Raw genomic sequence first — 72089 nt, forward strand, 5'->3', positions numbered from 1 at the left:
GCAATGGTCAATTTCAGCTTGTTGCTCTGTATTGTTGACCCTCTACGAGGCAATGGTCAAATCCAGGTTTTAATTTTCTGTTATCGACCCTCTGCATGGCAATGGTCGGATTTAATTTCTGTTCTGTGAGTTTGGCCCTCTGCGAGTCAATGGTCAAATCCAGGTTTTAATTTTCTGTTATCGACCCTCTGCATGGCAATGGTCGGATTTAAATTTCTGCTCTGTATTGTTGACCCTCTGCGAGGCAATGGTCAAATCCAGGTTTTAATTTTCTGTTATCGACCCTCTGCATGGCAATGGTCGGATTTAAATTTCTGTTCTGTGAGTTTGGCCCTCTGCGAGGCAATGGTCAAATCCAGGTTTTAATTTTTCTGTTATCGACCCTCTGCATGGCAATGGTCAGATTTAAATTTTTGTTCTGTGAGTTTGGCCCTCTGCGAGTCAATGGTCAAATCCAGGTTTTAATTTTCTGTTATCGACCCTCTGCATGGCAATGGTCGGATTTAATTTATGTTCTGTGAGTTTGGCCCTCTGCGAGTCAATGGTCAAATCCAGGTTTTAATTTTCTGTTATCGACCCTCTGCATGGCAATGGTCGGATTTAAATTTCTGTTCTGTGAGTTTGGCCCTCTGCGAGGCAATGGTCAAATCCAGGTTTTAATTTTCTGTTATCGACCCTCTGCATGGCAATGGTCGGATTTAAATTTTTGTTCTGTGAGTTTGGCCCTCTGCGAGGCAATGGTCAAATGCAGGTTTTAATTTTCTGTTATCGACCCTCTGCATGGCAATGGTCGGATTTAAATTTCTGTTCTGTGAGTTTGGCCCTCTGCGAGGCAATGGTCAAATCCAGGTTTTAATTTTCTGGTATCGACCCTCTGCATGGCAATGGTCGGATTTAAATTTCTGTTCTTTGAGTTTGGCCCTCTGCGAGGCAATGGTCAAATCCAGGTTTTAGTTTTTGTTACTGATACTTTACTTGACATTGGTCATTTGGCATCGTGACTTGAATTATTTTGTTCGTTTTCTTTCATGATTGAAACCCAGACAAAATTAGTGTCTTTATCTTTACTTAGCTTTACTTAAATAATACGAAAAGATTAAATTTTCATATTATTTAGTAATATCTAAGTAAAGAGGGGCAGCTGTCAACACCCAATTTTGTCCGGGTTGAAACAATGTGTTTTTATTGGCTTTTATTCTTTTTTTTATGTATTTAGATTTTTTGCTTTTAATTTTTTCTATTTTATTTCTTATTTTCAATTTGTTTTAATAGTGTTAATTAATCAAAATAATTAAAAAATTGAAAAATAAAATTAAAATTAAAAATAAAGTAAAAAAATAAATAAAATAAAATTGGAAAAAGTAAAAAAATAGAAAAAAGGGAGAAAACGTGGGAAATGGGAGAAGAGACGTGTCTCAGCAGGGGAGACCAGGTTGTTACAAGAGAATAATTCCAAGATTTTGGGGAGCAGAATTGGGTTTTGATCAGAGAGAGAAAAGAGGGGAAAAGAGTGCACACGAGAAGACCATTATCTGGAATCATCATCCAGAGTCAGCATTGGCACCGGCACCGGCGAGAAGAGATCACCGGCTACGCAGAGAACGATAGCAGCAGGTAAGTCTCTGTTTCACCTGTACATCCAGACTCATCATGTATGTTTACTGCATAAACTCCATGCACCCCTGTCTCGCCAGCCCATATACCATTGTCACAGAATCATCTATCCCACTCATGCTCGTATGCACACTACACACTCATCGTTTCCAATACCAAATGGACAAGATTCAATCAACATTAAAATCAATCAATAAACAATAAAAATTAGGGGATGCAGAGAGGGAAAAATGGTGTTGCAGGGGGGCATTCGGCCTTCGAGAAAATCCTCGAATGGGAGGAAGAGAGTAGCTGATTTGTTTCGTGGTGGGCGGTTTGGAAGTAGTAGTCTGCTGTGTGGTGGTGGCAGTGGCGTCGCTAAGGTCGTCCTGGTAGGTGATGGTGACCGTGTGGGTGGCCGAGGAGGTGGATGAGTATAGGCATGGGGAGGGACATCATCGTGACAGTGCATGCTCGTCGTGGAGGTTTTAGCAATGGTGAAGTGGATGTTGATGGATGAGGATGGCACGAGCGGATCGGAGATGAAGACGGAGGAAAACCATCCCTGAGAATCGCTGGTTTTCGAAGAGAGAGAAGTGGAAACGATGGTGTCTTGGCTGACGGTGGTTCTGGTGGTGCGAAGGGGTCGCCGGTGAAGCCAAGGCGCGTTCTGTTTGAGGTGACGGTGGTCGGCCATGGCAGAGGTGGTGATCAGTTGTGGTGATTGAACAAGAAACCTTGAATCTCTGGAGAAGGTGCAAACCGGCTTGAAGGAGTGAGAATGAGGATGAATCTCTGAACCCCTAGGAAATTCTAGGTTAGAAGCATTGGACTGGGCCAAGCCCAGAAATGAACGTACGTCCGGGAACATTCAGCCTTTTTTTGACCGTTCGTTCAACATTCCAAATGAACGAGCGCTCGTTATCTAAACGAGCGAACGCTCGTTATCCTTAAGCCTTTTTGAGCGTTCGTTTCTCACCAATGAGCGATCGTTATCTAAACGAGCGAACGCTCGTTAACCTTAAGCTTTTTTTGAGCGTTCGTTTCTCACCAACGAGCGCTCGTTATCTAAACGAGCGAGCGCTCGTTAACCTTAAGCCTTTTTGACCGTTCGTTAACCATTCCAAACGAACGAGCGCTCGTTATCCAAACGAGCGAACGCTCGTTATCCTTAAGCCTTTTTGACCGTTCGTTCAACATTCTCACCAAACGAGTGAACGCTCGTTATCCTTAAGCTTTTTGACCGTTCGTTCAACATTCTCACCAAACGAGCGAACGCTCGTTCTCTTTAAGCTTTTTGACCGTTCGAAGAGCGCTCGTTATCCAAACGAACGAGCGTTCGTTTCCGAACCAATGAACGCTCGTTACTCAGCCTCAATTTCTCAACGTCCGTTCGCCATGCCTTCAACGAGCGTTCGTTATTGAGCCTTCGTTCTCAACGTCCGTTCATCATATCTCTCGACGAACGCTCATCATTCAGCTCACATTTCTAAACGTCCGTCCGTTATGTTCCCCAATGGACGTTCGTCCTCTCCCCCAACGAACGTTCGTTCTTTACCTAACGAACGCTCGTTATTCTGAATCTCTTCCCAGCGTCCGTTCAGCCTCTCAATTTTCTTTTGTTTATTTATTTTTCTTTATTGTCTTATTTTATTTTGTTCTATTTATTTATTTTAGACATTTACTTATCCTAAAATATATATTTAATAATACAATATTGATAGTTTAAATAAAAAGAATTTACAAGAAATACGTTTTAAAGGTTTAAGCACACGTGTGACCGCTCGCGTCGTCCTTGTGCTAAAAACCTTTTCTTCTTGTCTTAAGTAAAATTTCAAAAATATGTTTTAAAGGTTTAAGCACACGTGTGACCGCTCGCGTCGTCCTTGTGCTAAAAACCTTCTCTTCTCCTTAAATAAATTTCAAAAATACGTTTTAAAGGTTTAAGCACACGTGTGACCGCTCGCGTCGTCCTTGTGCTAAAAACCTTTTCTTCTTTTCTTAAGTAAAATTTCAAAAATATGTTTTAAAGGTTTAAGCACACGTGTGACCGCTCGCGTCGTCCTTGTGCTAAAAACCTCTTCTTCTTCCTTAAATAAATATACAAAAAGTATACGTTTTAAAGGTTTAAGCACACGTGTGACCGCTCGCGTCGTCCTTGTGCTAAAAACCTTTTCTTCTTCTTAAATAAAATTTACAAAAATATGTTTTAAAGGTTGAACACTCGTGTGATCGCTCGCATCGTCCTAGTGTTCGATACCTTTCCCTCTTACTTATGTAATATTAAACGAGGGTATGAGTGCTCGTGCGATCGTCCGCATCAGCCTAGCACTCAATACTTTTTAGTTTTCCTAAATAAGTAAATAACGATATGAGTGCTCGTGTGATCGTCCGCATCGTCCTAGTGCTTAATATCGTTATTTCTCTTTTTTAAAAAAAAGATGATTAAAAATATTTAAATATCATTTTAAAGGTATGAGTACTCGTGCGACCGTTCGCGTTGGCCTAGTACTCATTACCTTCTTGTTCTCAAAAATATTAAAAAACATAAAATCTCCAAAAATTAAAAATATCTGCTTTTCCAAACAACAAACAGTCTTTCAAGCTAGAACTACGTAACCCTGATTTCTCATTTTGAATGAGAATACGTAGGAGCAAGGTCAATCCTTGTCGGGCCCAAAAAAACTAAAAAATATATTTTGTTTATTTTTATTTTTATTTTAGGGATAGTTAAACATTTTGAAACCCACATCAAATTCGCGTATTTAGTTAAAGGTACTGCCTTAGGGTAGGCGTTGTAGGGTGCTAATACCTTCCCTACACGTAACCGACTCCCGAACCCAGAATCTGGTTTTCGCGGACTGTGTCTTATCGTATTGTGGTTTTTTCCGTAGTTTTCCATAATAAACTATGGTGGCGACTCCAAAATCTCTTTTCGAAACCCGTTTCTTTTTGGATCGTCGTCCCGTCGCGATTCCGGTTGCGACAACAGTGTTGCAAATCTCGTTGAATGTGGTGAGATGCTCATATGGACTTTCATGTGATAGTTCATTAAATTGGTTGCTCTTGACCAATTGTATCAATGCCGGTTTCACCTCCATGTTTGCAGCATTGACCCTCGGCCTAGTAATGCTATTAAAGTGATGAGGGCCAATAATAGTGGTGTAATCCGCCATACTACGTCTACCATTGTTCTCTTCGGCCATATCCTCAATGCTTTGATTGGACCTTTGTGGTGAGGGTTGTAGAAGTGTTTCCGGAGAAGGAAATAGTTCTCTAGAAGTTCGAATTCTCGTCCTCCTTCTACTTTCGTCCAATCCTTCAAGAAGAGGTTCCAAAGTTTTCTTTCTTATAGTCCAAATTGTACCCTGCATACACAAGGAAACAAGTCCCTAGAAAAAATTGTTAGCAAAAAAAGATAGAAAAGATAAATTAAAAAGATAACAAGATATATCAAAATAAAATATAAAAATATAAACAAAAAGATAAAAAGATAAAAATCAAGTCAAAGTTAATCAATAATCACACAAATAGAATAATTAAACCACGAGTCCCCGACAACGACGCCAAAAACTTGTTAACCCTCGGCAAGTGTAACCGAATCGTATCAAGTAATAATAAATGGTAAGACCAAGTATCATTTCTAAAAGGACTCACGGCCTAAACAGTTATGTGATTTGTTGATTAAATTAAACTTGTAAACGAAGTCTTCTAAATTTAAATGCAAATACTAAAAAGTAAATATGAATGCATGTATTGATCAATTGAACAAAAGAAGCAAAACGTGATTGAAATATATGGAATGATGATGTTGTTGGGGTTTTCAATTCATCCTATCCACTCTCATGTATTCAAGAATTCATCTTTCTTTATTAACGTTAATGTCACTTTCTAATTTACCTTAAACCCAATGTCTTGGTGAAGAAAACCTACTCCTAATCACTAGTTTACAATGTCTTGTCTCCCTAGCAATTATTCATGCATTACATTCGCACAGAAGCTTAAAGGCAACCAATCCTCATATCCCTATGTCTAGGCAATATTACTATTGGGAGAATTTCTTCATGTCTAGATTTATCTATATGTGTCCATACAAATAAAATCAATGATCATGCAATTGAATGAGTTAAACAAAGCATGCATAGAGTATAGAAGAAAAACCCTAACAATTAATAAAAGAAAGCATATGAATTAAAGAACCAATTCAATACATGAGAGTTTCAAAGGATTACATTGATTTCCCAACAACAATGAAGGTTTAGTTCACCATAATCATGGAGAAACTAGATGAAAAATAATGAAAGAATGAAAGATAGAACCCTAGAATTTGAAGAGTGGAGCTTGAGCATCCAAAATCCTCCTCCAAGGGGTGAAGAAAGTGTGATTTTGCTTCGTTCTGCCAAAAGATACTAACCCTAGGTCGACTAAAACCTTATATAGACTCTTAAAGATTACAGAAAAGTGGCCCAAGGCCCATAAAAATGGCGCTCAACGGTAATTACCGCTAAGCGGTAGGTGCGATTCTTCTATTTGACGCTCAGCTACAATTTTGTCCCTTAGTGGTGACTACGGGACTTCAGAGTGCAGCTCAGCGGTAATTTTCGCTGAGCGGTACTTGCGCCGCTTCTTTTATGCACTTTTTCTTCCTTTTCTGACTCCAACTTATGGCTACTTCACTTCTTCCATTCAATTCATCTTAAAACTTGCAAAAACAAGGAAAACCAAGCACAAAACCCATCCAACTCTCTTATTTCCGAAACATAAGCAAAAACATGATTACAAGCTAGTTTCTAAGTCATAAAGGGTTGATTGATTATCAAAATTAAGTATAAAAATAACGGTTTTTTAACTGTTATCACAACCTCAAACTTAGAACTTTGCTTGTCCTCAAACAAACAAGATGTAACTTAGCTTTCAATCAATCAATGCAATGATTCAACACATTTCAAAACCTTTTCTCTTAAGAGAAGTAATTGCTCAAATCAGCTTATCATAAAGAATATCAGTCAACATGAATACATGTCTTGATTCAATTAAGCTCATTGTGGTGTTCAGATAATCACAGAATATTCAACAGATGCTATGCTCATGAATGATCAATTAAGCTCATTGTGGTGCTCATGATATACGGTACAATATAAATAAATAAATATATATATATAATATAGTATGAGTATTTAGGATAATTAAATTATAAATTATTTTTATTTTTTATAATAATGGAATAAAGAGGAAAATGATAAAATCTATAAGAAACTTAAGATATTTTCTTGTATTTTCTCTTCTGTGTGGTTATTCTCTTTCTTTAATAGTAGAACATCAATTCATCACCTTTATTCCTTTCTGACATGTTATATTCTATTTTTGAAAAAAAAAAGAAAAAAAAAAAAGGTAAGACAAATACATTTCCATTCAATTCTTATTTGCTCCGTTCCATTTTAAAGGAGAATTTTTTTTTGTAACTTTCTCTTATCCTACTTAACCGTAAATATTAGTTTCACACTGTATATATTTTAGTTATAATAATTTGAATAGTTATATGTTATATTTTTTTTTCAATTTTTTTATGTTATAACTAATTTAAATATATATATTTTTTTTATTTTTTCTCTATATTTTTTGTATGAAAATTATATTAAAAAACATAAAATAAAATCTTTTTAACCAAATTTAAATTTTAAATTTTTTATCGCATATTTTTGTTTTAATAATTATGTCTCTTAAAACTATTGATTAGTAATAACAATATTATATATATGTTTTGAATAATTATTGAATTTTTAAAAATGATTGATGAAAATAAGTAATACGGTCACATACATTTATTTATTAGATACCTTACATACAAATTTTTTATATTCATTTAACATTTTCTTTTACGTTTTTGAAAATATAAAAGTTTATTTTATTATAATCCATTTAATCTTGTAAGTAATGTGTGTAAAAGGACTGTAAAATCCTGACATTACTTTTATTTATCATATTCTATAATTAATATACGAAATATGGTGAGTGAAAGCAAAGGACTGGTACGTAGCATAGTAGTCATTGGACAATTTGACTTGTTGCCAGAATTATGGAAACATGGTGCTAAAGTGTATTTCCAAAGTGCTATGGTTGGTATTCACGTTTCCATGTAAGAGTCTATGTGCTAGTAAACATACTAGAACCCTCAAGCCTCAACAAAACAACAAATTCACCACCATATCATTTTGAATTCTACATAGCCTCCATAATGTTTAAATATTTTATAATTTTTTTATATTTATTATTAGATTTAATTTTTTTATATTAATAATTAAGTAGTTTATTCGACTTAGAGTTGAACATGTGTCTATGACTTTAAATTTTTACAATCTTTACTCTCTTCTATACGGTTGATAGAAACATAGAGAATGAAGGTTGAACAAACTTAGAATTATCAATATATAGTTATCGATAAATTATGAAAATATTAATTTTAATGAATACTAAATTTAAGATAAAAAGAATTGAGAATAACGTTAAATAAACCTTTTAAATATTAGAGAAAAGAAAAACTATTAAACCTTAGTATTATAACTTTTTTATAAATATAAAAGTTTATTTTTAATAATTATATTACTTTTAAAGTGGATTATCAATTAAATTAGTGGAAAGTTGTAAAACCCTGTATAATTAGCAATAGTAATTCTGTGTTAAACCAGATTTATGCTCATTATAATCCATGCTTATCCTATTAAATCCCATGTCAAATCTGCTTTTAAAATCCCTCTGCTGTGCAATAACACCGTGCCACAACATTCTCTGAGACGCGCACCACTGCACACATTCAGTGCATTAAAAACGCACCAATCTGTGCATGCACGCACGCCACGTGTCGCAGGAGAAGCTTCCAAAGCAGGGTTTGGGGTGCAGGTGGCAGGCTGGGAGACGCTAGCCTGTTTTGACGTGGAATCCACCAACAATACTGAGTTTTGAGAAAACTCTCTCACTTGCACGCACACTTCGTCTTCCTCAGAAAACCAAACCTTTCATCTTCTCCAACTTCTCACTAAGAACCTTTATCTTCTCTCTACCATTACTCACTTCTTTCAACTCCAAACAATTTTCTGAAACCATAGAAACGTTCACGGGCCAGTAAGCTTCGTTTTGATCCGAACATCTTTTGATCCTGTAACTGGTAAGTTCCCAAGCCATAACCTAGTTCTAGAATTTCTAGGAACACTGTTTTAGTTGCATGCAAAGAATAAAATCTGAGTTTCTGAGTTCTCTTTGGTTAAACCTAGTTGAAGAGCGTAAGAAAGAGCTTAACGGGTAGAAAGCCCTAGTTGGACTGATTCAAGTATACTGTTAAACGTTCACTGCAAATCCGGGTAAGGGAAGCTTATGTGTTTAATTTATACTGCATGTTGTGTAATCTGAGTTGTATGAATGAAAAATGTAAGGTTTGAGTTGTATGGATGATCACTGTTATTGTGCATGTATGAACTGCATGATGTTTGAGCTGTATGATTGACCACTGTTATGGAATCTGGTTTTCTGATTTGGATTTATCTGTCATGAACGATCACTGTTTGCGTGGATTGTATATATTGTTAGTGGTTTGAAATGCATGATGATTTGATTACGTATGAATGGAGTATGATTATGGTAGAGTTGGAATGATTAAAATGTTGAAATCTGTATGAGAATGATGTTAGTGATGAATTAAATCTGGAATGAAAGTTATAAAGTTATAAATTTGAAATCTGGAAAGTTCTGTTAAACTTGAGAAATCTGGAATTTTAATCTCCCCTCTGATAAGTGACGCTCGTCCCTGTACGGTCATAGACCGTTCGGGGTTCAGCAAAATAACTTAGATTTGGAATTCCTTCATTTGGAAGGAATTCTGCTCGAGAACGAGCGTCCCCAATTTCGTGAATGAGCGTTCGGTTCAGCTCAGTATAGATAAATATTTGAAACTTTATAAATATGTGACGTTCGGCCTTAAGTCGAGCGTTCGTCCTTGATGTCATTCGACCTTGTGTCGAACGTTCATTTTACAGAGCGTTCGTTATTATATTAAACGTTCGTCCCAAATGGGCGCTCGGTCTTATACCGAAGCGTTCGTCCTAGATAGCGCTCGGTTTATACCAAGCGTTCGTTCGGATTTAAGCTCGGTCATTGACCCAGCGTTCGTTAAAGGAGGGTTCGGTTTTATAACTGAACGCTCGTCCTTATTATTGAATTCTGATGCGAACGTAACTGGCGTTCGTCCAAATTGTTATTTAACGTTCGTTCTTTGACTGGCAGTGTTGTCTTCTGAATTTAATCATATTTGGTTGTTTATCTAAATATTTTCTTACTGGTTGTATCCTTTGGATTCTACCTGGAGTCTTTATACTTAAAATCTTTCTAAGTACCATTCATATCTTCTAAGTTCAGTACCTTCAAATTATTAAGTGTCGAAACGTATTAAGTGGATAAGTGGTTCGTTCTTTTGTTCAGAAACGAGGATGTAAGAGTTCTGTAACATGATAGTCTCTATTGATTAAGTGATGAACGTTAATGAATTTAAGAGAGTGGAACACAGAATGAAAATGTGAATATGAGAACTGTTTAATATGGGCGAATGATATTGTGAACGAATTATTGGAAATGGATTTTAACGAGCGTTCCAAGGAGGAACGTCTCAGATATGATTGATTATTGAAGTTTTGTAAAGTATGACTGTGGGCATGCTAATGCTGGCATGGTCCATCCTGATATTCCGTGATACTCATCTTCACGTAGAAGGGAGTACTCATGTGTGGGAATGGCAGGAGGCTCTATTCCTTAGGGGTACTTTGGATAGAGTTAACCTCGAGTGGCAGCTGTCGAGTGCAATACAGTTACCACACCACTCGGGTGCAAGGACGCCTGTAGCTACACGGTTCATACAGTCCGGACGGTCTGTCTTTTATATATGTATCTATATGATTGTGGATTGATAAGTTTACATGTTGTTTGAGTGGATTGATTGGTAAATGTATGTGATTATTGTATAAATTAAATATTATAAGCTTACCCTTGCATTTCCTTCGTGTTGTCTACTGTCCATGTACCTCCGTTTTGTCAAATGCAATGATCATCCGTTGTGGATGTGAGCAGATGATGGTACGTCTCTTGAGCAAGTGCTGGAAGAAGAAAATTTGGATGAAGCTAACCTGGTGGAGGTTGAAGTAAAGGCCGAGCCTTAGAGTGCTCGTTAGAATAGTACTGTGTGTGTTAGTATAGTATGAACGTTCGGCAAAGTGTTTTTGTATAGCCGTTCGTCTTAAACATCTCTGACTGTATTTTGACGTAAGTTAGTGAATTTATCTGAGAACGTTTACTTTTGGTTTCATTCGTATGCGTTATACGCGTTCCCTGTACTGATGCCGTTCGGCTTTTAAATCTGAGTTAATGCAAAGACTGCACTGTTTATATTATTAATTGTAATTAATTCTCAATTATGGTAATTACTATATTTTGGGATGTTACATTAGTGGTATCAGAGCAGTTTTGTTCTTTTAAGGAACACTGTAGGTATGAGTGCACTACGTTTTTGCTGTGTGCTTATTATATGTTAATGAGTTATTGTTTTAACTCTCGAACTTTACTAACGCTCGTTTTTCTCTGATCCAGAGAACTAATGGCGCCTAGACTTCCTCCTCCTCCCCAACCGAATGAGTCCGATACGTCCAGCAACACTAGGTTGTTGGAAACCGTAGTTGAACGACTGCATCAACAGAATACTACACTGATGGAGCAAAACGCCACTCTGATGCAGCAAAACCAAGCTGCTATGCAAGGATTGGAGGCATCGCGTGTCAATTCTGAAAACACGCAAAGGCAATTGATGGAGATCCTGGCTGCAACTAGAGGTGCGCCTGGAGCATCTTCTTCAAACGCTGCTCAACCAAATGCTGAATGGAGTTTGGAGAGTTTCCTTCAGCATCACCCTGCCAAGTTCAGTGGCAAATGTCTTCCTGATGAGGCAGATCATTGGCTGAGGGACATTGAGAAGATTTATAATGCAAAGAGGTGCCCTGACGACAACAGATTGGCGTTTACTGAGTACTTGTTGACCGGTGAGGCCAGCCACTGGTGGACGAGTGTGAAGGCTATCCTGACCGACACTCATGCTCCTATCACATGGGAGGTTTTCAGAAACAAATTTTATGAAGAGTATTTCCCAGACAGCGTTCGCTATGCTAAGGAAGTAGAGTTTCTTCAGTTGGTGCAAGGGGGAAAATCTGTATCAGAGTACACCAATGCTTTCAAACAGTTGTTGAGGTTTAATACGATGGCCACTAGTGAAGAGTGGCAGTGTAGGAAATTTGAGAATGGATTAAGAAGCGACCTGAAGGTGTTGATATCAAGTTTATGCATTCGTTCATTTCCTGCAATGGTGGAAAGAGCCAAAGTATTGGAGAAGAATATGGCAGAAGTGGAACGACAAAAGAAGCAGACACAGGTGACTAGAGGGTCGATTGTATCCAGGGGTACTGCCAACACGAGAAGTACTCCTTACGCTCGCCCAGGTCAGTCAAATGCAAGTGGATCACGAGCATTAATCACTGCCGGACAGCCAGGAAACGTCACTTGTTTCCAGTGTGGAGGGCCACACTATCGTTCATCTTGCCCTCAACTCACGGGAGGAAAATTCTGCACGAAATGTAGAAGAAGTGGGCACTTGGAGAATGAGTGCAACATGGGTGGACGAGCTGTGTTGAGGCCACCGAATGCTGGCAGAAATCAGGCTAGAGGAGGACGAGCCCAAGCAGCTGGACGCGTATATGCGATTACTGGTGCAGAGGCAGCTAATTCAGGTACACTCATCATCAGCACCTGCCTTGTGTTTGGTACCTCTTGTTGTGTGCTGTTTGATTCGGGGGCAACACACTCCTTCATATCGAAGGCGTGCGTTGATAAGTTGGGAATAGCTGTGAGCGAGATGAATTTTGATTTGGTGGTGTCAACACCGGCTGCGGGTGAAGTTAGGACGTCTACCATGTGTGTTAGATGCCCTATTGAGGTAGAAGGACGTAGGTACAAGGTGAATCTTATCTGTTTGCCTCTCAAAGATTTAGAAATAATTTTGGGAATGGATTGGCTCAATACCAATCGCATTCTCATAGATTGTGGCAAGAAGGAGTTAGTATTTTCTGAAGAAGATGAGGAATGCTTGGGAGTGACACTCGGTCAGTTAAAGGAAGACATTATGGAAGGCGCGGCTTGTTTTCTCATCATGACACATGAGGACCAAGAGCTGGGAAATTTGAAACAAAAACGAACGTCTGTTGTGGAGGAGTTTCTGGACGTTTTTCCAGATGAGATACCAGGGTTGCCTCCTGTTAGAGAAGTTGAATTCACCATAGACTTGGTGACCACGGCAGCCCCTATATCAGTCCAACCATACCGTATGGCGCCTGCAGAGTTGGTTGAACTCAAGAAGCAAATTGAAGAACTCATGGAGAAACAATTTATCAGACCAAGCGTGTCACCATGGGGAGCGCCTGTGCTCTTGGTGAAAAAGAAGGATGGTAGCTCTCGTCTGTGTATAGATTATAGACAATTGAACAAGCTGACCATCAAGAACAAGTACCCCTTGCCAAGGATTGATGATTTGTTGGATCAACTGCATGGGGCAACAGTGTTTTCTAAGATTGATTTGCGTTCAGGATATCACCAGATTAGAGTGAAGGAGGATGACATTCAGAAGACTGCTTTTAGGTCTCGTTATGGACACTACGAGTATGTGGTGATGCCGTTCGGTGTGACGAACGCTCCAGCCATCTTCATGGATTACATGAACCGCATATTCAGACCTTACTTGGACAAGTTTGTGGTCGTTTTTATAGATGATATACTCATCTACTCTAAGACCAATGACGAGCATGAAGAACACTTGAGGGCAGTGCTGAGCATATTGAGGGAAAAGGAATTGTATGCTAAACTGTCCAAGTGCGAATTCTGGATGAAGGAGGTGCAGTTTCTTGGACATATTGTGTCCGCTGGAGGGATCTCGGTAGATCCAGAAAAGGTACGTGCAGTTATGGAATGGGAACATCCGCGTTCAGTCACGGAGGTGAGAAGCTTCGTTGGTCTTGCGGGCTACTATAGGCGTTTCATTGAAGGGTTTTCCAAGATAGTAGCACCGCTGACACAGCTTACAAGGAAGGACCAGCCTTTTGTTTGGACTGACTTGTGTGAGGAACGTTTCCAGGAGTTGAAAGTTAAGTTGACGAGCGCTCCTGTACTGGTCATTCCGGACACGTCCAAGCCCTTTGAAGTTTACTGTGATGCATCTCATCAAGGGTTGGGCTGTGTGCTTATGCAGGAGAAACGAGCAGTAGCGTACGCATCTCGCCAGTTGAAAATTCATGAGAGGAACTACCCCACACACGACCTGGAACTAGCAGCGGTTGTGTTCGCATTGAAGATTTGGAGGCATTATCTATACGGATCCACATTTCAAGTCTTCAGTGACCACAAGAGCCTCAAGTATTTATTTGATCAAAAGGAATTGAACATGAGGCAGAGGCGTTGGTTGGAATTTCTGAAAGACTATGAGTTTGAGCTGTTGTATCATCCTGGGAAGGCCAATGTGGTGGCGGACGCACTAAGCAGGAAGGCAGTGCATGTCTCAGTTATGATGGTGAAAGAGTTAAGCTTAGTGGAGAGCTTTAGGGATTTAAGGTTGCAGTTTGAGTTAGAACCGAACAGCATCAAGTGCTGCAACCTTAGAATATCAAGTAATGTGTTTGATCGAATCTGGAAGAAGCAGCGTGAGGATGAAGATCTGGTGAAGATATTAAACGCGCTGGTTTCAAATAAAGATAAGGACTTCAACACAGGAACGGACGGCATGCTGCGTTACAAGGGTAGGACGTGCGTTCCTAACGATGGCGAGCTGAAGCGGATTATTTTGGAGGAAGCTCATCACAGTCGTCTTAGCATGCACCCTGGCATGACTAAGATGTATCAAGACCTCCGAAAATCGTTTTGGTGGCCTGGAATGAAGAGGGATGTAGCACGATTTGTAGCGTCTTGCTTAACTTGCCAGCGTGCTAAGGCCGAACACCAACGACCAGGTGGTTTGCTTCAACCACTGGAAATTCCTGAATGGAAGTGGGACAGCATTTCCATGGACTTCGTGACTCATCTACCACGAACGGTGAAGAATCATGATTCAATCTGGGTGATCGTGGACAGATTAACGAAGAGCGCACACTTCTTGGCCGTGAACCTGAAGATGTCAATGACTAATTTGGCCAAGTTGTATATTAATGAGATTGTTCGTCTGCATGGAGTACCTTCAAGCATAGTTTCTGACCGAGACACGAGATTCACATCTCGTTTTTGGCAATCCTTACAAGGTGAATTGGGAAGCAAGCTGCAGATGAGTTCAGCGTATCATCCGCAAACGGACGGCCAATCCGAACGTACTATACAGACGCTAGAAGACCTACTGAGGACGTGCGTCCTAGATCACTTAGGCGCATGGGATGAGGTACTGCCTCTTGTGGAATTCACGTATAACAACAGCTTTCAAGCTAGCATTGGGATGGCGCCGTTTGAAGCTCTCTATGGGAGGAAGTGCAGAACGCCACTTTGCTGGTTTCAAGATGGAGAGAACGTGCTAACTGGACCTGAGCTCATCCAGCAAACTACTGATAAAGTGAAGTTGATCCAGGAGAGACTGAAAACGTCCTTGAGCAGACAGAAATCCTATGCGGATAGGAGAAGGAGACCATTGGAATTCGCTGCAGGTGATCATGTATTTTTGAGACTGAATCCAATCACTGGAGTGGGAAGAGTTGTTCGTCCAAAGAAACTGTCTCCCAAGTTCATAGGGCCGTATCAGATATTGAAGAAGATTGGACCAGTAGCCTATGAGCTTGCGTTGCCTCCTCAGCTATCAAATCTGCATCCAGTCTTCCATGTGTCTCAGCTTAGGAGATACATAGCTAATCCTTCTCATGTCTTGGAGCTGGAAGACATTCAACTGCGTCCAGACCGAACGTTGGAGCTACAACCAGTCCGCATTGAAGATGAACGTACCAAGTTATATAAAGGAAAAGATATTCATTTGGTGAAGATAGTGTGGGACGCTAAAACTGGAGATTCAACGTGGGAAGTGGAGAGTGCAATGAAGGATTTGTATCCGCACTTATTTGCTTGTAAATTCTGAATTTTCGAGGACGAAAATTTTTGTAGTTAGGGAGATTGTAAAACCCTGTATAATTAGCAATAGTAATTCTGTGTTAAACCAGATTTATGCTCATTATAATCCATGCTTATCCTATTAAATCCCATGTCAAATCTGCTTTTAAAATCCCTCTGCTGTGCAATAACACCGTGCCACAACATTCTCTGAGACGCGCACCACTGCACACATTCAGTGCATTAAAAACGCACCAATCTGTGCATGCACGCACGCCACGTGTCGCAGGAGAAGCTTCCAAAGCAGGGTTTGGGGTGCAGGTGGCAGGCTGGGAGACGCTAGCCTGTTTTGACGTGGAATCCACCAACAATACTGAGTTTTGAGAAAACTCTCTCACTTGCACGCACACTTCGTCTTCCTCAGAAAACCAAACCTTTCATCTTCTCCAACTTCTCACTAAGAACCTTTATCTTCTCTCTACCATTACTCACTTCTTTCAACTCCAAACAATTTTCTGAAACCATAGAAACGTTCACGGGCCAGTAAGCTTCGTTTTGATCCGAACATCTTTTGATCCTGTAACTGGTAAGTTCCCAAGCCATAACCTAGTTCTAGAATTTCTAGGAACACTGTTTTAGTTGCATGCAAAGAATAAAATCTGAGTTTCTGAGTTCTCTTTGGTTAAACCTAGTTGAAGAGCGTAAGAAAGAGCTTAACGGGTAGAAAGCCCTAGTTGGACTGATTCAAGTATACTGTTAAACGTTCACTGCAAATCCGGGTAAGGGAAGCTTATGTGTTTAATTTATACTGCATGTTGTGTAATCTGAGTTGTATGAATGAAAAATGTAAGGTTTGAGTTGTATGGATGATCACTGTTATTGTGCATGTATGAACTGCATGATGTTTGAGCTGTATGATTGACCACTGTTATGGAATCTGGTTTTCTGATTTGGATTTATCTGTCATGAACGATCACTGTTTGCGTGGATTGTATATATTGTTAGTGGTTTGAAATGCATGATGATTTGATTACGTATGAATGGAGTATGATTATGGTAGAGTTGGAATGATTAAAATGTTGAAATCTGTATGAGAATGATGTTAGTGATGAATTAAATCTGGAATGAAAGTTATAAAGTTATAAATTTGAAATCTGGAAAGTTCTGTTAAACTTGAGAAATCTGGAATTTTAATCTCCCCTCTGATAAGTGACGCTCGTCCCTGTACGGTCATAGACCGTTCGGGGTTCAGCAAAATAACTTAGATTTGGAATTCCTTCATTTGGAAGGAATTCTGCTCGAGAACGAGCGTCCCCAATTTCGTGAATGAGCGTTCGGTTCAGCTCAGTATAGATAAATATTTGAAACTTTATAAATATGTGACGTTCGGCCTTAAGTCGAGCGTTCGTCCTTGATGTCATTCGACCTTGTGTCGAACGTTCATTTTACAGAGCGTTCGTTATTATATTAAACGTTCGTCCCAAATGGGCGCTCGGTCTTATACCGAAGCGTTCGTCCTAGATAGCGCTCGGTTTATACCAAGCGTTCGTTCGGATTTAAGCTCGGTCATTGACCCAGCGTTCGTTAAAGGAGGGTTCGGTTTTATAACTGAACGCTCGTCCTTATTATTGAATTCTGATGCGAACGTAACTGGCGTTCGTCCAAATTGTTATTTAACGTTCGTTCTTTGACTGGCAGTGTTGTCTTCTGAATTCAATCATATTTGGTTGTTTATCTAAATATTTTCTTACTGGTTGTATCCTTTGGATTCTACCTGGAGTCTTTATACTTAAAATCTTTCTAAGTACCATTCATATCTTCTAAGTTCAGTACCTTCAAATTATTAAGTGTCGAAACGTATTAAGTGGATAAGTGGTTCGTTCTTTTGTTCAGAAACGAGGATGTAAGAGTTCTGTAACATGATAGTCTCTATTGATTAAGTGATGAACGTTAATGAATTTAAGAGAGTGGAACACAGAATGAAAATGTGAATATGAGAACTGTTTAATATGGGCGAATGATATTGTGAACGAATTATTGGAAATGGATTTTAACGAGCGTTCCAAGGAGGAACGTCTCAGATATGATTGATTATTGAAGTTTTGTAAAGTATGACTGTGGGCATGCTAATGCTGGCATGGTCCATCCTGATATTCCGTGATACTCATCTTCACGTAGAAGGGAGTACTCATGTGTGGGAATGGCAGGAGGCTCTATTCCTTAGGGGTACTTTGGATAGAGTTAACCTCGAGTGGCAGCTGTCGAGTGCAATACAGTTACCACACCACTCGGGTGCAAGGACGCCTGTAGCTACACGGTTCATACAGTCCGGACGGTCTGTCTTTTATATATGTATCTATATGATTGTGGATTGATAAGTTTACATGTTGTTTGAGTGGATTGATTGGTAAATGTATGTGATTATTGTATAAATTAAATATTATAAGCTTACCCTTGCATTTCCTTCGTGTTGTCTACTGTCCATGTACCTCCGTTTTGTCAAATGCAATGATCATCCGTTGTGGATGTGAGCAGATGATGGTACGTCTCTTGAGCAAGTGCTGGAAGAAGAAAATTTGGATGAAGCTAACCTGGTGGAGGTTGAAGTAAAGGCCGAGCCTTAGAGTGCTCGTTAGAATAGTACTGTGTGTGTTAGTATAGTATGAACGTTCGGCAAAGTGTTTTTGTATAGCCGTTCGTCTTAAACATCTCTGACTGTATTTTGACGTAAGTTAGTGAATTTATCTGAGAACGTTTACTTTTGGTTTCATTCGTATGCGTTATACGCGTTCCCTGTACTGATGCCGTTCGGCTTTTAAATCTGAGTTAATGCAAAGACTGCACTGTTTATATTATTAATTGTAATTAATTCTCAATTATGGTAATTACTATATTTTGGGATGTTACAAAAGTGAAATCATCATTTTTCTCTTTTAAACTCATGAATCGTCCATTTTGGGTGAGAGTACCACCCAAAATTTTCTGACTCAATTTATTTTGTTTTTTTTATAATCACGATTTGGGTATTAAAATATCTATGAATATTAATAAAATAAATTACACTTATACTTTTTTTCATATCTTAAATTATATGTCATTGAAGTATTTCTTTAAATCACATTTTTCTCATATATATATATATATATATATATATATATATATATATATATATATAACAAAAGGTTTTGATCTTGATCTTGTCTAAGAAGATTTAATTGAACTATACTAGATCCTACAAATTGTTGGTTGTGCCAAAGAAAATGTGACAAACCAAGATAATTCCATTTTATAGGGTCCACATCCATAAGAAACATGAAGGGGCAATTTGGTAATGACTTTGGAAGAAAAATATGTAACATTGGTTGAGATATATTGGACTAGTCTTAGGAAGTGGGTAGTGGGTATTAGAATTCTTAATTAACTTTCACTAAGCTTTTAGTTAATGATTACCTACTTATTATAATGTATTATAAGAGGGAAAAGCTATAAGAGGTAAATTAAAATATAGTATCTTTGTAATGTGCAACCATATCCTTAGTTTCACAAGAGTCAAAATCAAATTATTCAAGTTAGTGGAGTCTAGTAACTAGTAATTAATCTTTAATTGTTAGGTTCACAAATTGAAATTTTTTCATTCAATACGATTAAGTTTCATCTGGGAATTCCTCTAGAAAATTATGTTTCTTCAATGAGGAACGAGAACACTCTTTGCCACCTTACCTAACACATATCAAACCTAAGTCACCCAATGAATGATTTACTAAATTTAATTAAGAGAAAGAAATTTCAAATATTTTAAGATTATATATTTATAATGATTTAAATTTACTTTTCTATATAAGCTTAGGTTTATTCATTTTCTATTTCTTTTTAAAAAAAACTATGCGATGGACTAGTTCGTCAAATAATGTATATAATTGACTAGTGTTTAGTAACCATTTTAAGTATTTATTTATTTATTCTATCACAATAAAATACTAATGTATTTTGTATTTTTCAACTATTTTGTTTTCTATACCCGTTACAAATTTGGAACCCAATAACTGTGTTCTTATTTATTTTATTTTATTTTCTTTGCATTATTATAAAATATACTTTTCAGAGTGATTTTTTATACTAGTTAAAATCTACCAAGTATAAAAAGTGATAGAATAGTAATATTATAAATATGAGAAGCTTTTCTATAATGGTTGGACTCAGAAGTGACATAGCAAAATACTGTAATAAATTACAAAGTTTTCTATACTAAATCTAAGTGAAACTGGTATAGAAAGTCATGTTTCTATATAGGTTAGACCTAGAATCGGTATAAAAAGTAGCATATTGGCAAAACTGTAATATTGGTGAACATTTTATATACTAGATAGTTATTATAACAAGTATAAAATGTTTGATATTCTTCCATTGTGCTTCACTTTCTCCCTTCTCTATGCTTTTTCCTACTCTTTTATTCTCGTCCATTATCTTTGTGTTTCGTTTGTTTCTTTGGTCTTTTCACTCTATGCCCCGTTCTTTGCTTTTGTTTTGTGTGATTTTTTTTGTTCTATGTCGTCGTTGGTTGCCATTGGTGGTTGAAGATCTTGCCATGGTGGCTGGGTGAAGCTGTCGTTCGCTATCGCTAGTTGCCATTAGTGGTTCAATCTCTTTCCATGGTGGTTGGGTGAAGTTTTCGTTCGTCGTTGCTGGTTGGCATTCGTGGTTGAAGTTATCGCCGAGGTGGGTGGGTGAAGTTATTGTTTGTCGTCGCTAGTTGCCATTGGTGGTTGAAGCTCTCGCTGTGGTGGGTGGGTGAAGTGTTTGTTTGTGGGGGTGAAGCTCTTGTCATTGTCGTTCCTCTAGTGCATCGCTGGTGTGGTGGGTTTGTATTGTTGTTGAAGCTACAATATGTGGTGTGCGTTTGGCCATTCTCTAGTGGTGTGTTATGGTATTTTTGTGTGGTCGTCACATTCTTTCCTCCTCTAAGTTGCCTTCACTGTCTGTGCATTTTCTTCAAGGTTAGCATTTCAATCTAATGTCTATGTTCTTGTGATGTTGATGAATTATGAATGTACATTTGAATATGAAATGTGTGTCTATGTGTTGCATTTTTGGATAAAGAAGTTTTTTCACCATAGACATTGAAAATTAAAGAGTTTTAGCAAATGGTTTAGAAATAGACTATTAATGTGTTAGTTTGAGGGTCTGTTTGACAAACAATGATTTTTCCTCTTTGTTAAACTCCTTAATGTATACTAGGTCTATCTTTGACAATTGTCTTTTGTTATTAGCTTTTTAGAGGCATTATGCAAGTTGTGAGGAAACTATGTTGTGGTTAGTATATCATTGTTATCATTTTTCATGTTGAACCTTAATTAGGCTAACTACAAGCCACTAAGCATGTAGCTATTTTTCCGCTATGCTTACAATGACAAACTGAAAGCATTGAAGCAAATAATTTAGTTTGGTAAGTTGTGAATACAACTTAGGAAATGTATGTTTTATATGATCTATTTCGTATCTCACATGCATTATAAATGATTTGTTATGATTTCGAGGTAAGTCTTAAACTCTAATGAGTTTATGATCTTAAGTACTTGAAATAAGTGAACTTGTTCTTTTTATATGAAACCATAATCTTTTATGATCAAACCAAATACATTATTGAATAGATTGGGAAACCCTTAATTACATGTGCGCTTAATTGTTTCATAGCTCCATCTAAAAGTAGAAGTGTTGGTTTTTACAGATAACAATGGATCGAAGTTGGATAAATTTGATATGCGCAACAAATGACTATATATAAACAACCATTATTGTAAAGTGAATATGAGGAAAACTTAAAAATAATTATCGATATATATCCTTGTTTATATAGTGGTTTTGAACATATTTTTATCTTGTGTTTTTCTCCTTCCTTGGACATTTGTTCATCTTTTCCATTGTCGCTTGTTCTTAATGTCATTTGTGCTCACCACTATTGTTGTTGATCATTTATGCTTGTTGTTATTGCTTCCAGTTGTTCATACTTTTCATTTCAACTATTGGTCATTCATGCTTAACACGATAGTTTGCAAGGTTAGTCACCAAAGCTCCCATTATTGCCATGATGCTTCTCTCCACTATAAGGTTTGTCATATATAATACATATGATAATACATATGATAATGATTTGAAGTTATCGTTGAGAAACAACAACTTCATCAACAACAACGATTGCACTAAAGAATCATCATTAAAGACACATTTTTTAATACTCATATAATCATTATAATTTTTTTCATGTCACTATCTTTATCACAACTATTTTCACTCTAATGATTGTTGTAACCAATATCAATTTACTAACCACCATTTCTATAATTGTTATAACTATAACTTATAATTATAATAATAATAATAACAATAATAATAATAAATCAAATTAATATTATTTTTATTTTATATTTATTATATATCTGAATTAAATTAACTTCGATGAATTCATTTAACACTAGTGCACAAATCAACTTTTAATGCGTCCAATAGATTTTGATTTTGATAAAACTAAAGCATAACATAACATAGTGACATTTTTGTAGATTTAGCGAACTTATAGGCCTCAATTAAAAGGGAACTAAAGCATAAAGGGGTATACTACCTTGGTTATATAGGGAATCGAGGCCAAAAACCCTGCAAATCCCTACACAATAGACTTTTAGTTAACAACTTTTTTATAGGGTTATACTGCCTCGATTTCAAAACGATCTTCATTAACTATTTATAATGATTGCAATATATTGTAGTGTAATAGAAAAACTAGCTCATATGAGTGCGGTTACTATGTAATGTATTGGATGACGACCACTATTCGTGCCCATTTTACAACTGTCTGGAAAATAATAATATTTGGATTTAATGAATTTTTTTCTCCATCGTTTGGAATTAATATAAAATAATTGAAATCATGTGTCTTGTACAGTGATTCAAGACTCCTCTTTCAATTTTCGAGAAGTCCATTACGGAAAACCCTTAAAAAACATGTAATACAACTATACAATAGAGCGTAGTTATTTGGATATAATATGTTTTACATTAGAATATTATAATTGAGTTGATTTATAGTCATAATACTTTGTATATTAAGATGATTTATATTTATAATTATGTATTTCATTGAAAATAATATTTTGGATTGTATTTGTCAGAACCCTTAAAACCCCAACTTAGTGGAGTACATGTGTAAGTGAAAGGGGTGTCTGAAATTCAGAAAGTGGAAGACAAGTGTGATGCAGATTGGACGAACAACTTTGACAGTAGGAGTAAAACTTAAACTTTCAAATTTTCGTGCCACTTCTCTGCATGCACCCATCATCTTCAACCTTCTGAATCTCCTCCTTCTCTCTAAGAAATTCTCATATTTTCTTCTCCCGATCACCCCTCAGGCACCGTTTGAACTATCCCGGCGTCAAGAGCTTTCGTTTAAACCGATCACGTTGTGGTTTCAAGCCGGTGAGTTACTTTCTCCTTAGAACGTTCGTTTCATTTCACATGCGAACCAAGATTTCTGGTTGAATGACTGGACCATCTTATTCTGAGTATTTCTGGTCTTCTGTTTGGTTTAGTTTTTTTAAAAGCGTGACTGTAGAACGCTAAGGTCTCTGGTAGAGGTGAATCCTATTCTGCATCTGTGAGCGTTCGACTACATTAGAGGTAAGGAAAGCTTATATAATTTGATTAATATTCTTGTTCTGAATGGTTGTATGTTTGTATGATACTTTCTTTGATTATTTGATGAATATGAAATAGTCGTGTTACTGCATGTTTGGATGTGTGGGTGGATGCTTGATAAATGGTGTGAACTGAGTTGAAATAGGGTTCGATCTTCAAACTGCAGTATTCTGAGTAAATTCTGTAATTGTGGTCAAGCGTCATTCGTGATCGTTCGATTCTTCATGGAAGTGTAGGGTCTTAACTGAAATCTCATGCTTTAGGGATATTGTCTAAGAGTCATTCTGTAATACTCTGCAGAATTATGTAAACTGTAACCGAGAGTCAGTATTGACCATTCAGTTTTCCTTTGAGTGTCCGTCTAAACTAAATTCTTCTTCTGTAAAGAATTTAGTTAATGACGATCGTTTTATATTATTACATATATGTAAATGAGCGTTTTTTCTAAGTATAGTCCTTCTTTAGGTTTCCTAAACAGTTTAGTTAATGTATTTTATAATACGTAAAGTCGTAGATATTATCGTTATTATTTATTAAAAGTAAGAGTGGCGTAATTATATATATATATATATATATATATATATACTCCTTCATTTTTATTTAAGTTTAGTAGTGCTCGTTCTTGGACCAAGCTTTTGGTCTCAGTAGCGCTCGTTATTGATAAGTGCTTGGTCTTGGACCAGCGCTCGTTCAATAGTGTCAGTTTCTACAGTGCTCGGTCTTAAACCAAGCGCTGGGTCCTGTCTCAGTAATCTATTATTACCATTTTTTAAAATAAGAGCATTCGTTTTGTTCATAGTACTTCGGTTTGTCAAACAGTATTGGTCTCTAAATGGTGTTCGGCCTAGAGTCTTAGTACTCGGCCTAGGCTTCGTGATGTTCGGTTTGAACTCTTAAGGGTCAGTTCATTGAAGCAGATAAATTCATAAATAGAGCTCAGTCATGTTAGTTTCTAAGGAGTGTTATTCCTTTCGGACTTGTGTTATGATGAGAAAGTGTGATCTTATTCAGTTGAGTATATTGATGATGAAGTATAAGGGAATTTGAAATGTGATACGAATGAAATAGTTTGGTTATGAAAGAGTATTCTAGGGAGGAATATATCAGAAAGTGATTATTGAATGGTAAAGTATGAATGTGAGCAAAGCTTAGCGGGCGTTTATCCCGATATTCCGTGATTACTCATTCTCACATAGAGAGGAGTAAGTCATGTGTAAGAATGACAGGAGGTCCTAGTCCATAAGGTTAACTTGGACGGAACGGATTAACCTCGGGTGGCAGCTGTTGAGGGTATCCCAGTTACTACATCACTCGGGTGCACGAACGTCGTAGCTACACAAAATTCATACAGTCCGGGCTGTCAGAGTCAAGTGGTCGTTCTTTGCATGCCATGATGTATGAACTATGATTTGGTTGTTGTTTGATTTAATCATTAAAATTGTATGTTTTATTGAATTAATTAAATTACATAAGCTTACCCTATTTATTGTCTTGTCTGTGTTGTACGTTTGGTTGTTTGTCCTGTTACAATGATCATCCGGGTGGATGTGAGCAGAAGGAGAAGAGTTGTTGGAAGAAGCACTGAAAGAGGTGGACCACTATTAAAAAATAAACGTAGCATTTTGACAACAGTCATGGTGAAAACTAAAACAGAAAAGGGTCCATGACCTCGATTATAACCTAACACGCTGGAATAAAGTGTGTTTTAAATAAAATTTTGATTTTAAGGACCTACTCCAAAAAGCCCGACTTTTTTGATTTTCTGCTTTGGGTAATGGTGAATCGAGGTAGAAATCCACTATTTTTCATTCAGTTCCGAACTAAGGACAAAAATCGTTTGAATATACATTAGTTTAAAAATCACTGTTAATTATAAAAAATCGTTTTCTTTTAACTGCATTAGTGTAAATTTATTATCAACTTAATTCTAATTGTATGAATTAAAAAAACTCAACACAACAAACTCACAAAAATATAATTGATTTGAATATCATAATTTAAATTCAAATTCAAAGTATAATATATATATATATATATATATATATATATATATATATTATACTAACTTGGTAATGAAAATGACCATTTAATATTGTGCCTGATTTTCTTAATAAAATAATCTTTTGACTGATATTAATAATTTACACTTCTAATTTAAAACATCTTTGTATATATAGATAAGAGAGATTGCGTTATTTTAGAAGTAACTGTAATGATAATTAATTTCCATTTTTACGTTTTTTTTTTTCATAATCTAATAGTTATTGGCTGTAACATTTAAGTGAAGAAGTTCTTAAAAGTAATATATATATATATAATATAATATGTCTAAGAAAAGGTAACTTCTATAGCAGGGCCAAAGAAAAGTGTAGAATTGAAAACAAAACTTATCTTAATCAGTTGGTAAAGAAAAGTTAAAAGGTAAAAGGTAAAGTTGTTTGTACAAGATATTTCAATATAAAAGAAATGACCACAACAACAAAATTTGTTGGTCACATGTGAGTTTTTATGTCAATATGCATATGAAATCTAGATATTATGATTATGCCATAAACTAGGTGTTGAAATGGAGTAGTACAGACCTTAAGCATATATACATAAAATATTTTAATATAAGATTTTCCGATCAGATACTTCATCAATCAAGCAAGTAACAACCCTTCCTCCACTCAAAATTATTCTTTGCTTTATTGTTTCCTCCACAAAGAAAGAGAATTTTATTCTATTGAAATTCACGTAAATTTAAACTGTATAATCTGTGTAATATTACAGTAAAAAAGACTGTTATTTATCGTTAGAATTTTGCATTGAACTTTTGGGTGGAATTCCTTTTATTAGTAAGAGGTATAGGGTAAATAGAATTGAAAAGTATTTTGGTTGATGAGCATGTGAAAGAGATGTAACACCATACTTTTGTGCAATGACAATGAGTTATAGAATAGGTTACGGAAGTCACTAAGTTTAACTTGTAATCCCAAAATTTTCTATTAGGTGGCAAACAAGCCCTTAATGCTAGAGGACCTAGACTGTTATTTAATGGTGATTGGGTATAACCACAGTGCTAATTACGCTAAGTTACCCAATAATGACACCTTTGATGATGGGAGCATAATAATTAAAAAAAATAAAAATAAGAGGAAACAAAATTATAAAGTATGCTTAATGCTAATAGTACCATTAAAGCAAGATAATGTAGGGAAGGAAGAAAAAGAAGGCTAAAGCACTTTCATTGGTCCCATTCCATGTCTCCTCACTAGTCCCCTTTGATGTGATCCTCCAAAAAAAATTTGTCATTTTCTTCCACTGCTATTCTATTGTCTTCTCCCTTCCAAAACCAAAACCTTCCCTTTCTTCCTTGCTTCACAAAATCATATACTAAATGAATCACTATCACCAATACTGACTCAGATATGTCCACCAAAGGAAAAGACATAGCAGAAGGATCATCAAGATCTTCTTCTTCTGCTACTTCTGCTATTGTTTCTGATCATCAGCAGCAGCTACAACAACATCAGCAACAACAACAACATCCTCTGAGTAGGTATGAATCTCAGAAGAGAAGGGATTGGAACACTTTTGGGCAGTACTTGAGGAACCAAAGGCCTCCTGTGGCACTATCACAGTGCAATTCCAACCAAGTGCTGGATTTTCTAAGGTACTTGGATCAGTTTGGGAAGACTAAAGTGCATGCTCAAGGGTGTCTCTTCTTTGGTCAAGTTGAGCCACCTGGTCCTTGCACTTGCCCTCTAAAACAAGCTTGGGGGAGCCTTGATGCTCTCATTGGAAGGCTAAGAGCTGCATATGAAGAAAATGGAGGATTGCCTGAGACTAATCCATTTGCCAGTGGTGCCATAAGAGTTTATCTCCGTGAGATTCGAGACTCTCAAGCTAAAGCAAGAGGGATCCCTTATAAGAAGAAAAAGAAGAAGAGGAATCTCATCATCAAGCCCAACGGGGACAGCTCAAACTTACCTTTGCAGCAGTAAATTTTTTGTTTGGCATCTTCTTCTTCTGCTTAATAATAACAATGGTAAATTAGTTTTTCCTCACTCACTGTTATAGATTTGCTGATATTTTCAGAGGTTGACACGGAAAAGACTTGGTGCTGTTTGAATCATTGACATTATATTATCTGCATAAGAAGATCATATAATTGAACAATTAACAAGATCATTAATTTGGACAATAACTTGTTTAGGTGAGTGTCTACAGCTGGTTGAATTTTCTAAACCAAGTTTACTACAAAAGGAAATCGCACCAAACACATAAAGGGTCCTTTGAAGGTGTTATAGGGTCAATTTTTATCTCACCTATAATGCATCTTATACTTCATTCATATAGCAAACCCTAGTGATCCATGGGCTTTTCTAAACCCTAAACATCATATATAATTTTGATAAATGACATAATAACAGTGCTTGTTCACTTTACCTTCATTTTTATTTTTGTTTTCGCACAATATTTGATTTAATGAGGATTTGATAGGGCCTATGGAGTACTCTCACATCCATTCTCTATTTGTCCTTTCTCACATGCAAGATTGTGGTTTTTGAATTTCATAACATTTCTATGGTGCTTATTATATAAATGTACATGTTTGCTTTTCCACACAATCTTACTTCTTTTGGATTCCCACTATCTTCCACAAATGGGATAACCCCTTTGATAATACAACATATAAGAGTTAAGTAATATATATTTTTTTTGAAAAAAAAAAAGAGGGTTCAATTCAAAATCTGAACTTGAAGTAGATGTTTGGAGAGTTTCTTGTCTTCAACTGCTGGTATTGAGCTTTATTATATATTATACATATTAGTGTACCAGAACCCCGGGTCTCTAGTTTTTATAAAACTTTGTCTTATGCTAATAATGTTGTTTTTTTTTTCTCTTCTTATTAATTAGTATTAAACATGTATATGGAAGTCCCTTTTTGTTTGGTGCTGCAATATGTATATCTGACCACCGTACATGAATTACACTGTTCTCTTCCCCACTACCAAACACTGTGCATGCAAAGGCATCATCATGACCATACAATATCTTCAATTCTTGCAATTTTTTTTTTATAAATCCTAGCTTAATTAGGACTAATTGTAATATGTTAAAAACATATTGAATTGTTGGCATTATAATCTTCAAAATGCATCTGATTTTTCATGTTCTTCTTGGATTGTTTCAGGTCTCCCAAAATGATTTCAAAGTCCTGAGTCTGTTACTATAGGCCTTGTATATGTGTTACAAAACCTTAGCTGCAGCTCTGCAAATTGACTCTTATCAATGTCCTCGGGTCAAGTTAAACCTTTCTCTGTGTGTTTTGTTATTTGAATGAGAATTTAGACTGAAGTTCATGAAGAGTTAGTATTGGGTAAGTCCTACTGTATTCACCCTTATGCCTCAGTAACATATCAAGCATAGTGGGGTGAAAATAACTTCGAATTTTCTTCCAAGCAGTGTGTATGATGCATTGTATGTTCAATTTTCATTGAAATATTTCTGCTTAGTTTCTTCTGATATTCTGGTGTATGATTATTATGCTTTGTCTGCATTATAGAATGACACAAAAATAACTCATCATGTCAATAAATTAACATGTAAGAATTAGAAGTGAAAAACTAGCCAAAATTTATGTTTGACCAATAAGTATCAAACACAAAAGAGTTTTTATGTCTCACACTTATAAGTCAGACTTAAATTTATGTCTAACTTAAACACAGTATGAGAATATAGTTTTGGTCACTTATAAGTTTACGTACAACTATACATACATTACACCTTGCCAGTAGCATAGCACATGCATAATACATAATTTCAGCATGCCCATGCATGATACATAATACGTTTCTATATATATATATATATATATATATATATATATATATATATATATATATATATATATATATATATAAGAATTAGTGAGATAGATCTGCAATAAGTTAGAAGTAGGAAGTTACTGAATTGGGTTAAAGAAGAAAAATCTGATGTTGGACTGAAACTTTTCCACAATCAGTGCAATATATGGCCACACATAAGAAAGATGATGACCCACATGAGTGCATAATCCAAGTCAGTTAATACAAAATTCATCGGATCCCTCTGCTGTCTCTTCAGTTTATAATTTAAACCAATTATATTTCACCTGATTTCTAATTTTCATGATTAAATCAACGGTTTAGACTCATCTTTCAATTACTGACAAAGGGACAAGGATTTGATACTAAACCTCGTCATTTGAAGAATGGAGCTATTCTGGTTACCTTTTTTTTTTCTTTTGTGGGGAGGGTGTTCGATCATTTGATAGGAAGCTGTCACTTCTGTCTAAAACTTGTGACTCTAGTTTCACCTCATCTCTTCAGACAAATTCATGAAATTTTTTGCCAAAGAAGGAAACAATCAATCAATTACATGCTTTTAAGAGCAGTTAGGATGAATCCTTTGACTTTTACGAGAAAATATGTCCACTGAGGATCATTCTGAGCTCTTAAGGATGAACTTATATTAACCAATATGGGGACACATGTCTCCACTTAATTTCAATTCTTCTATAATTATCATAGTATTGCTATTAATGTTTAATTGTCTTTATTAATCTAAAGTTTTTTTTTTCTGAGAGTAAGACATTATTAAATCTTATGAGTAATTATACATATCTATTTTCCTTCCTTCTTCTGATTTTGGTATGTTTCCTCCTTATCTATCTCTACTTAACTTTAATATAGCATTACTTATTGCATTTCCGAATCTCTCAACTTTTCATGAAGAAATAATGGGATAAACATTTATATTTTTCCCTATTTTAATCCTACTGCTTGAAATTTCTGGGTCAGTTACAAGTGTATTCAAGTGTAATTGATAACGGCAAAAAACATTGACTTACTGTATATATTGAAAACTAATATATACATCAGCAACATGGGTATAGCCTTGACAAAATAAATCTAAATATCTCCACAGTTTAAGTTTTTTTTTCCGTTGGTTCCATAATTTTGGATTGGAATAAAGAAAATATTTTATATGATTTATAAACTAAATCATGATTTATTACGCAGGTGTTTGATTGAATTACTAGTTCTTATATAAAAATGATTGACAGGTTGAATTATTGCATTGAAATGACAATAATGAGAGGTTGCATTGTATTGTTTGTGATAAGTTTGGTTTGTTATCTATTAATTATAATCATTAATTTGCCTTTATGTGATTTCTTAAGCAACAAAAGCCAAAATCAATTATATATAGACAATTTTATACATGAGTGACTTGATTTCTTGAGACTATATTGCTTATGAGAGATATTTGGTAATTTTGTGGTTAAGTTAGATTTTCTTTTTCCTTTTTATGTATACATTGGATAACAGGGAAAATGCATTGAAACAATTTGTTTATAGTAATTAGATTTTGTATGTGAAATTTGTTAGTAAGTTAAACAGCCCATTTGTTACACTAACCAATGGGAACCGTGATTGTGGTGCTGTAATTGTTAAGAATTTAGTTGTCGTTCTATAAGCATAATAATACTATACACTATAGTGCAATCACTAAACTAAAATCTCAAAAATTAAAACCTTTTTTCATGAGAAGTATTTTGATTTAGACATATAGGAAATATTTACACATGTTTGTGTAGGTTTATCTATGGAACATTAATGATTTCAGATAACTAGTTTTTGATGGTTAAAGTTGTCCTAGGACGATGATTAAATGTATTCTAATTTTGAAAGGATGCAAATTTAGTAATTATAAAGTATGAGGATAGCTTCAATATTAATTTAGAAAATTATAATATGCTTCATTTATATATATATATATATATATATCTTGTGATGGTGCCCGCAACTCTCACAAATTGAGCTTATGCTTAAGTGAAGTTGAAGATTTCCTTAAGACAAAAGAAGAGTTCAATCAAATTAAGTGAACTCATTTAAATGGAGATAATGGTCACTTCAAGTAGTCAAATATTAGTGTGCTAATCACATAAACAACTAAATAGTTGCTTGAAATAAGTCACCTAATCAAAATTTGTGTTTGGTACTCCTTAACATTCACATACATTTTAAGCAATTTAATTTTCTCTTAGGCATTTGCACACATAACTAAAAATAAAAATATATAGCTAAATATATCCTTCTCGTGCACCAACTTATTCTTGCCTTCTCATTTGCTACAATATTTACTTCTTGTGTAAGAACATAATTATTACCCTTAAATCACAATACAAACACACAACAAAGAGTAAAATAATGTTTTATTTCACACACATTCATCAAAATAATAAACATATATTTTAACAATTTTGTAAAATTCATTCACGTTTCATTCATACACTCTTATAACATATACTTTTTCACACACACACACATATATATATATATATATATATATATATATATATATATATATATATATATATATATATATAATCATTCTTTATCTATTAAAGGAATGACATTTGCACAAATTATAATAATACTTAAATTGTAACTAACAGAGTATTTGACATATCTTAACCCCTCACTCAAGTTGGTGCATGGATATCACACATTCCCAACTTGAATAGAGACTCATTAAACACTTTTCTTAACACTCATTTGGTGAGAACATCAGCTAAGTGCAATTCTGATCTTACAAAGGAAAAAGAAATTATTCCAGCTTCAAGCTTCTCTTTGATGAAATGTTTATCAATCTCCACATGCTTTGTTCTATCATGTTACACAAGATTGTGAGCAATTGCTATAGTCGACATATTGTCACAGTACAAACTCAGTTTTATTTAGTTTAAAGCCCAAATCTGATAGCACATTTTTAATCCACAAAAGTTCACATACACCTAGTGTCATGCCTCTAAATTATGCTTCAACACTAGATCTTGCTACTACAGGCTGTTTTTTACTCCTCCAAGTTACAAGATTTCCCTCCTACAAAAGTAAAGTATCCAAAGATAGATCTTTTATCATCTATTGAACCTGTTCAATCAACATCGGTATACCCTTCTACCTTTAAATTTACATGATTTGAGAACAAAATTCCTTTTCCAGGAGTTGACTTCAAATATCTCAAAATCCTCTTAGAAACATCCATATGAAGCTTTCGTGGGTCATGCATAAATTGACTAACAACATTCACTACATAGATAATATCTGGACGTGTATGAAATAAATAAGTTAATTTTTCTACCAGCCTGTGGTATCTTCCTCTGTCTATGCTTGCTAAATTTGAGCATTGAAAGAGTTTATGATTTTTTTCAATTGGTATATCATCTGATTTACTCCCAAAAAGCCCAGTTTCCAATAGTAAGTCAATATTTGCATAAAAAAATATTATGTTTTGATCTAGCTACATCAATACCCAAAAAATATTTGAGGTTTCTAAGTCGTTTCATCCCAAATTCAGATGCAAGGTATTGTTGTAAACTAGAAATCTCATCTTGGTCATTTCCTGTAACAATCATGTCATCTACACATATAATTAAAGTTGTAATTTTTCCTTTTCCTTTCTTCAAAGATAAGGTGTGATCAAAGTTACTTGCCCTGTAGCCAAAAGCCTTCATAGACATGGTAAACCTCCCAAACTATGCTCTCGGGGATTGTTTTAATCCATATAGAGGCTTCTTTAATTTGCAAAATTCCAATTGAATCTGTCATGCCTGGTGAAGAATCCATATAAATTTCTTCTAAAATTTCTCCATGTAGGAAAACATTTTTCATATCAAATTGTAGAAGAGGCCAATCTTGGTTTAATGCTAGCAACAAAAGTATTCTCACAGTGTCGGTGCAAACGTTTATTGGTAATCTACACCATAAGACTGAGTGTAACCTTTAGCTACAAGTCGTGCTTTATACCTCTCAATATTTCCATCAGCTTTATGCTTAATTGTAAATACCCATTTACAACCCATAATATTCTTTCCTTTTGGTAAGGACACAAGATCCCAAATGTTGTTTTTTTCTAAAGCTGTCATCTCATGAATAATGCATCTAGGATCCGCCAAAGCTTATATATTACTAAGAATAGAAATTGAATATAATTGAGATACAAATGATGCATATGATTGAGATAACATGTGATATGACACATATTTACTAATGGGATATTTAACTTTGGCTTGGAGGTATGGTTTATATTTAGCTAGAGGTTGACCATGGCTAGAACGCGGTGGAAGTTTATATTGAACAGTAGTAGAGTTAGTGTTTGGTATGTTGGAGTTCTCACGCAGACAAGAATCAATTTCATGATCGATTTCATCTAAATTAGTATTATCAAAGGTAGGATCAAGAGAAACAAGTTCATGATTAGTTTTACTCTACATTAGTATTATCAGAGATAGGATTAGAAGGTACATATGAAGAGTCAAGCCGAACCTGTGGAGAAGATTCAGCCAATTGGTTATAATCACAAGACACTGTATTATCCAAAAAAGAAGTGTCCATATTTAGGATTGGCTCACTTCCTACACAATGATCCTGACACAATAATTTATCTTCACAATATAATTTTATATCTAAGGTATCAAACATACTAACATCACAATTATGCACTTCACTTTCAAAGCCTCCCTAAAGTGTAGAATCAACATAAAAAAGTTTATGCTCATTAAATGTCACATCCATAGAGATATAAAATATCTTTGATGGTGGATGGTAAACACAATACCCTTTTTGAGTTGATCCATACCCAACAAAAACACATTTGGTAGCTCTTTCTTCAAGCTTTATACGTTGATGTGGGTGTAAATGAACATATATAACACATCCAAAAACATGAGGAGATAAATAAACTATGGAATGAAGGATACAATGATCAAACAACACATCTAAAGGCCTTCAAAAGTTAAGCACATTAGAAGGGGTCAATTAATTAAATAAACTACAAAGCTCACAACCTCACCCCATAAATGAGATGAGACATTACCATCTATCAAATGTGATATTATCACTTCTAATATACGTCTATTTTTCCTCTTAGCCACTCTATTTTGTTATGGTGAAAAGGACATGTTTAATAATAACATGTTTGTAATACTAAATCCATCACACACGTTCCTTTGTTGGTTTAATAATAACAACAACAACTACAATTATACTAAGTTCATTATTTTAGCTTCATTCCAACACCCAACTTAATTCTTCTTATCAACGACCGAACATAACACAATTCCAAATTTAACTCCCATGACATAGAACTTATTTCATTCTCGTTTTAAATGTTCCAGGTAGTTCAAACTTCTAATAATCATTTCAATCATGATATATTTTACTTCATACTCTACCATCATACTCCAACAGTAAAACATAATCACCACTTTCATTTACAGTGAAATATTAACATAGAAACCTCAACTTTTCTCCAACCTTATGACAACCCAAACACCATTTTTCAAACAAACACATAATCAATCCACCTAACTTATTCTCAATCAAACAAACACATAAAATTTTTCAAATTATAACATAACAACAACACAAAATCAATATGAATCCCAATCAAAGTTACCAATTTCGCAGTTGTTTGACGACGACCACAAGCAATGCGACAACAATGGTGTGGAGGCAGCAGGCAGCAGGCCAGTGACGCTGCGGAGGGAGCACGGCTACAATGGCGTAGAGGCACCACGCCGGCGACGGTGCGAAGGGAGTGCGACAACGAGGCATCGACACAGTTGCGCAAGAAGAAGGCATGTGAGGCAGTGCGAGGCAATGCGAGGTTGAATCTTACGCGAGAATAGCGGCAAAGTAGTGGCGATGGAGCGATGGAGTGGTGGTGACGGAGTGACGATGCTATTTGAAGGGCGTTGGAAAACAATGAAAGCAAGGGGGTGTTTGCGTGTGAAGAAGAGGAACAATGCAGAAGGGTAACTTTTGAGATTATAATACGTTATACTGCCTCGGTTCTAAACTCAACCAAAATAATATAGGCATACTTCCTCGGTTATTAGCTTACCTTATGCCTAAACTGTCAAAAACTAATTAAAAAGGAAATATATAATGGCAATTTTGATAATATATTCACCTTATATGCTTCGGTTGGCGCCTAACCGATGCTATAAGACCATATCAACTTGGTTCCCAACAAACTGTTGCAATAATAGGCACTAGAGCATTCCTACAATTGGAATGTCAATGCTCTTTCTGCCTCGGTTCTACAAATAACTAAGGCAGTATCCCTGTCAATCAGAGAAGTTTCTGATGTGCAGCTGATTTGAAGAGGAGTATAACAGTTTACGCCTCGGTTCTGAGTGTAACCGAGGTAGTATATGATTTTCAGAAAGTATGTCAACTTATATCAGTGATAGCAGGGTGAGTTGACAATACTTTATGCCTCAGTTGCTGACTTAACCAAAGCAGTAGACCCTTCACGCTTTCGTTCCTTATGAACCGAGGCATATAACTTCCCTAAAACTATGAAAATGCCACCATGCTTTTATATGCTTCGGTTTCAATAAAACAAAGGTGTATATAGCGCGTTAAAAAACCTTTTTTTTACTAGTGTGTAGTTTGATGCAAGATGTCTTTCGAGTTCATGAACTCTATTAATTTAGTCTTAAAATATTACTCTCCATTATCTGATCGAAGGACCTTAATATATATGTTAAATTGTGTAACGATCATACCATGGAAGGAATGAACCACATCACAAACATCACTTTTATGGTTAAGAAAAAACACCTAGGTTACCTTAGTACAATCATCAACAAAACTGATAAACCATTTTTTTTCCATTATGTGTAGATAGTGGGGTTGGGCCCCAAACATCTGTGTGTATTAATGAAAAAGGAAAATTAGTTTTTTTATTGCTTAAAGGAAACACATGGTGACTTTTAGTCATAACACAAGTTTCACAAAGAAAATCAGAATTATTGTATTTTTGAAATAATGATGGAAATATTTTTTTTAAAATAACTAAAAGAGGGATGTCCCAACCGTCTATGCCATAACCAAATTTCCTTTTTGTTTTTATCTTGTATTGTGATAATTCGCAAGACAAGCCAACACTCCTTTATGGGTGTGTTGTGAGATATTTTAAAGATAATACAGTCCTTCACTCTCTCTACCACTGACAATCTTCTCCTTGGAATGGATGTTCTAAAAAAGAAAATGGGTTGGGTAAAACAATGCAACACAAGAATGTGATTTGATTAACTTGCTAACAAATATGAGATTACAGTTCAATGTAGGAACAAATAAAACATCAAGAATCGATAAGGAGGGTAAGAGGGATATAGTACCTACACCTTCATAAGGAGATGAGACCTCATTGGCATTAATAATAACAGTTTTAGAAAAATTAGGGAAAAAATTAGTAAATTTATGAGGATCACAAGTCATATGATCAGTAACATCTGAATCAATTATCTAATCACTATCCCTAGTAACAACAGAAAGATTAAGGGCAGAGTTAGATATACCGACCTGGTCACAAATTCAGCAACAGTAGAAATATGACTTTTGGAAGTTGCGGAAGTCCTAGAATCATGTTTCTCCGATTGATTTTTAATGAAAAGAGCCAATCGAAATATCAGTGTTTTGCTTTAATACCATATCAAAAGGTTTAAAGAATAATTCTGATATATTTTTCCAGATATTAGTGTAGCATATATATATATAAGGGTCCTATGATTCCTCACCTATTAAAAGAATGACATATGCATAAATAATAATAATTCCTAAATTATAGCTAACAGAATATTTGACATATCTTAACAATAAATACAAATTCAATTCATTCACTCAATATATATTATAATGGCTTAATTATCTACTTAGTCCCCATGTTAGGAGGTAATTTTCTGTTTAGTACCCGGTTTTAAAAATGTAGGCATTTGGTACCTATGTTTTGAAATTTGTATCAATTCAATCCTATCCAGTTAACGGCGTTATAATTGATGCGAGAAATTAAGGATGTTAATGATAGCCTGGGTGGAATAGCTATCAAATGTTTGAATGCATCTTCATTAACGTCCTTAATTTCTCGCATTAATTATAACGCCGTTAACTGGATAGGATTGAATTGATACAAATTTCAAAACATAGGTACCAAATGCCTACATTTTTAAAACCGGGTACTAAACAGAAAATTACCTCCTAACATGGGGACTAAGTAGGTAATTAAGCCTATTATAATTAAGTGTCTAACTCTTAGTCCACTAACTATCTCTCATGTCATTATTCCTTAACATCAAGAACTCAAACACTTAACTTTACTTTTGAAATACACACATATTGAATTAGATTCATACACCAACAACTACCATATTACATTTTAAAGTTGTTATACAATAAAGCTACATAGTAAGAGCATATCCACTTGTGTGATAGGATGAATCAATATGACATACTAGATTACTTATTTTTCACATCGCGCACTAGGTCATAGCAACTTCTTTTGTTTCTCAGTACTTGATGTTTTCTTCTTTTCTAGTTTACTATTAGAGTCAAGATATTTGTTTCAATATCTCATATTTAATATACAACTAAATTCTCAACATAATATTTCCTCCCTAAAAAGGATTATCACTAGTGAAAAATAGCGTATAATGTCATGCATTCAACGTCCAACCATTGAATAACCAACGTTAAAAATGATCGGTGGCATTTTTGTAAATAAATGCAATTATCATACGTCGTTTAGAATTGTAATTCATCGTCAATTTGTTATATTGGGTAAATTTTGCGAAAATTTTTGGCGAGAAGGTGAAAATGTATTTATGTATGACGTCGAATTCCCTAAAATTAGACGTCAAAAGGATATTAAACGTCGAATGCCCTAGCGTTAGACGTTAAAAGGTTAGCGATTTCAATAAAAAATTGAGTAGAAGATTGAAAATTCATTCACTTTATCTTAGCGCGCGATACCCTCTTCTCTGCTCATACTTTTCTGGAACGAAGTTTGACGACCATCAAGGTAATCTTTCTTTCATTTATTACAAATGCATGTTAATTAACTACCTTAGGTATGATTTTCGTTTGTTTTGACCGATTATTTTTGTGTTCTTGTCCTTCATATGCGCATTTTGTTTGCTCTCTCACTAGTGGCAACACTTTATTTCGATGAACCCACCTTTTGAAATTTAGTTTTTGTTTTCATTTTGAAGAACTTATTTGTTGAACTTGTTTGTTGTTGTGTGATTGAACCTGTTTGTTGTTGTTGTTTGATTGAACTTGTTTGTTGTTTGTTATTGTTGTTTGTTGTTGATATTACACTAAACGTTTATAGTTCATACTTTATAAAATACCAAAAATTAAAATTTGTTGTTTTTCTGCTTTCTCAGGTCTCGTAGAGTTGTAAAAAAGGATCACAATTAATTAAAAAAAACAAAAAAATTATTAACGTCGAATATTGACAAAATTCGACGTTAATTTGCTTTACTGTGAACATCAAATTGTTTTATGTTTGACGTAATTTTAACGTCTCCCGATATCACGTCGACCTTGAATTCTACGTGAAAGGCCAAAAAATACTGACGTTATACGATGTTTTTGTACTAGTATATGTCTACAATACATCACACTATCATATCACAATTATCATATATTCTTATTAATATAAATTCCAGGTAAATTTTAATACTAATACATTTCAATTCACCATTTATCACGTTATAATCATATTCAAGAATATATTGATAAAATATAACAAATTTAGTGAAATATAAATAATTTTGGTAGTTAGCAACATTTAAAACCATGTTATTTAAAGTCTAGAAAACATTGCATTTACTTAGCCACCAATTACGCTTGCTTAATGACTTTAGCACGTGTCTAAATTTTTTCAATTATTATATTTCCTTCCTTAGTAATGGGTCTGATCATCGAATGACTTTTTAATTGCCCAACAAACACAATTCTCTTATATTTACTGACAAAGTGAGACTTCCAACATACTCCCTTGCTAGGATATGCTTTACTAATGACTCTAATACTATGTTAAGAAATGACTTTTAAGCCTAACAAAGATTATTCTAATGTAGTACAAACATTATTATAGCCTTATTTGCAATAACAAAGATAATAGTACCCAATTTCATCTCTTTCAAACATATTGTCATATATATTACCATCAATTTAGAGTTTCACATATAAATTGTACAAATTTATCATACCCATCACTTTTAACAATTCAAACATCTCATTCATACAATACATGACTAAATAATATTTATGTAAAACATTAACTATATTCCAAACATGTAATCACTACCACAAATATCTCAAAAATCGTTATCACGTATACTATTATCAAAACTAAAAACACTCTGAATATTCCGCAAAAATATAATTTATTTGCACACTTACAACACTTTGTCCAAGCCGTATTCATATTCCAAATCATTTACAATAAAATTTTAAATACTCTTCCTTACAGTCTTGCTTTTAACACAGGAAGCTCAAACCAACTAACAAAGAACTCTTATCATCAACCTAAAGGTATCATTATCATCCTAGAGACTACAAGAGATTTGTCATTTTTCATCAACCCCACATGCAAGTATCTACTCCTATGCTGTCGAGCAGCCTATAACCATCCCAATAAAAGTCAAAGAGAAATTTAGTCTAAATGATATTTTGATAAGTAAATTATCTTTTGCTCTCTATTAACATCTCTGAAAGAGACTTCAACCTTTAATAATAATTCTAATTTAGTTTGAATTTTTGATCTTTTATATTTACAACAATTTTAAAATAAAATACCCAGATTTTATCTCATTGAAACCACTTTTATTTGAGATAATTCAACTCGATTCTCAGATATTATTTTCCTTGAACAATGTCACTTAAACAATTGTGTCACTACAATAAAATCAATAAATGACAACTAATTTAGAGAAAAAATAATTAATTTAACTAGTTTATACACCATTTTATAAATTAAAAATTATTAATATCTAAAATAATCTTAATTAATAATAAAAAATTATAACTGATTTATGAATTAGAGTCTAAATTGATCTCTAACATTAGCTACCAAGATTTTAACTACTTACTAAGTCTAGATTAGTTTCTTCTACCAATAGTTTTTAGCTTATAAAATAGTGTCTTAATCAATATAAGAACTATTTATTTTTTGTCTCTAAATTTGATTATTATATAATGATTTTCTTGTAGTGTGTTCTTAATCTTAAGGAATATATTAATATTAATTAATGACAAAAGATATTTGGGTTGCAGACGTGAATGTTATCTAATTTTAATTAATATTAAAAAAGATTAAGAATGGAATGTTGTTTAGTATTTTTAATTTTCTTAATGAAGTGTTATGTATCTTAATTTATGCTAGAGTAATATGTTATTTCCTTAAAAAAAAGCATATTAATAAAGGTTTATAAAAAGTATCTACTAAAATGTTATTAGAAAATTTGTAATACTTAATTTGAATATGTGATGCTCGTTTATTGTTGATTTAAACATGTTACATATATTGAAAGGTGTTAAATAATATTTAAAAGACATCACTAAAAAGAAAAAAATAGAAAGATACGTACATAAGGAAATTAACTTTTTTTTAAATTATTATAAAATTTTACAAGGCTTTTATATAATGAATTTGCTACTAATTAAAAGTGATAAATAAATATATGATTTATGTTTTATAAAATTGTTTATTCATGGAATTGGTGAAATAAAACCTAAGACTTTGTCTAAATAAATACAAATATTAATATTATTGAAATAAGTGATGTTATTTTAATAAGGTATAAAATTTTGTTCTAATAGGTTTAATTAAAATGAACATTAATTGATAAAATTAGTATTTGTTAAGACAAGATCATCTATAAAACTGAATTGTCCAAACGTTCTCATATGTTTTAAAGTTTAACAAACAACAATAAATGAAATGAGCATATGACAAAATATTATATTTAGAAAAATAATATAGTTTGAAGATAAGCGTTTTATTAAAAAGCTTTATGAAATCTAAACGTTTTGATAAAAGACATAGTGAACACACTAATATCTTCATGGACGCAAACGTCAATGTGCTATATGAGAGTCTTGCTAAACACGTTGCTGTTGTATTTTGCTAAACAATGTTAGACAAGCTCTCACCATAAGGTACAAAACAATGTTTTTGGTAAAAACACTAAAAAATATAAACACTATTCCAAAAACATGTGTTGAAAGATATATTACTAAACGCGTTCTTCAACCAAACAAATAATCATTAAACATGCTAAATGATACCTTGTGTTAAATGACATTTTTATCCAACAATGAAACTTTTATGAATTGTTTGATACCTCTACTAGAAGGCATAAACGATCAAATCTTGCTTAAAGAAATAGAAAATTTGAAAAGCTTTAGTTGTTCTGAACGCGCATTAAAGATCATTAAATAAACAACGTCTCAAAACAACAAAAATGATAAGAAAAATGGCATATTTGCATGCATGCATATCTACTATACTCTGTGTAGATTACTTATGTCAAGCATTCACCTACTCTATCATATACAAGTAAAAACTGGACGTTAAAGACAAAGAAGACATTCACGAAATATTCTCTCTATCAAAATTCGCGTCAAAGCGTTCACCTATTTTTGACAAAGTACTTAAAAACATATCTACTTTGACAAGTTACTTTAACCTATGACTGCTACATACGAAAAGGCTGAGAAGATTCAAAGATCGAAGCAAGTACTATCTAACAAACATTTTCTTGAAACCTATAAATTGAAGATTCTTGAAGAGAAGAGAAATTGAATAAGAACACGAATACAAAAGAAATCATCTGAGAAGAAAAACAAGCTGAAAAAGAAAAGAATCTCAAGTTTCATAAAATCATAAGGTTACATTTGTAAGAATAGAGAAAACTCTAAAAGTCAGTTAGATTGACTTGTATTGTAAACACATCCTTTTTGTGAGAGTGATTGTCTAAGGACTTCTAAGCGATCTTATTGAATGCACATTTTGAAGAGAATACAAAGACTGAACGCTTAACTTGGTGGGATTAAACAGTAACTACACAAGTTGTTCTAGTGGAAACCAGGAGTGGGTGAAACTCAACTAGACAGCATATCGAGAAGATATCAGGATTGTTTAGGATATTAGGAGTAGTGGAAAATACTGTACAACCAGGAGTGGGTGATACTCGGTTCTAGTCAGAATAACGGAGGTTATTGGGATTGACTAGGTGATACTAGGAATGGTGTGAATACTCAGTTGTAATCTTGTTGAAAATTATAGTGGAAACCTCTAAGAGGTCTTAGAGGAGAATTAGACGTAGCTTGGTGGAGTGAACCAGTATAAAATAACTTTGTGTTTATTACTTCAGTCTTGCGAAACGTTTTTCTTACAAAACCTTGTTAAACTGATTTTTGTCGCCTAAAATCAGAACAAACTCAGTTTCCCAACTAATGTAGTATAGGGATAACCAAGGATCAATCCAAGGACTCAACTATGATTAAGTTTTAGAATGTAAAGTTAATTCTTGTTACTATTTATTAACTAACTACTAACTACTAATACAATGTGGGGAAAAGAAATGAAAATAAAGAAATTAAAAAGAAAAGGAAAAGGTAAACTAAAATTTGTTCAAAGAAAGAAAAAATGAAGTACAAGAAAAAGAAATAGAAATCTAAACTACTAAGAAATAAACCTAAAATGTAAATAAAAGATGGTATGAGACAAGAACAAACAATGCTATTTTAAACGAATATAAAAGCTAAGGAATCTAAATGTTAAATGACATGAGCCTAAATGAAATGATACAATGAAAAAAATGAACTTAATCTGGGCAGTGAAAGAATAGTATAATGAAGTGAAAAGTCAAAGTGGAATGAGTAAAGAACCTAATATATAACAATTTAAAATCCAAAATCCAATTATCAGAATTCTTAAAAAAAATGATCAATTCAAAACAATAAGCAAAGACAAAACAATATAAATGGATGAAGAATTACTGAGTCGGAATCTAGAACACCTGAAACTATTACTCAAACACTAAATCAATGATTAGATTCATGAATTGGAATCCAAAATGCAAGGATCAGCACAACATAGTATTATTTGCAGCTTAGGAAGACATCATGTAAAGGTATACCCTCTTTGGAGTAATTAAGTCCCAAATCAGAACTTAGTTTGTGCAAATGCATACTCTCTGTAACAAACCTCAACAATTTCAACTCTAATTCAATCTTCTAATCAATACCAGAAAACACATATAAAACTTCAAGATTTCTATCTAAATATCAACATCACAATTCACTATAGTAAATCCAAACAAACTCATAAATTTGCAAGAAAACAATAGAAAACTGACACTTAACAATCATGAACATTAAATCTAGACCAAATATTTTGATTCATTCAGTGTTTTGAATTGCACCCTCACTCAAGGAGACACCTTGGAAAAGAAAAGCTCACTATGGAGTCAATACAGTTTCTCTTATTAGAGAAAATAGAGTACAGTTTCACAATTCAAAACCTAAATAAAACCAAAATCTTTTATTCTGAAAAGACAACAATAGCATAATTGAATTCATAGTATTTTTTCCTTCATTGGACTCATCTCCAACTCGAGAAGACATCTCGATAAGTCATGCTCACTATGGAGTCATGTAATTCCCTAAGGAGTCATGTAATTCCCTAAGGAATTTCAACTATGAGTCCAAATCAAATTTTTTTACAAAATAAAAACTAGAACACATAAATAACGGGAAAAATCAAGATAACAGAATTATCAAACGTTCATCACATGGAAACATCAAAGAAAGTAAGTATTACTAACAAGGAACAAAGTTACACGAAAATGTATCGAACAAAACACGAGCGAGAACGCAAGAAACTCGAATCTACCGAAAGCGCGATAAAACCCTAAGCTCTCGCGTCCACTCTACCTACTCGAAAGATTAAGGGTGTGTTTACTTGGGGGTGATGGGGGAAGATGATTTGGGGGAGAGCGATTGAATGAATTTGAGGGTAATTTTTTTTTGTGTTTATTTGAGTGGATTTTGAGGTAATTGAAAGTGAATTTAGAGGTAAAGTTTGTGAGAATTAGTGTAGGATTTGATTGATGTGACAATTTTAAAAAATTTGTTTAATTGGTATAAATTGAAGATTACTAAAATGCCCCTAGGTATTAAAGAAATATAAAATGATATTTGTTAATGTTATATTTAATTGTAAAAATGTTTATTAAGAGTAAAAAATTAAAAATAATTATTAGAAATAATTTTTAAAAAGTAATTAAATTATAATTTAGTAAAATGAATTTATTTGAAAATGTAGTATTTGTTTGTAATATAATTTAGTTCCAAGTAGTATGATTTTATTTGTTGTGAAAGTGAGATTTATTAATTATTAAAATTAATTTTTAAAAATAATTATTAAAATTAAATTTTAAAAATAATTATTAAAATTAAAAATGTTTATAAGATTAAGGAGAGGTATTGGTAATAACCATGGACCCAGCCAATATGGAGGTGCAAAGCATTAGTTAGGGATGTGTAAAAATCAAATATGGCCCAGGCTTAAATACACCAAGCTCATTCTTCATCCAGGCTTGAGAGAGAACCGCCCCCCTCTCTTCTCCATTTATTGGTTTCCACACATCTCCATCTTCATACAGGGGCACATACGTCTTTTTCAGTTGAATCCCTCCAAATCTCGTCACCTTCGCGTGTGAGCAAACAGTAGCAAATCCCGCAATTCATTTCCAATCGTTCTGCGCAAATCGCTGCAAGTGAACACGCCTTTGCTTGCAATTCATCGCTTCTCAACATTCGTAAACAGTAATTCACCCTGAAGTGAACACAGCATAAAAGATGAAAAATGTCTAAGTATCTAGTCTCCGTGAAAGTTTGTGTGTTTACATGCAGAAAACCCATTATATAGGGTTGGAGAAGAAAGAAAATGAAAAGGAAAAGAAAGAGGGAAAGAAAGCTTGCTTTACACACTTTTGAGCTTCATCCTGATCCAATGGCCTCCCTGTTTCTTTAACTTCAGCCCTTCGATCTTTCTTCATCTCTACCGGTCAGCTCCGGTCATCTTCTCTGTCTTCTTAAACGGGCAGGATCGCACCAGTCTGCTCTCGCTTCTCTCTTTCATTTTGCCCTAACTCGAGGGTTCCTTTCTAGTCGCTCTCCTATTTCTCGAGAGAATGCTTCTGCCCCAAATGAAAGTACTCGAGGGAATGCTTTTCTCCAAATGAAGCATGTCTTCGAGCTTTACTCCCCAAAGCAACAGTGATCCCATCCAAAACTCACCGTTTCACTTAAGCCCATATCCCTACAAGGGCAGCAGCTGCCAATCCTCACAACACCACATTTCAATATTCTTTGGCCCACTCTAGCGGCCCAATATAATGAAAATCCCTGCAGTTCAGCCCAAATTAGATGTAAGAGCTTTCAATGTAGCAGTGCAGTGGCTCAATTAAAATCCATATCCCAAAATCCTACAAAATAAAATGAAATAAAAAAATTGAAACAAAAATTACTAAGAAAAATATAACCTATTCTAAAAACTATTTTTACTTTGTTTTCTAAAGTATTTTTCTAAAGAGAATATAATTATTTAAAAACCTATTTTATTTGCCTAAAAAGAGAAAAATAACCAAATTTTTATTTAAAATATATTTTTAGGTATTTAAACTAATCTATTCTGTTTCTAAAGAATTAAAGACTAAGGAAGCTTAAGAAAATAATTTTAACAAAGAAAATATGCAAAAGTAGAGTGTTATCAAACCTACAGTTGCTTATTATCTCAACTATTTATAAGAGCTCTTGTCACCAAACACTATTTTTATTAAGATTTATCCTTTTTAAAACACTATAGCAGATTTAACTAAAGGATTGAAAAACATTTATTTAAGAACTTGTAGTTTGAACATAACTTTTTTACTCAAGTGTTTAACAACTTATATAAATTGTTTAATCTTTAACAAGGTTGTTAAACTATCTTTTTGGCGAAACATGTTCCTACAAAATTATTCAATCCCCCTTATAGTGTTTAGGTATTCCAGTTGGTATTATAGATAACATCGCGGGGTTAGTTATTGACAGGACTCGAGGAAAAAATCCAAAGACATGGAAAACAAAGCCTATGCCATCAACCATCATCCTCTATTCAAAGGAGAGAAGTTCGAATACTGGAAACAAAAGAATGATTGCATGCTTTGAATCTTGTCACATTGATATATGGGATGTGTTCGAGAAAGCCAACTATATACCTCTTGAAGAAGAAGGAGAGCCACTTGCAAAAGGAAAATGGACTAAAGAGCAGAAACAACAGGACCTACTAAACTCCAAGGCACGTAACTCGCTGATGTGTGCTCTCTCTTAAGAGGAATATAAAAAGGTTCATGCTTATCAATGAGTAAAGGAAATGTGGGAAACCTTGGTAGAAACATACGAGGGATCAAATGAGGTCAAAAGAAATAAACTCAGTCTATTGACCAGACAATATGAATTGTTCACCATGTTATAAAGTAAACACATTTTGAGCATCTTAAGTAGATTCCAAACGATCCTCAATTAACTCAAGTCCCTAGGAATATCTTACTCAACTCCAAAATCCTTTATAGTCTTCCTAGACAATGAAAACCACATATTACTGCTCTTAGAACATCGAAAAATCTTGATGGTATGAGTCTAGAAGATGTTAGCAAAATCATGAAGTATAGAAGTTTTGATGATGTCCAAATCAAGTCTCAAGTGTTCACATTGCAAAAAGACCTTCATGAAGACTTGTTTTATGTGTTAAAGCTTTTGTAATACGTAGATTCATGCATAGAGTTTTATATGTTTTTTATTTCATGTAAGTTATGCCTTAAATCATTTTGGAGTCAAAAAGATCTACAATAATCAATTAAATCACATAAAGGTTTTTAAAGGTTGCTAAAAACTCAATTTTGACTCTGGAATAATCGATTAGTAGAGTATGATAATCAATTATCCATAATTAATTCTTACTTACCATAATCGATTATCACAGCTAGTTGTTGGAGTTTTTGAGCATGTTTTCGGCCGTTGTGCATTCAATAAATGTATAATCGATTACTATAAGTAGATAATCAATTATCACACAAGAAAAAACTGACAACGGGTTTTTGGAGGTGTCCTTGAGTGAGATCTTTATATGCATATTTTAGACTCCCATTCTAACACACATATGTTTGCTTAAACTGTGAAAAGTGTGATCTAGGGTTTGTGTAACTCTTGTGCTTTGGCTTTGAGAACTTGGTATTGGAAAAAATGAGAACTTTCATTGGGAGTATGATTGAGTGTTACTGTTGTTGGTAAGAGAAGTCTGTCATCCTTTGTGAAGATTCAAAGGAAGTGTTCATCCTTTGTGAAGCATTCGGAGGAGATATTCATCCCTTGTGACCTTCAGGAAAAGTGAATTTCATCTCTTGTGATAACAATAGAGGTGTTTCTCAACCCTTAAACTTGTCTTTTGTGTGTGATTGTAATAGTTTATTGGTTTTATGATAGTGGATCATTAATCTCTATTTGGGATTAACAACTAGACGTAGGATCCTTGTGATCTGAACCAGTATAAAATTATTTGTGCAATTTTCTCTCTTCCGTTACTCTTTATTTTTGTGTAATTTATTCGCTAAGTAAGAAAAAATTAAGAGAAAATTATTAAAGGCAGACACTTGGAAAGGAATTCACCTCCCTCTTAGTTTATTTGTTCACGCTAAACATTCCATTGCACCGCTTTGACAGAAGAGTTGGTCATAACTCTAAAGGTGCATGAGCTTGAACTTCAACAAGATGGATCAATAAAGAAGGAGAAAAGCATCGCTCTTAAGGCCACCAAAAAGACACCTACAAAGGCTCTCAAAACGGATGAATCCTTAGAAGACTTTGATAATGAAGAAGACTCTATGAATGAAAACGAGGAAGAGGAATTCTCATTCATCTAAAGAAAGCTTCACTCAATGTGGAGAAGAAAAAGAGGAACAATGTTCAAGGGTAGACACATTAAATCTAAATGTCCTGATCTTGAAAAGATGAAAAGAAGACTTATTGGTCCTAAACATGACAAGAAGAAAGTGTTGATGAGCACTTGGAAAGATATGGACACATTTGACGAAGGCGAAGAAGCAAAGTTGTGCCTAGGAAATGTTAAAAGCTCATCAGATGACTCTGATGATAAGGTACATTTTTCTGACTTGCACTCCTTCATTCATGCATATTATGAACTACTTTCATACTCTCCAAAATTGATTAATAGGTCTAAATTGTTACGAAACAAAATATAGAGCTTTCAGAAGAAAACAATGCTTTGAAAGAAGAAGTAACATCATCCAATGATGATGTGAAATATCTAAAACAAAATATTAGAAATCTCAAAGAAAATTAAAGTTAATTGTTTCAGAAAAGAAGGAGAATTTTTTTTTTCAAAATAAGAAGCTTATAGAGGACACAATTGTGGTTGAGAATGCTAAACGTGCCCAATCTCATAGACATGAAAACGACGCTCTCACAAAAGTGTTAAACAGAACACTTGAAGGGAGCAATCGGTTAAGACTCCTACTTAAAGAAAGTAGGCATATTTCTAACTAGAGAGGCTTAGGATTTAATAGGAATAATGTAAATTGTGTTGACTAAATCAAGAACATTTAATTTGTTCAGTCGTCTAGTGATACATCAACTTCTAGAAAGAAGAAGATGCATACAACTAACAAGAAAGGACCTAACACAATATGGGTACCTAAAGGTAAAATAATTTCTCTTACAAGTATGCTTGATAGTAGAAAGGAACACCCTGTCATGGTACCTGGACACTGGATGCTAGCAACATATGATGGGGGAAAAGTGTATGTTCGTAAGCCTAAAGAGTAAGAAAGGAGGAACAATCACCTTTGGAGGAAACCAGAAAGGTAGAATCATCAGAATTGGAAAGATAGATACAAACCTTTCCCATCTATTGATAATTCTTTGTTAGTTGATGCCCTAAAACATAATCTGATGAGCATAAGTCAATTATGTGACAACCAGTATAATATTATTTTAGAAAAAGGCCAATTCAAAGTTTTAGATGATAAGGGTTTATCATTATTTATCGTAAATAGGCAAGACAACTTGTACAAAATAAATCTAAATAAGTTACAATCTCAAAGCGTTTCTTGTGTAGTATCTCTAAAAGATGAGGCAATATCATGACATAATAATTGTGGAAATGTAAGTATAAGATTAATCTCAAAGCTGCAACGTCATGTCCTTATGAGAGGATTGCCAAAAGTATTATTCAATGATACAATCTTTTGTAGTGCTTGCATGAAAGGCAAATAGGTCAAAGAATCTTTCGAAAGAAAAATTATTGTTTCAACTGAAAGACCTTTTGAGTTGCTTCATATAGACTTATTTGGACCTACAAGAACTGCATCTATAATGGTAAACGCTAAAAACTTGTAGTAGTTGATGACTTCTCAACATGAACATGGGTCATATTATTGACCCATAAGGATGAGGCGTTTGAAGCCTTTTGTAAACTATGCAAAACGATAGAAAATGAAAAGAATTCTAAAATTATCTCTATCCGAAGTGATCATGGAGGAGAATTTGAAAATGAATTTTTTCAAAACTTTGGTGAAAACTCTAGCATTAACACAATTTTTTAACTCCAAGGATTTCACAACAAAATAGGGTCATTAAAAAGAAAAATAGATCTTTGCAAGAAAGGGCCAGAACCATGTTAAACAATTTCAACTCTCCTAAACAATTTTGGACAGAAGCAGTTAACATTACATGTTATTTTCAAAAGAAAGTTTATATCAGGCCAATTATCATATGAATTGTGGAAGAATAAAAGATCCAACCTTTCTTATTTTCATCTTTTTGGATGTCAATGCTTGATAGTAAACACTAAGGCAGTTTAGGGAAGTTTGATTCGAAGAGTGATGAAGGAATTATGCTTGGCTTAACAAGTCATAACTAGACGACTGCTTTTCAAAATTTTAGATAGACGATACATCATCTAAGGAGGAAAATGAACCTCAAAAAGAGAAACCAACTGACAATATGTCTAAAGAAAGGAGGGAACCTAATAGTTCACACAATCTGATAGTCAAAGATCACCCCTTAGAGAAAACTATAGGGAGCATCAATGAGCACGTCAGAACAAGATCCTATTATAGACAAACACCAGATGCTCTCATCTCTAAAATAGAGCCATCAAATGTTAATGAGGCTTTGGAAGATGAATCGTGGGTAGAAGTAATGAAAGAAGAGCTTGATCAATTCAAGAAGAATAATGTATGGAAGCTTGTGGAGCTATTGTTAACCCTCGGCAAGTGTACCGAATCGTATCAAGTAATAATAAAATGGTAAGACCAAGTATCGTTTCCCAAAGGACTCACGGCCTAAACAGTTATGTGATTTCTTGATTAAATTAGACTTGTAAACAAAATCTTTTAGGTTTAGATGCAAATACTGGAAAGTAAATATGAATGCATGTGTTGATCAATTGGATTGAAAGATGCAAAAGTGATTGATGTAACATATGAATGGTTATGTTGTTGGGGTTGGGGTTTCCGACTCATCCTATCGACTCTCATGTATTCAAGAATTCATCTTTCTTCATTAATGTTAATGTCACTTTCTAATTTACCTTAAACCCGATGTCTCGGTGAAGAAAGCATACTCCTAATCACTAGTTTACAATGTCTTGTCTCCCTAGCAATTATTCATGCATTACATTCGCACAGAAACTTAAAGGCAATCGATCCTCCTATTCCTATGTCTAGGTAATATCACTTCAGGGAGAATTTTCCCAGTTTTAGATTTACCTATATGTGTCCATATAGATAACATCAATGATCATGAAATTGAATGAGTTAAACAAAGCATGCATAGAGTAAAGAGGAAAAACCCTAACAATTAATGAAGGAAAGCATATATAATCAAGAATCAATTCAATACATGAGAGTTTCAAAGGATTACATCGGTTCCCCAACAACAATGGAGGTTTAGTTCACTATAGACATGGTGAAACTAGATGAAAAACAATGAAAGAATGAAAGATAGAACCCTAGAATTTGAAGAAAGGAGCTTCCGCATCCAAAATCTGCCTCCAAGGGGTGAAGAAAGTGTGATTTTGCCTCTTTCTGTCCAAAGATACTAACCCTAGGTCGACTAAACCCTTATATAGTTTATTAAAATTTTCAAAAAGTAGGCCCAAGCTCAATTAAATGGCACTCAGCGGCACTTTTGGCGCTTAGCAGTAAGTCTGATCCTTCTAAATGGCGCTCAGCTGTAGTTTTGGCCCTCAACGATGACTGTGGTGCTTCAGAACATCGCTCAGTTGGTGCTGAGCGGTGATTGTGGCTCTTCTTTTGTGCACTTTTACTTCCTTTCCTCAGTCCAGCCCTTACTACTTCAACTTCTTTCATCTAATTCATCTTAATTCCGGTCAAAACAAGGAAAACCAAGCATAAAACCCATCCAACTCTCTTATTTCCAAAACTTAAGCAAAATCAGGATTTCAAGTTAGTTTCTAAGTCATAAAGGTTGTTTTTAATATCAAAATTAAGTATAAAAATAACGGTTTTTCAACCGTTATCACAACCCCAAACTTAGAACTTTGCTTGTCCACAAGCAAACAAGATGTAACTCAGTCTTCCACCAATCCATACAATGGTTCACCACATTCAAAAACTCTTTCTTTCCAAGACAAGTAATTACTCAAATTAGCTCATCAAAAGGAATTCAGTCAAGATGAACACATGCTTTAATTCAATCAAACTCATTATGGTGTTCACATAGTTACATAGTATCCGACAAATGCTATTCTCATGAATCAATTAACTAAGCATAGATGTAATCATGTGCTCATGGAATTATTCCTTACTAGATAAAGTGTGTCACTCAATCACAAAAGTGTATAGAGAGGTCACTCATTCACTCTACTATCACAATGTCACATGAATCAACTTTGCCTTTCATTTAACCACAATTAAACACACTCACAAACAAGCATCATCACAAGGACTTTTCTATGGCTTATAATGTGGCTGGGCTAAGAAGAAAATTGGTTTTTCTGGATCACAAAATCCTTGAGTTAAGAGAATCATCATTTAAACACAACCACTCTTACTTCTTCCCAACTTTCCTTTGCATTGAGCTTTTCTTTTTCTTTCTTTTCTTTCCTTTTTATTTTGCTTTTCACATGCTTAGCTAAATTCTTTTCATATTCCCTTTTTAAATCTCCCAACAACCCCAAACTTGAACATTTATCAATACCACAAGATATCTTCAACTCAACTTAAGGTAAAGATTTTCAAAAAGGGTTTTCTATCATGTTCAAGGCTAAGGGTTCAAAGGATAGAACACATTGTGCTCTCTTTTATTGGGCTAAAATCATGCATTTGGCTAATAAAGGGTTACCAATAAATGGCCTTGATCATATGACACATACAAGCAAGTGATTCAATCATAGAAACCTGGGCAAAGTCATTCATGCTTTCAATGTAATAACATTCAATCACAAAAACTCTAAGTTCAAAACCTCACATATAAGCTCATCCAATCATTCCACATACACATCCTGCTTAGCATCATAATCACAATCACAACATCATGCATCTGTTCACATAGCTTGTGAACAACCCTATATATCAGCATATAGTGCACAATCTCAACATCAATCAATATCCAAGCATCATCAAGCAATACTCATCATGCATAAATCAGCAAACCATCATAGCAGATAAAGTTTCACACTAAGTACATCACAACCTATTCTAAGAACAAAAGCAAATAAGTTCAACAGTACAAAACAAAAGATAGAAAAAATCCTGCTCTAGAGGTGATAACATCCATTAGTAGATGTTATCTCAACTCCTCATCAACCCATGCTATCATCCGAATCTTCCTCCTCTCCTTCTTCTTCAGCATCTTCAAAGTCATCCTCATCATCATCCATAGCTGGAGCTTCAGCTGCTCCAGCTCCACTGGCCTATGCTTGATTATCTGGCCATGCCACCACATTATTGAATTCATCCATGGTCCACCGATGTCCTGGGGGTGTATCATACATCCCAATGATCCTCTCTGTTGTGCCCACCTGCCCTCTATGGATAGACTGCATCCTAGCATCTATAAGAGACATATACATATCTCTCATCTGAAACGGCTCTGCATCATGAGGCTATGCAGGTGCCTATGGTGCTCCTCTTCCTCTACGAGGATGACGTGGTGGTACTGGCTGAGCTGCCTCATCTCCGCCACAATACTGCCTATAGTAGGCCTCATCAATCGCCTTTCTAGGCCTCTTAAACGATGGTGTAGAAATATTCACTCCAGCTAGCTCACAGAGGTGTGTGATCAGAGAAGGATGCCCAAAGGTTCCTTGTTGTTTATAGTATTTGCACACACCTGTATCTCATTGGCTATGACCTGGCCAATGTTAATGCTCATCCCTCTCAGCACACGGTACAGAAGAAGAGCCCTACTGACAGTAATATCAAAGACATGCGAATAAGGCTGAATGTTGGCATGAGAGAACGTCATCCAGTACTTTGCTAAAGGAGTCAGATCAGCTCTCCTAATATTCACAACAGCACCATTCCTATTTCTCTGGAAGTGCCCTCTAGGCACACAAAGCATGTTCACATCAACAAAGTCTACTCCTTCTTCCATTTTCAAAGCAAACTGACACTACTCACCAGCCCATTCTGTATTTAAAAACCTGTTAATGAAATCAGGGTCATACCGAATGGTGTGTCCTCTAACATATCTCGTATATTCCTCAGTGGAATAATCACCCAACCGCCTTGCATTGGTGTAAAACTCTTTCACCACTGCTATGTTAGCTAGTGCAGGATAAGTGGCTAGTCTTTCCCAATTCCTGTTCTCCAATTGCTCTCCAAACTGTGGAGCAAAATCAAGTATCAATCCAGCCTTCCTTTCCATCAATAGCCTTCTATCTTGGACAATATTGAAATGACGCTCATGCTTGCAAGAAAGGAACTTGCTGGAATAGGAGTGTTCTGGCTCTTTATCCTTCCTCTTGGATCCTATAGTCTTGATTCTTTTGCCTGATGAGGAGGTCATCCTTGCACCAAACACAATTCACAAAACCACAAGACATATTGTTAAGCATTAGTACACCACTAACAACTCCTTAAAACCATTCCTATCACCGCTGAGGGCAAGCAAAACCCCTCAGCACAACCTGTGCAGCAAAACCAGCAAGCAAAAAGACTCAAAACACATTCTACAGAAATCGCGCTCAGGGAAAATTTCCACTGAGCGGCGATTCTGCAGATTTTGCAAAATGCTCCAAAATTGCTTCTAATCTCCACCCACATGCAATCTTCCTAGTTCGAGACCCAAACCAAGCAGTTTAATCGGTCTAAACAGTAATTAGTTCATCTAATCATGCATAAAAATCAAAATCCATCAAAAATCATGCTTAGACAACCATGTTCATACCAATTCATGCTTTCAAAAACCCTAGAATGTAAAATGCTACTTGGGTGAAGATGCTAGATGAGTGAAGAATGCCCTAGGAATGTGAAGAAATCATCCCCTAACAACAATACTCTCACTAAACCCCAAACTTGGATGGAAACTTGATGCAAAAGTGGTTGAAAGAGAGATTTTATGAAGGGGGAAGAAGGAAAAAATGTAGAGAACTCTTTGGAGAGTGCTTGAGAGTGTGTGGAAAAAGGGAGATCTGAAAGTGGCTGCCAAGACGCACCCTAGGGTATAAAAATGACCTAATGGGCCAAATACCGCTGAGCCCAATTAAAACAAAACAGCCAACCCAATCTGCAGCATTCGCGCTCAGCGGTAATTACCGCTGAGCGGCATACGCGGCACTAACTCTTCTTCTTCCTAGCTTGCCCTAGGTGTCCTTTACCAATGCCTCTCAATTACCCAATGCATTTAGTCTCTCACATCACTCAAACATTCAATCCCTATGATGCAACTAGAGCAGAATCAACACAAACAAACAAAGATAAAGTCAATCAACTGGGTTGCCTCCCAGGTAGCGCTTGTTTAACGTCACGAACCTGACCCAAAATCCTCCAACACCCATCAGTAGGTGCAAATCATACCATCACCCTTTAGTAGGTGTACCTTTTGAATATCCTTCAATAAATACTCACCAACCTAGCATCCATTAATAGATGTTAAACCCAAATATAACAATGTTCCAAAGTTTCAAATTACATCACCAAAAATAAATAAATTCAAAGAAATTAATGTTCTCAAATCACTGGGATGCCTCCCAGCAAGCGCTCTTTTAACGTCACTAGCTTGACCCAATAAAGCTCAAGTTCCATCTTCACTGTTGGTGTTCCTCTTTATGGATATTCCTTTTTTTCTCTTTTTTTTTCTTCTTTCTGCTGAATTTCTTCAGGAATTTGATAAAACTAGGAACATGTTGCAATGTCTCAATCATAGGAACTTTAATCTCCAATTTCTTGAAGATTTCCATAAAGCGCTTAAATTCCCTCTCCTTCCTATGATACTTCTTTGGATGATGAAGGGGGTTTTCATATGATTCTTTCTTTTTTCCTCTCGTCCTCTTTTTCTTTTCTCTCACTTTATTTATTCCTTCTCTTTTTCCACTCACTTTCTTAATCTTCACACAAATTTTCTTTCTCTTTTCTCTCTCAACCACTTCTCTTTCTTTTTCTACATCTTTATCTTTTCAACTCAACTCTTCTTCTTCTTTTCTCTCTATCTTTTTCTCATCTAAAGTCTTGTCACTTCTAATGATAATGGCTTGACATTCCTCCATAGGGTGAACTTCAGTTTCAACCCCAAAATCTTCCAACCTCTCAATTAAGTGACCAATCTGCATCTCCATCCTTTTACATGATGCTTCAATGCTTTTCTGAGTGGAGATGGACTCTTGTATAAATTGTTGAAAGACGTCATCCATCTTTGCCATTCTTTCTGCTAGAGAGCTTTGTTGTTGTCATTGTTGTTGTGGTTGGTTCTCAAATTGTCCGGCAGCTTGCTAAAATTGTTTTTGATCCATGCTTGAGTGAGATTCCCTCCAATGGTTGAGATTACCTTGGTAGAATTGAGTGCCCATATAGTTAAATTCTTGTCCTAATTGCATCCTGCAAGCATTAGGCACAAAACACTAGAAAACATTTGTTAGCACAAAAAGATAAAAAAATAAAAAGATAAAAAGATAAAATGATGAAAAGATAAAAAGATAAAAAAGATAAAAGATAAAAAAGATAAAAAGATAAAAAAGATAAAATACAAAGATAAAAAGATAAAATACAAAGATAAAAAGATAAAAATAAAATAAGTCAAAGTTAATCAATAATCACACAAATAGAATAGTTAAACCACGAGTCCCCGACAACAGCGCCAAAAACTTGTTAACCCTCGATAAGTGTACCGAATCGTATCAAGTAATAATAAAATGGTAAGACCAAGTATCGTTTCCCAAAGCACTGACGGCCTAAACAATTATGTGATTTCTTGATTAAATTATACTTGTAAAGGAAATCTTTTAGGTTTAGATGCAAATACTGAAAAGTAAATATGAATGCATGTGTTGATCAATTGGATTGAAAGATGCAAAAGTGATTGATGTAAAATATGAACGGTTATGTTGGGATTTCCGACTCATCCTATCCACTCTCATGTATTCAAGAATTCATCTTTCTTCATTTATGTTAATGCCACTTTCTAATTTACCTTAAACTCGATGTCTCAGTGAAGAAAGCCTACTCCTAATCACTAGTTTACAATGTCTTGTCTCCCTAGAAATTATTCATGCATTACATTCGCACAGAAGCTTAAAAGCAACCGATCCTCCTATTCATATGTCTAGGTAATATTGCTTCCAGGAAAATTTTCCCAGTTCTAGATTTACCTATATGTGTCCATATAGATAACATCAATGATCATGCAATTGAATGAGTTAAACAAAGCATGCATAGAGTAAAGAGGAAAAACCCTAACAATTAATGAAGAAAAGCATATATAATCAAGAATCAATTCAATACATGAGAGTTTCAAAGGATTACATCGGTTCCCCAACAACAATGGAGGTTTAGTTCACCATAGACATGGTGAAACTAGATGAAAAACAATGAAAGAATGAAAGATAGAACCCTAGAATTTGAAGAAAGGAGCTTCCGCATCCAAAATCCGCCTCCAAGGGGTGAAGAAAGTGTGATTTCGCCTCTTTCTGTCCAAAGATACTAACCTTAGGTCGACTAAGCCCTTATATAGTTTATTAAAATTTACAGAGAATAGGCCCAAGCCCAATTAAATGGCGCTTAGAGCACTTTTGGCACTCAGTGGTAAGTGTGGTCCTTTTAAATGGGGCTCAGTTGTAGTTTTGGTCCTCAACAGTGACTGTGGTGCTTCAGAATTCCGCTCAACGGTAAAAGTTGCGCTGAGCGGTGACTGTGGCTCTTCTTTTGTGCACTTTTACTTCCTTTCCTGAGTCCAGCCCTTACTACTTCAACTTCTTTCATCTAATTCATCCTAATTCCTGCTAAAATAAGGAAAACCAAGCATAAAACCCATCCAACTCTCTTATTTCCAAAACTTAAGCAAAATCATGATTTCAAGTTAGTTTCTAAGTCATAAAGGTTGTTTTTAATATCAAAATTAAGTATAAAAATAACGGTTTTTCAACCGTTATCTGCTACCCCAAGGAAAACATGTTGTCACAACTAGATGGGTTTATTGCAACAAGTTAGACAAAGATGGAAAAGTAATACGAAATAAGACAAGAGTAGTTACAAAAGGATACTCACAACAAGAAGGTATTAACTATACTGAAACCTATGTTCCAATAGAAAGGTTGGAAACTATTCGTATTTTACTATCATTTGTTGCATTCAATAGAATGAGACTATATCAATTGGATTTCAAAAGCACATTCTTGAACAATGATATCAAAGAAAAAGTGTTGTGGTACAACCACCTAGCTTTGAATCTTCAATCAATCCTAAGCATGTATTTAGACTTAACAAAGCCTTATATGGATTGAAACAAGCCTTTAGAACTTGGTATGAAGGGTTAAGTCTCTTCCTTATTGAGAATAAGAGGACAAGTAGACACCACATAATTTCGTAAGAATGTTAACCATGATTTCATAATAATCCAAATATATGTTGATGATAAGTTCTAGTAATTGAGATATCTACGAAGATTTCTCTAAGATGATGCGAGATGAGTTTGCGATGAGCATGATGGGTGAATTAAAATTGTTCCTTGGACTATAAATTAAACAAGAGATAGATGCAATATACATTCACCGGACAAAGTACATCAAAGAGCTACTAAAAAAATTCAAAATGAATGAATCAAAGGAGATGAAGATGATGGGTGATGGGTGGCATCGTGCGTCTCAGTTTTTCGACCAGATGGACCGACCGGAGAACATGCACGTGGTGTTTGTGGGCTGAAGAGGAGGATTCGCCGCCTGCAAAATCCCCCGGATATGGTGTTGATGTCACCATGGAGCGGGCAATCTCTGTTATGACTCTTGCTTCTACTTTGCCTCCCTCGTTGCTACCTATCTATCTCATTGTATCATGGATGATCCCCTTAACCGGGCTTTGCCACCTTGGGCTCCGATCTTGTCTCTTGTTTTTCACATACTTTTTACGTTGTTAAGCCCGGATCAACTCTTCAATTTTATCTTTGATGGTCACACACTCCTCATGGTGCGGTCCATATTTTTGTGATAGAGGCAATGCTTATTTTCATCCGCACCTGGAGGGGTTGGTCGCCTCTTCGGCATTGAAATCAGTTCGGCACTCAGAGCCTCTGTAATATCTTTGCCTGGGGAGCATTTAATGGGGTGTATTGTTAGAAATGCGACCTCCGGGGTAATTCCTTCAACCTCGATCTTCACGGTTTCTTGCCCTGACCACCCGACTTCCTCTCTTTCTTCTTCTCCTCCACTGCCTCCTGGCTTTGCTTTTTCCTATACTCTCGCATCTCCTCCACCCTTATGTCGCCAGTCGTTCCCTCCTCAACTCCTCCATCGTCTTCGGTGGCTTGAGACACAAGCTATCAGCAAACAACTCAAGCTTAAGGGTAGTCACCACGTGCTAAAGGGCAAACTCAAGGTTGAGACCCTTGATCAGCCGCACGGTTTCTGATAACGATTCATGAAGGTCCTCAGTAACTCTTCTTTCTCTTGTCTGAGGCTCATTAACACCAAACTAGTTAGGTTTTGCGTCCGGTTGGCCAAATATGCACCTAATCCTGGAGAATTTCTCAGTCGAGTTAGGTGGTAGGGAGTTGAACCACTCCAAAGCTTCTCCTTCCAAGGACAAAGAGAAGGTGCGACATCAAATGACGTCATTGGTAGTGTGAAACTCCTTCCGGTTGACAAACAACTTCAAGTGTTCCTCCGAGTCGGTCATACCGTCATACATTTTGAGGTTTTGGGGAACAAATTGCTCCGATATGTGGGCCTCCACAATGGCAGGGACGAATGGCAACATGTTGATTGTGTGCTTCATTTTCATCGTGTGGTTCTCTTTGCTAACCGTGGTCCTTTCCTCCTAGACGGTTCTCGTCTTGCTCTCCTTGACTTTAGTGCTGATAACCTGATTCGTCCCGACCAGCTCAGAGTGTTGGGTCGTTTGTTCTACCTGAAAAATACGGTCTTCTTATCAGTAACTTTCTCCCTGACGGCCCTAGCTGCATTCTCAACCCTCAAGGCGGCCAATTCTCCCTAGTACCATTGGTGCATTTCTAACATTTGTTACTACAATGCTCTTATCATCTCGGTCAAGTCCTCTAAGGTCATGTTTCTTGTAGTCACCATTGGATATTCTTCTGGATCACTCAGGCCTCACAGTGGGTGTCAAAATGTTTCAAGTGTAGGGTCGAAGATCTCCACAAAACACTCCTTCACACTTTATTCCAAGCTCACTTAGGTATCTCTAAGCATCCTTAATCAAAATCCCTCCTTGTGTGCACTCCAAACCGCCCAGTTGTACTTGTCAAAGGCACTTCGATGCTTAAGTCAGTAATTAATCTGATCGGGGGTCACAGTAAAATCTTAAATTCGCAATAAATGCAATCACCTACCTTCTTATCTTTTATCTCTATTTATAAGTGTCAGATTGGGCTTGTGATTAGTGAAGTCCTAATCACATCCCAATTACAGTCCACTACCCACTAAGTATTTCTTACCACTAACCTTGTTTAGAAACGATGTTTAGTTGTAGTTGTTATTGGTGGTCGTTCGTCCAGTCTCTCATTGTTTCGTGACGTTTGGTCGAATAATGACGTTTATCTTGGTGGTTTGATGCGTGATAGTGCTAATCTTATCCTATTTAGTCAGTTGTCCGTGAATTCCTCTAAGTGACGTATGATCATATAGTATAAATATAAAAATTAATTTAAATATAAAAAAATTCCGAAATTTACTTTAAAAAAGTAAATAATTTTATGCATGATCCTTTTACAAGGAAAGCTTAAAGTTTGGATTAGAAATCGAACACAAATTAGGATGAGAAATATAACACATTTAAAACAAAATGGCAAGTAGAACGTGAATGTAAAAAAGTTCTCTGCATTTCTCATAAGTGATAAAAATAACATAATAAAATATTATTATAATATTTGAATAAAGTAATAATACGAGAAAAGAATAATAAAATACTTGAATAAAATAACATTAAGAAAAAGTGTTGCGTTTAACTGTGCTGATCTTTTTTTCCCGTGTTCCATCTTTTCCTCCTTTCTTCGTTCTCTGTATATGTCCAACATTCAAATGGTGGTTTTCTTTATGCATGTCTGCATATCTTCTTCTACCCTTCAAAATCTCTTTCTTTTTTTCTTCTTCTTTTTTTTTTTCTTTTTCTTAATAAGTTGTGTTATTTATAGAATATTTGTGTCTTTTAGGTTTGGATTCTCTATCCGAACTTTTCTCCCAAATTGGGTGTTGGGTGTGACACGCGTGCCCGAGGTATGGACCGTGTCATGACTGCTGTGTCGAACATCGGAATCGTGTCCCACCCCAATCACCGTAGCCGTGTCGGAGCTTCATAGGATGAGATCAACCGTCTATAACATTTTCTATGAAAACAACACTCTCTTCTATTGAGAGTGAAATGGAACCCACAATCCGATGGTGTACAAAATTATTACATCTTTTCCATCTAAAATAGTGGGAAAATGTTTTTTTAACAATTTTTTTTACAACTTTTTGCCAATCCCTTGTGTGGTACTTTGTGATTGGTATGTTTTAAATATATGAACCAATAAAATAGTGACACGTAATCTATTGTCAAAAAATTGTTAAAAAAAGTTATTAAAATATCGGGGTCCAAAATAGTGAGAATATGTAAGAGAGTTCTGTCAACAAATTTATTTTTGTTCTTTGTATTAAAGCTCGAGGCATCATACTAATCCAAAAATTAATGGTAGTTTTTGGCTGGAAATTGAGGTATGACAAAAAACACTAAAAGAACTCCACTTTGATAAAGATAAAATGACACATCAAATCTTGGGAGGGGTCAAGGATAGTGACCCATTAGAGCAGCACAAGAATACTCTCATATAAAAGGACTTGAGATACCATAAAAGGAAAATGGAAAAATAATTTTATTGGCAAAAGTGTTTGGCAAAAGTGTCTGAATTCTCATTTCTAATTTGAATAGAGCATTTATTTAATATATAAAAAGAAAAAAAAAATCAGGTATTATATTAAAGATTCATCTAATAAAAAATTATTATATATCATCATAAGATGATTAAGTATAATCAAAATAGTAAAAAGATGATCAAGTATCATTTGATTGATTTAAGATGATAATGTGTTATCTCATTAAGCTACAATTACATATCATTTGGTCAAACAACATTAATGTGAACTTGAGGCATCTTGGAAAATTTTCGATTTGGAAACATTAAGATAAGTGTTTAGTATCTTATTATAATTTTAGATTGATCGTCAATTGATCAAGGTGTTTATTTAAAAAAGGCAATGGGGGCTGGTTGGCACTAGGCTCAATGTCGGTTTGGTCAATAAGCCTAATGTGAATCTCGTACTTGTAAAATGAGTAAGGGACAAATTTTGATCACTCACTTACAATATGCAAGTAATAAATTTTACTGATATTTTGTAAAATGCAACTAAGAGTCAAATTTTCTGTCGTTGCTTGTAGATGTGGTGGTAGGCCAGATGTCAATCACATCATTAGGCCCATTACTGATTGATAAATGAGTGTTTCTTTACATTTCATAGCATTTTTATTCTTTTAGACTAAAGGTTTAGGGGCTATGTAGTGTTAAGCTTCTGGTCTAGTCTTTTAATTGCTCAAGGACGATTTAGTCTTTAATTACTCAAGGCCGATTAGTTGTTAGGCCCAAGATCAATCTAATATTTAACCTAAAGCTAGTGGATTGCTAAGATCAAAATATGAGGTAGTAAATGAGGAGTTTAAAGTTGATAACTCAGGTAACTGATCAAAACATGACAAGATACATGAATTAAATAGAGAAATTTGATGAGTATTGAAAGAAAGTAGAATCCAAGGGGTCAAAAAGATAGGCATATAGAACCTTGAGGGAGGAGGATGATAGAACACTTTGAATGCTCTGGCTTATTGGATTCCATTCTCTTTTGCTATAATAGTGATAAATAAGATTTATGACAATGATATTAAATTATTATATCATAGTAAATGAAATGTATTTATACAATTGTGATAGTAAAATTACACATATAAGAACGAGTTAAAAATAAAAGTTATTATATAAAAAACCATCAAAATAATATTCCACATAATAAAAATAAATATAGTAAAATAAAGTAAAAAGGACTAATGTGTAATCAAGAAACAATTTGATACATTATTGAAGGAAACTGAACAAAGGACATGTGCTTGAAAAAGTAGTCATCGCAATCCCCCGATGAGTAGCTTGGAACTCATTTTGAATACCTTTTTCTTCTTTTATCATTAACCGAGCTTGATTGTTGAGGAGCATTGAATGTGCTACATGCAACACTAATTGTCCTTATTTCTTCACGTAACATCTATGACAGTTTACATTATTTATCTCTTTATGATACATTTTTTTTACTAAAAAATTGATAAAAGCACACACCGTACTAGCATATAGCTATGCAAGAGTTGAAATAAGCTTGCTTTAAGATGGTTGGCAGAAAATGCTACTTTAGTTCAATTCCTAAAAGATATTTGAATGAAACTTGTATTTAGCATAAATCTCTTTTGCAACAATGAGACATTTCTTACATTACAAAAATAAGCTTTTGAGAATGTTATTTGTTAAGTTAAAGTTTGTTTGCACTTATCAAATGATCATCATTCAATACTTATCAGATGAAGTCGAAAGATATGCATGGTGTTTTATTGTCTATCAGACAAACCATTTGTTACTTTTTGCATGATGTGTACAATATCTATCAAACACAACTTCTTCATGTTATCTACTTTATTATTCTAAATACTTAATCAAAATCATTAGGTCATTGAAATTTTCCTTAACAAAATGGTTTTTCATAATTTATCTATTTGTCCATGTTTTTACATGCAAAAGTTATTGAAATTTTTACTTGAATAATTTATTGCTTTAATTAAGTTAATTGTGATTTGTACATATAATGTGAATGACATGTTTAGATATGATGTCTGAATTTGAGATCACAAATCTAGAATGATATATAAACCATTGATGGAAGTATGTGTTAAGAAAAAATGTAACAAAGACCCTTAGTTTTAGTAATTTTCCAAGTCATGTAGACTAACACATCAAGTAGTGAGAAGTTGAATGAATGTTTAGTGTATCATCATAACACATGTTACATCTGAAAATTGAATCATAATACATGTTGAGGTATGGATATGAACATACATTAAACTTACTTTTAATCAATGAAAACATGTTAAGTGTTAGTAGGTGACGTTGAGAGTAGGTGCCGTTGAGAGTAGGCAATACTGGGGTGGAGAGTGCTCAAAATGGTCTTTTAAAAGTATATATATTCCTTATGAGATATCTTGGATTTTTGGATTTATGTGTGATTTGTATATATGTATATGCGTTTGATGAATAGGTATGATAGACTCTGTATAAGTGTAATTTTCAATGTTAACATGAATACATTTATAATTTATGGCTTCTTGATAGTTTTGTTTTTTTTTTTTTTTCCTTCTTGATAGTTGGTTTTGGAAGCTTATGGTTGAACTTTATTTTGTTAGTGCCTATAATTTTGATAACTTGTAGGATGTTACAAAAATTATATAAGTTTTTAAAATTATATTTAATATATTAATAAATTATTATTTAATTTGATATTCTATCTTAAGAAGTGAATTTTAAGTCTAACTCAAACCCACAAAATTAATTTATAAGATGAGGTTTGCATCCACTTATATATTACAAATCTACTTTATCTCTAGTTAATATTGGATCTCCAATACATACCCCTATATGTCAAGGCATATACATTTCAAGCGTGAAACTAGATATTAACGGGTGGTCTAATAGCGAAAGGCATGATAGACACAACAAACAACAAATATCACTAAGATAGATTTCAAATGACTTTGATACTATACTGAAAACTCAACTGTAACGTGAAATATCTATTTACATACTATAAATATGTTTTATCTTTAGTCGTCGTGATATTTCAAATATTCTAATAAATAATAATATTTAAATTTGTGCATTTAAATTTAAAATGTTAAATAAAAGTATAATATATGTTGTCATATAAATTAATAATCATATATATATATATATATATATATTTATTTATTTGATTTATATAGTTATCTTTTCTTAAAGTTATAATAAACTATTTAAATTTTGTAAAATTAATAATATGAAAAATATAGTTGAATATTAAAAGCATTATTCCTTGTATTCTAATTACAATTACAATTTAAATATACATGTAAATTTTATGTATAAAAAGACGGGAAGAGGGTTTATTCATTCCTATATCAAATGTAAACATTTTCCTTCTTTAAACAAGAAATATATTATCATAAGAAGATAAAATGAGTGGTAAGATAATATTATTATATAATAAATATTGAGTTATAATATATTCACTAAATATATTATATGTGTGTCTAACTTTTTCATAAAAGGTCTTTCAAAAACAATCCTATGTCTAAATTAAAAAGGGATAAAAAAAATAACATAAAACAAAGTCCTTATGCAAGTGAAGAACATCATGTGTCATCAACTTGTTCTTTTTAGCATCATATTCTAATATTTGGCAGCATCTATCTTTCGGTGTTATGTTCCTTTGTCCTCAACCTAATCCATCAACCATAATATCCAGAGTTACTTTGCTTCGATTCTAAATTCATTACTATTTTACTTTTTAAATATACAGAACATTAGCTTCTTCCTTTTTCTTGATCCATATTTATGCATTCACACACATAATTTTAACTCTCCTGACTTTCATCTATTTGATGTGTGATATGTATTAAATACGATGACAACAATGGATTAAAGAGGACCATATTTTCAAAATTGAAAATGAATTCTGATTAAATATTAAAGGATCAAAATTATATTAAAAAAATCAATAATTAAAAATATGAACACCTGAAAATTGAAAAAAAAAAGAAGAGAGATTAAATGAACAACCTAAACAACTTTGATTTGTTAAACGTTAAACAGTATCTAAAATTTGCTCCTTTATTTTATTCACACACATATTGGACCCACATATATTTTTTTCTTGTGCACATCATTTTCAACTCATTGTATTCCATTTTGTCCCTCTCCCTCATCTCTATCTTCTTCTTTGCATTCATTATTGATGATCAAGATCTCTTATTTCACCTCTCTCAAATTATTAACTGAAAGAACACAGAAGAATCTCTGGTAAAGTTAGTTTGAACAAGCATGTCCAACAATCGCAGTAACAACGACAACAACCCTTATGTTCATATTTCCCCTCTTCAGACCAGCCGTGAGTGGTTAATGTTCCAAGATACTGTGTTCTTTCACTAAGCCTCTTTCTGTTTGATTAATGGCAGTTTACGTTTTCAGGTCCAAACCCAATGGATACAGTGTTTGGTGCATTAAACCACTGCAGCAGGAAGGTTGGAGATGCAACTAGAAGAGCTGAGATAGTGGCAGATAATCTCTGGAATCATAGTGAGTTTCCCTCAACTTTCACTTTCATTTATTCTTTTTCTTTTCCCCAATCATAATCTGAATTATTTGAAGGCAGACACTGGGAAATTTATATAAGATTTGAAGATAGTATCTCTAATCTATGATTTGAAGCCAATAAGTTATCTCAGTGAAGAGTCTTTTCAGAAAACTTTGTGGATTGTTTGAAAGAAGAGACTAAATATATTTTATATGACAAATGATCTACAAATTTATGAAAAGAAAAAAAATTAAAATATCACTTCCAGCATAAAACTATAAGATTGTGGGTTTATAATTTATTTATTATATATATATATATATATATATATATATATATATATATATATATGAAACTTCCCATCCAGTTTAAATTCTTAACTAACAGAACTGTATTATTTTATTTAGGAAAGGTTTAAATTAAAGTTTTGAACTTTATAGCCTATTTTTATTCAATTTATTTGAAGAAAGTGAGCTTAATTTACATGGGGTGATGATAAATGGAAAAAATTTATAAATTTCCTGTCTTGGCATGGAAGCTGAATTGTCAAACTTTCTTACCAATCATGCAAGAATTAAAAATCTTGCAGATAAGATATTTCTATCTATAAGTTGTATATCACTAGACTTAAGTTCTGATGTATTTTGTACTCAAGTTTCTTACAAATCTGTAGACATAAATTCTTATGTATTATATGTATATACTGCAGTCAGAATTGGTTCTAGTCTTGCTGATGCAGCAGTGGCTAGAATTGTTCAAGGAACAAAGGTGCTTACACTAGGAGGCTCTGATGCATTATTTCAACAATCATTTGGAGTTTTCCCGGGAGAGAACCTCATAAAGTCCTTTGCTTGCTACTTATCAACATCCACTGGACCTGTGATTGGGACTCTTTATATATCAAATTTAAGATTAGCCTTTTGCAGCGACTATCCACTGTGTCATTATCCATTCTCCCTGCAACAAAACCAGACTCTGCATTACAAGGTACTTTGACTTGTTTCCTTTGCAACAAAGTTGTTTGAATTTGACTATATCAGCTGACCGATTGGTTGCTAGTAATCTTCTAGCACAAGAAATCCAAGATAAACCCATGAGTTAAATTGCAATTATTAGGATTATAGGTATGAGTTTAGTCCCACGTTAAGTAGGAATGAGCCTGAACAGCAATATATAAGAAAGAAAACTCAGGTATCCATCGTTATTAAAGTTTTGGGTTAGAGTTGGTGTCTTAACTTTATTATATGGAATGTTCATGACTCATTGGCACTGAATGAACATGTGAATGATTGACCCACATACTGTTGCTTGAAGGGAAGTACCAATATGAAAGAAATTCACACTTGAAAACAATATTGTTAGAATTTCAAGTATAAGTTTAATCTCATATTAAGACCCATCCGTAACTTACTAGTGCCAAATCTCCTTGGCCTTTTCCCTAAGGAAAGAATTTAGTTAGAATGCAGCAACTAGAAAGGATTTTTGCACAGTCAAACTAATCAAAATTTGTGCTCTGTATTGTTTTAAAGTCTTATCTAGAGTGATTTGTATTGAATTGTACGTAGTCTTACCCTTACACGTGCAAAGTGGTTGATTCCGGATTCAAACTCATGCCAACAATCGTTGAGGCTTAACTATAGTGTTGTAAAGGCTCATTCTCAACTGTTACTACTTTCATTTCAGCATGTATTCATTTGTTAATGGTAGTTTTTGTTAAATAAAAAGTATTAGCAGTAGTAATATGAGTGCATCAATGACATCACAGACTCACAAGCAAGCAAACACACTGACTCTGATTGCATTTATATCTAAATTTCTGAACAATGTATCCTGAGAAATCAATACACCTTGTTGATTCTTCTGTTCTGGTGTATAAAGTTTGTTGAATTAAGTTTTAATAAGAAAAAAATAAGTAATCACAGTAGTCTCTCATTCACACATTATATCATCTTCCAAATACACTAAAAAGGTAGTTCAACTATCTCAGATCTCTTAATCAAGGATGAAAATTGAAAACCCTTTGAATTTATGATATTTTTGCGTGGTGTTATAAATAGGTCGTGGTGCAAGTGGATCAGTTAAGCACGGTTAGTCCTTCCTCAAATCGATTTTACCCTGCAGAAAAATACATCGAGCTTGTGACAGTGGATGGTTATGAATTCTATTTCATGGGGTTCATAGCATATGACAAGGCTCTCAAGACTATAAGAGAGGTTTTACAGCAATATCACAACCATTCCAGAGAAGCTTGAATGATCACAAAGCATGAAATATTTTCCATATATATGATAGAGACACCTTAGAATTACATTGTACCTTTCATATTTTAAAAGTGAGAATTTGTGTTTAGGCAAGCTATTGTGAGTTAGATTTTGATGAAAATATTAGTATATTTAAAAAGAAATTGATTTTAATCCCATAATGCTACTTGTGATCCAACCATATTGAATTCCAGATAACATCAATCATACATAGCACTTCTAGATGTTATTAATGAGAAAAACAAATGAACCATCCACTTAAAAGTCTCTAAGGAACAATAGTAGGAAGTGAATGTTTGAACTCCACTTGTACTATTACTTTCAATCCACAAGTTTAACTACTTTCTTAAATGAGCTATTTCAATATCATTCAAATAGAAAAAGCTTAACTTCAAAAGTTGTGTGCCTGCCAAGAGAAACAGAGAAACAATCTATCATAATAGCTCTATTATCACAAAAAAATTCATCTCTTATACCATTATTACAGTTTTAAAAGCGCACTAGATTATAGTTATACCATATGTCAAAGGCAGTAAGTAAAATAGTTGCAACCAAGATAACTCTAGCTTGATCACTCTCATTCATATGAATCAATCCTTCTATGTTTGAGCACCAAGGAATAGCATAGAAATAGACCTACGCCCATGTATTGAAAATACGTTTAACACTATCCTCAAGTTATTGTACATAAATCAAATATAATAAATTCTTAGACCATAATGATTAAAGGAAGACATCTGGCGAAATTAATCTAAGTCATCGGCTATTGAAACAAACTTAATCACTATCTCTCACATATCCTTTCAACAAAAAGTTCTTAAAAAAAATTTAGGATCACTCAATCTTTCAAAGCTGCTCATCAATAATCTAAGTAATTTATTCAAGTAGTTGAAACGAAGTTCCAAATGCACTCAGAAATCCGAGAATATTGTGACAACTTTGAGACAAAACTACAAACACTTAAGAAGGACAAACCCAAAAGGTATATGTTAGGATAATCAAAGAAGAAATTAGTTAACATAGTTAGAATATCCATGATTTAGTTTGTTGAGATGTTAGATATAAATAAGAAAGGAAAGGAAAGGGGAGAGGTAAATTTTTTTTGTAGATTGAGCATTAGCTCTTTGTGAAAAGGAAGACTTTGAAGGAGAGAGTGCACTCCTATCTTTTGTTATTTTCATTCTAATAAACCAAAAATAGAAAAGAGAAAGAAAAGAAAGGTTTTTTATTAATGGAAGAAAAAGAAAAAAGAGAGACAAAAAGAAGATTACCTAAGAATTAAGAAGATTACTAAAGTAATGGTAAAATAAAATCAAGATGTTGGAATTAATTTGCCAAACCAATGATCATTATTTTGTATGAAAGAGATGCGTGAATTCATAACACTTTTTAGTTCATACATCATTCCGTCATTATTGTTTAGTTTTGACTTAAAGAAAATTGCTTTCAATTTTGATGTGCCCTTGTAATCAAAAAATTAAACACAATATCAAGAGTTGGCCTACAAAATGTTTGAACACTTAATCTCTATGTTTGGAGTTCAATGATTAAATTCAATTCAAGAATAATTTCAAGAAGAAAATGAACCAAAACTAAATCAAGTAATACAATAAATTATATGCAAGAAAACTTAATAAACATAAGACTAAAAATCAAAGATGGGGACAAACTATTGGCAACCTAAGATTAATGAATGTCATTATATCTAAAATCTCATATGCATAAATTACATTAATAAAGATTAACCAAGAAAAGATGAACACACAAACCAAGATTGATTCTCTTATTAGTGATGGAAATTACCAACTAAAAGACGTGACTGATTTAGTGGACAATCTGCACAATAACAAGAGTTTTGATCACAAAAATCACAACTAGACATAGAATTACCAACAAAGTTTGTGTCAAGTTTAGAGACCAAAATGCAGATTTCAACAATGATTAGTTTAATCAACGTGTAATCATTCAAAACTTGTTCCACGGCTATGCACACTTCAAGACCAAAACAAAAACATAATGTTCATGAGATTATGCACCTAAGTTTTCTATAAAATTTTACAATACAAAGAAGAACCTAGGTTGATTCTCAAAGGATACATATCTATAGCATCAAGATTTTATATTCTTCTTATACAAATTAATTTAGAGGTTTTAAAAGCCTAACAAAATTGAAAATACAATAATTAAGGAAATTTAACAATTCAAAATTCAACAAATTATTGAAAATGAAATTCAAAAATTGAAAGGTCAATTTCCATATTCAAGATTTATGTAATTTCTATTATCATAGATTTTTAAAGATTCAAATCCAACAGCAAACAATTAATTGGATCAATTAGTGAATTCAAGTCATCAAATCAGAAATACAAATCACATCAAAATATCATTTAGTCTAATGTGCATCTAATTATCAAATCAATATTTAATCTTGTTGGACTTGAAGAATGAAATCAAGCCAAGTTTCTTAGAAAAGTAAGTGAAAGTGGTTTTAATGATGATGTTAATCAAGATGGCGATGAAGATGTATTATTTGTTAAGGTTTTCATTGCATATGTGTGACTCTTACTGGTTAGGTTTCTTGATAAAAGAAACATGTTTCAATCTTGGGTTGTTCTAAACTAAAACACTGAAGGTAAGTCTCCAAGGTTCTATTAAACACCTCTATTTGGCCATCCGATTTTGGGTGATAAGTTATGTTCATATTGAGTTTTGTGCCATGCAGCCGGAATATTTATTTCCAAAAAAGGCTTAGACTTTGTTCACTTGGAGGAGATTATTTGGGGGAGAGTGATTGGATGAATTTGAAGGTAAATTTTTTGTTATTTATTTGAGTGGATTTGGAGGTAAGTGAAAGTGAATTTGGAAGTAAAGTTTGTGAGAATAAATGTAGGATTTGATTGATGTGACAGATAAAAAAATTGTTTAATTGGTATAAATTAAAGTATACCAAAATATCTCTAGTTCTTAAAGTACTATAAAATGATAATTGTTAATGTTATATTTAATTGTAAAATGTTTATAAAGAATAAAAAATTAATCGTTAATTATTATAATTAATTTTAAAAATGTAAAAAAATTATAATTTAGTAAAATGAAATTATTTTAAATTTAATATTTTTTGTAATATAATTATCAATCTATGCATCCTCATCTCCACCTTCATTGACCTTGCTCTCTTTGCTCGCTCCTACGAACTCAACCCCATTTCTTTCGACCCCATTCTTGCAACCTTCATCATTACTCTCTTTACCAACTCCCATTGCAGCCAAGTCCACACGGTCACAACCCGCACAACGAGTCAACCTGGAACAGAACAGCCTCTCTGCAATCGCATCCCTCTTCACTCTAAACTCC

The 72089-nt window shown here is 34.2% G+C and overlaps 2 protein-coding genes across 4 annotated transcripts; both read left to right on the forward strand.

Annotated features, from left to right (window-relative positions):
- The first annotated feature begins 26533 nt into the window (after positions 1–26533).
- LOC124834715 (protein LIGHT-DEPENDENT SHORT HYPOCOTYLS 10-like) lies at positions 26534–28941 on the forward strand. Of its 3 annotated transcripts, XR_015782248.1 has the most exons (3): positions 26535–27412; positions 27511–27628; positions 28610–28941. XR_015782248.1 is itself a non-coding variant. In XM_088099065.1 (2 exons), exons 1-2 carry the CDS (start codon positions 26841–26843, stop codon positions 28635–28637), a joined length of 600 nt encoding a protein of 199 aa, XP_087955191.1. In that variant the 5' UTR covers positions 26534–26840; the 3' UTR covers positions 28638–28941. The 3 variants fall into 3 exon arrangements, 2 of the variants coding, with proteins under 2 accessions (XP_087955191.1, XP_087955192.1); XM_088099065.1 differs by lacking the exon at positions 27511–27628 and having other exon boundaries at positions 26534–27412; XM_088099066.1 differs by lacking the exon at positions 27511–27628 and having other exon boundaries at positions 26548–27460.
- A 37136-nt stretch (positions 28942–66077) lies between these two features.
- On the forward strand, positions 66078–68896 carry LOC148192455 (GEM-like protein 1). The gene is made up of 4 exons (XM_088098065.1): positions 66078–66288; positions 66369–66476; positions 67184–67461; positions 68532–68896. The coding sequence occupies exons 1-4, from the start codon at positions 66222–66224 to the stop codon at positions 68724–68726; spliced, it is 648 nt and encodes a 215-aa protein (XP_087954191.1). The 5' UTR covers positions 66078–66221; the 3' UTR covers positions 68727–68896.
- The last annotated feature ends 3193 nt before the right edge of the window (positions 68897–72089 follow it).

The sequence above is a fragment of the Vigna umbellata genome, chromosome 9 (genome assembly GCF_029865625.1).
Source record: "Vigna umbellata cultivar VRB3 chromosome 9, Vumbellata_1.0, whole genome shotgun sequence".
Classification (NCBI taxonomy): domain Eukaryota; kingdom Viridiplantae; phylum Streptophyta; class Magnoliopsida; order Fabales; family Fabaceae; genus Vigna; species Vigna umbellata.

What these genes read in the sequence shown, in the direction of transcription:
- LOC148192455 (XM_088098065.1), top strand. Translation starts at nt 66,222, where the DNA reads ATGTCCAACAATCGCAGTAACAACGACAACAACCCTTATGTTCATATT. An exon ending in TTCCCCTCTTCAGACCAGCC is followed by an intron (nt 66,289 to 66,368) that starts GTGAGTGGTTAA and finishes TTACGTTTTCAG; the next exon opens with GTCCAAACCCAATGGATACA. An exon ending in ACCAGACTCTGCATTACAAG is followed by an intron (nt 67,462 to 68,531) that starts GTACTTTGACTT and finishes TGTTATAAATAG; the next exon opens with GTCGTGGTGCAAGTGGATCA.
- LOC124834715 (XM_088099065.1), top strand. Translation starts at nt 26,841, where the DNA reads ATGTCCACCAAAGGAAAAGACATAGCAGAAGGATCATCAAGATCTTCT. An exon ending in TCAAACTTACCTTTGCAGCA is followed by an intron (nt 27,413 to 28,609) that starts GTAAATTTTTTG and finishes GGATTGTTTCAG; the next exon opens with GTCTCCCAAAATGATTTCAA.